The 72,089-nt window shown below is 39.5% G+C and overlaps 1 protein-coding gene across 1 annotated transcript; it reads left to right on the top strand.

Annotated features, from left to right (window-relative positions):
- Positions 1 to 27,891: 27,891 nt before the first annotated feature.
- TTK (TTK protein kinase) lies at positions 27,892 to 54,487 on the top strand (the record flags this gene model as incomplete). The annotated part of the gene is made up of 21 exons (XM_082277053.1): positions 27,892 to 28,036; positions 28,312 to 28,537; positions 32,765 to 32,871; positions 36,508 to 36,651; positions 39,777 to 39,885; positions 40,034 to 40,109; positions 40,191 to 40,288; positions 40,830 to 40,929; positions 41,612 to 41,735; positions 43,813 to 43,994; positions 44,107 to 44,243; positions 45,654 to 45,780; positions 46,841 to 46,933; positions 48,616 to 48,773; positions 48,860 to 49,011; positions 50,833 to 50,957; positions 51,274 to 51,354; positions 52,372 to 52,548; positions 52,880 to 52,970; positions 53,205 to 53,302; positions 54,398 to 54,487. 21 exons carry the CDS (start codon positions 27,892 to 27,894, stop codon positions 54,485 to 54,487), a joined length of 2,640 nt encoding a protein of 879 aa, XP_082133179.1.
- Positions 54,488 to 72,089: the final 17,602 nt, after the last annotated feature.

The raw sequence follows: 72,089 nt of genomic DNA, 5'->3' as shown, positions 1-72,089 counted from the left end.
TATGATGTGGTTGCACAAAAAATGTTTTGGCCATAGGTGGAAAGGCTAGGGAAAATGGCATCTGGTCTGTGTTATGGCTAGAGGCTGCCAAGATAATATTCCTGTATAGGTATAGTGACCTATAACAATGACTCACTAATCTTACTGATGTTTAAATGGGTAGCTGAGGTGATTCCACCTTCTTCACTTCTTCCTACTCCTCCTTTCCTTCTTCCAAATGTAAGCTCAGCTCTGATGTTACGTTTAAATGGATTCTTGCTGTGTATTCAATTTCTGGGGCTAGGGTTTGCCATGCACTCAGTGAAGAAACCTGAGCTCATGTCTGCAGGACTTGGAGTTTGCAGATTTCCAGGTGATTCTCCAATGTTGTGTCTGTACCCTTAGAAACACAGTGTAATAAGAGCCCACATGTACAATAATAAAGCTGGGTACACACTTGTATACTTTTTGTTATGTGGCTGTCCAATTGACTTTGAAGGATATTGTGGGTACAATATAGGTGATATTTTAGCCCTATCACTCTTATGAATAAGTAAGAAATAGCAGCAGTTAGTTGATCAAAATGGTAAGTTTGTGCTTAGTTTCACTTTCCTCTGTGTACCTGCATATCTTCTATGAGCTGCTTCTGGTTCCATAACCAGTGTGGAGAAATAGATACTTGCAGAGGAAGATATTTTCTATCACCCTAGATAAAGATGATGTATTCTACCGCCCTTAGATAAAAAAAGTCTTTGCCTGAGGTCTTCTATCCCTGTCAATAGTATAAAAAGCCTAGAACAGTGACTAGTAGGTGTTAGGTGACTAAAGAAAATTAATCCCACCCTTATGTATAGTTTAGGTAAACTTCACTCATTCTGAGACAGTGTATATATTCCCTGTGTACTTACAAGCAGAATGTGCTGTCATACTATGAATAATAAGAATACTTTTCATGTATCTATCTCATTCACCCCAGGATATAATCTGTTTATCAATGTTAATTAATGTGTTTTCATAACAATCTCATGAGGAAAGAATTGCCCCCAATTTAGAGATGAAGAAATGGAGCCATAGCATGCTTAAATAAGTTGTCCCCGGTTGCACAGAAAACCAGTGGCATAAATGTAAATACTAGAGGATGCCTCACAATCATAGCCCAAAGATAAGGTAATCATAAGGTGTGGTTCCCAAATCAATACAAACAGTGTAATATGGTCCTTGCTTCCGGCCTATTCAAAGTAAATAGGTTGAGGTGTGGTGTGCACAAGGTAACTCCTGATGAGTTCACATCAGTCATACACTAAACTTGGTGCAGATATAGCCAGACAGAGGAACAAGCAACAGGGCAAGGGTCAAATACCTGTTCCACATACTTGACATATTTGTGTGTCTGCATGATTCATTTATTTTGATTTGGCAGAATCCAATCTTTCAGCAAGGAAACAATTTGACAGCAGCCCTGATGAGAAGGACTAGGAGTACTGGTGGGTGAGAGGCTGGACATGAGCTGGAAATGTGCACTTGCAGCCCAAAAAATCAACCACATCCTTGGGTGTATGAAAAAAAGCATGACCAGATAGTCAAGGGAGGTGATTTTGTTCCTCTGCTCTGATGAGACCCCACCTGTGTCTAGCTCTGGGGTCCTTAGCACAGGAGCAGGTCCAGAGGAAGGCCATAAAAATGATCAAAGGGGTGGAACACCTCTCTTATGAAGACAAGCTGAGAGTGTTTGGGTCCTACTCCCTGAAAAAAATCTTCAGAACAGCTGGGAAGAAGCCCAGCTGGTTTAGGCTGAAAGCAAGACAGGGAGTATTTTAGGAGTTTGCTAGTGCAGCTGATTTAATTTCAGGATCATGAACATTCCCTGCTGCCAATTTATTTTTGGGGACATAGGTATCTATTGATGCCAGGTTTTGTTCACACCTTCAGTGGGCTTCATGTCCCTAGTTACGACCTTGTCTTCAACACAGATTTGCTGTATATTTTCCCCCACAGCACTCCTTTTCACCCCGGCTTCATTCCCCTATGGCCATTCTTGTCCAGCACTTCTTATTTGCATGTATAAACCTGTCATCAGTGTGAGAAATGGCACAATCCAAAGACTGTAACTGTACTGAGTTCAACTCATCAGTGTGAAGGAGAAATCCTGTGCAGTTAACTTCCTGCTTTGCCATATGGAAGCAGCAAACACATGTTGCTAAACTAGTTTCAAAGTATTATTCATACAATTCTCTTCATGTTTTTATTTTCCCTGCTTTTTCTCTTGTCACTCTTCCATGTACTGGACTACTTCCTAATGAGCTGACATTTGCACAATGTTTCACTTTCAACTTCCATATGTTCCTCTCCATTTGCTACACAGTTCATCACAGTCATGCCATCCAACATCAATGCCAAGTCACCTTTCCTGCTGCTACCTGGGTCATGGTATGGTTTGGGTTAGCTGCTGGTGTGAGCAACCAACAGCCAACTCCTTCAGCCACCATCATCTGCTGTGACATAACTTCGAACAGAGGCCCTGTGAACTGTTCCCTGTAGGACACAGGTGAAAGCAACTGAGAGGTTTCATGTTAATGGCAGAGAGGTAGGAGGAGAGCACGATGACCATGGACCTCAAAGTCAGCCTCTGGCAATGGGTGAACTAGAAGATGTTCTGCTGAATGCTACCAGCACCAGACTAAGTAAAAGCTGTGTCTTAGAGAATCTATGACACGAAAAAGGTCCACTGAACCACTGTTGTCATGAGTGAGTTAGAACAGAATAGGAAGAGACTCCTGAATTTTGCTGCAGTACCCAGCTTTATGCACTGAGCTTCTTACTGGTTTACAGCTATGGGTTGTATTTGTCTCTGTGTAAAGATGGGAAAAGAGCATCTCTTTTGCACCACTTCATTTTTTTTTCCTGTTCATGGTAAGCAATGGAGGAAGGAGGAAATTGATCTAAGCATACAACTAAGGCCTTTTTAAATTAGTCTTTGCAATTTTCAGAAATATAAAAGATACAGGTATAGTAAGGAAGAGTACCCATCTCTTCCGATATTTTTGTAGCTCTAACATAGCAGTAGACTAAGATGAATTAACTAACACTGAAAAATTATCTCAAATGGATGGACTGTGGAACACGCTACATTTAGAGTCTTTGGCTTGTGCCATTTCTCAGCAAGCTTTTTCTGACTGAGAGGCATGTGGAAAGGCTTGTGAGACATTTGCTTTTTTTGGAACTCCTCTCATAGTTCAGCTTCTTTTCATGCTTGCCTAAATTTTCCCTGTAGCTGGCAAGGGACACCTCAGACCACTTCATACCAGGGGAATTGCAGTGGTCAGTGAGATGCTAGTGAGTGCTTGTTTTCAATGGTAATTTCCATAACTAACATACGTTGCAGTCCATGACACACTGTTGAGTCACCAGGCAATGAAGAAATCTCCTTTGCATTAACAGATGGAATTATGCTTATCTTTCCATAGTTTCCCTGTTTTCAGTCTCCGTTACTAATGTGTTCCAGGACCTACCAAGTATGAAGCAATAGTGAAACCATTTCTGGTAACACAATCATTATGCCATACATGTTATATTATAATTTTCCCTAGCAAATCCTCCTTATGTCTTCCCAGTTATTAAGTTTTTACTAGTTAATAAAGAAAAAGAAATTCTTAACAGAGGCTTCTGTTTACTTTGTCCCAGACTGATTCAGAGCAGGCTTCCAAATGCACATTATTTCAAATGGGAATAGATGCATATCATGTTGACAACAATTCCTAACAAGACTTTATTTGCTTAGATAAGAGGAGAATATTTTCCATCTCTTCTATTAAAAAATATTTTCTGTTACTCTACACATACTTTTGCTTTTGTATGTACTGCCTGGATACCCTAAAAATGGTATTATGTACTTGGAAATTGAAGGGGAAACATGTTGCACCCAAAACATTTATAGTAGGTAGAGTCTATAAACCCAGAAGTCTCTGATGCACAACATAAATCAATCCATAACAGCAGAGTGGATATGCATACCACACCAGTGCACAACACATGACATGACACAGGGTTGCCTGGCATTCCTTCATTCCTAAGCCACGTCACTGTGCCATAAAGGATGTGGGAGCAGGAGGCATCCCTCATTTTCCCTGATTGCTTCCCCCTAGACTTACAGGGAGGGGATAGAATTTCTGTCTGTGTGTGCTGTATTTACAAGCTGAGTGTGTATGGGGATAATGTATGCAACCAGAGCCTGCCACTAATCTGCTCAGGTAATGAAAAGATAACATGTAGAGTGTGCAAGTGCTCGCTCTGTAAGCTCAGCATTCTGCAAAGACATGGCCAGGACTGCATCCAGGTGTTTCCCTACACACTGATGTTTTCACTGCAGCCTGCACATTCTTTCGTCATCCTGCAGTTGGCGCCATGATAGGAGCAGGTGAGTGGGATTCCTTGCAGCTACTGTGAAATCATGTGCTTTATAATGACCTTATCAGTAAGAGACTAAAATCTCTCCTGTCCCAAAAGGCAAACATCGTAACTCTTTAACAATGTCACCATACATACCTTTGCTAATACTTCCTATATCCCTGGAGGTGTTCAAGGCCAGGCTTTATGGGGCAGTGAGCAACCTGGTCTAGTGGAAGGTGTCCCTGCCCATGGCAGGGGGGGATGGAACTAGACAATCTTCCACGTCCCCTTCCAATTCAAACCATTCCATGATTCTATGATTCTGTGACTCTGTGATATATACACATACTCATACTGAGTATCACTTGAGAATGATGGAATGGCAGCAATTCAGTTTCTGTGTGTTTAATGGATAAATAACGTGTTTGAGTGCCACTGATGGTCTTACTGACACTTGGAAAGTCCCATTCCAGACAGCTGTTATTTCAGGGATATTTGCAGAACTTTCCTATAACCTAGTTATCATTTCAAGGCCTGATTTTGTATGTCGGGTGTCCCACTCCTAGGGAAAGGGAGCACTCAACAGTCATAGATGCTTGTGGTTGGAAAAGAACAACAGAATTTAGAGGGTCCTCAAAAACAAGTTTTATTAGTAAATTATACACTTGGTGTGGAAATCAATATGAGTTAGTCTCTTCTACTATAAACACACACTGGTGGAATTTGAATAAGGAGTAAGGTGAAAGAGAAGAGAGAGGGAAAGACTAAAGAGAGGGAGGGGGAGAAGGAGGGGGGAATGGGGGAAAGGGGGAAGGGGGGAAGGAAGGAAGGAAGGAAGGAAGGAAGGAAGGAAGGAAGGAAGGAAGGAAGGAAGGAAGGAAGGAAGGAAGGAAGGAAGGAAGGAAGGAAGGAAGGAAGGAAGGAAGGAAGGAAGGAAGGAAGGAAGGAAGGAAGGAAGGAAGGAAGGAAGGAATTCGGAAGGAAGGAATTCGGAAGGAAGGAAGGAATTCGGAAGGAAGGAATTCGGAAGGAAGGAATTTGGAAGGAATTCGGAAGGAAGGAATTCGGAAGGAAGGAAGGAATTCGGAAGGAAGGAAGGAAGGAAGGAAGGAAGGAAGGAAGGAAGGAAGGAAGGAAGGAAGGAAGGAAGGAAGGAAGGAAGGACGAGCCAACCAACCAGTCCTGGCTCCAGCATCAGTCCAGCTGTTACCGTGTCCAGGGACCTGGGGCTACCTCCTGGAACAGGAGTGAAACATGCAGCAGTAGAGCAGCATCTGGATACAAATAAGACAGATGCAGGTGAGGAAAGAGATGGACCTTTCTGCTTGGGACAAATAATATGAAGACAGAGAGAGTAAGAGTACACTTTTACAATGTAGAGTTGGGAAGGAATTCTCTCAAAGAAGATGGAATTGTTAGAGAAGACATGAATATACAACCAAAATCATTCCATCAGAGAGGTAGTGCATGTGTATATCTAACTGTAGCTTCTCTTATGAGTACAATACAGCCACCCTTCTTAGAAGTATATTAAAAAGGGATTGTAGCTGAATACTCAGTTTATTCTTTCGGAACTGTTCCCGAGTTCTTCAGTTCTCTAATGGAGCTTATTTTCTTCTTTCTTTTTGCTTCTTATGATACAAGATCTTGATAAATACATAATTTCACAAAAAGCTGCATAAGTCTTGCAATAATTATGCATTCCTTGTTCAACATAAAGGTCACATCTGAGAGAACCATCTCTCAGATATCTCATTTTAAAACTATCTTCTATAAATTCACCATTTCAACAGATGGAGTAGAGAAGAGATAAGACTATGAAGCATAATGGTGGAAACCCTGATGCAAAAAAGGGTTCCACAAAATATTCATGTCATATGAATTACATCTCCTATGCAGCTATGCAACCCAGTCACTCAGCATATGGTAAGTCTTTAGGAAGCAAAAAGTAACTAATAAATATAAAACAAACATGCCAATGCATTTGATAATTCTGGCATGTTTATCCAGAACAAAATCAACACCATAGTCAATGCTGCATTGCTAGGAATGCAGAGTAACGTACACACTGAAATGATTAGTCCATAATGACAAAAAAGGGACATAATTCCATGGAAATGTCATTAGTACAAAATCATATTGAAACACTGTTGAATAGGAGTTTCAAAATGTTCACTGTTTAGTGGGATCTCTTCTCCTGATGAAATGATCTCATGTTGTACTAGGCTTTTTCTATCTTCCATGCACTTTGTGTTTTTAATTCCCATCTAATTTTGGTGTTCATGCCTCAACACTGATCAGAGATACCTCAGCCTGATGGGTATTTTTTAGATGTACAGCATCAACCATACCCATCAGCACAGGCTGTACTTTTTGAAGTCTGACGTTGGTTTTGGCCTCAAACTCACTGTCAGGACCTCTGGAATGAATTATATAATAGTTTTAAGTCAGACAGAACTGTGAAATTAACATCTGTGTTGATATATCAGACTCACTGCATTTCACTGTATTACATTTGTATTGAGACAAAGAAACTTTTGACAAAAAACATTCTCTCAGAGTAAATTCAATTCAAAGATGATTATTTACAAATCCTCTTGAAAGCTTTTTTTCAGTGCTTATGCTCAGTGCTGTGTTTTGTCTCAAGTTCCATCTTCCAGACACTGGTTCCTTGGAACTTTTTCCCACTAAATTAGAGGCCACTGTAATACCTACTTTTTTCTCCCAGCAAAGATTAACAGCAATCAAGTTATGTCTCAAACACCTTTCTTCCTTTCCTCCTTAAATAACAAGGCATTTTGTTCAAGTCTGAGGTATTTTTTTCACTTTTTTGTGTATTCTAATGACTTGTTTTTTGAAATGAGTCATTTGCTGTTGACTAATTTGAGACTCCCCAGCACTACATGTAAAAATAAGATCGTGTCTGAGTCCTGCTCACTAACCACCTGATTTTTATACATGAGAACTGAATAATTTGTTTTTGTGATACCATCATAGTTTTAAGTTTTCTGTCCTTAAAATCCTCTGATATAAATCTCAGTTTCCCAAGATACATCAATGTTCTGGAGCAAGAAAGACCTTTTCTTGGTGAATGAGGATAATGTTAGGGACTATTTAATTAAACTGGACATACACATTGGATCTGATGGGACACACCCACAAGTACTGGCCAGTGTAATTGAAAAGGCACTCAATTATCTTTGGAAGGTCATGGCAACTGGGGCAGATAACTGAAAACTGTAAGAAAGCAAATTTCAGAGGAAATGGTTCTCTCTTCAAACATCCAAAGCAGTCTTAGAAAATGTCTTTTCTGGCCTTTAAAGGGTATTTTGTAACATATTTTCTCAGAAAAGGTGTATTTTATATAAAAAATCAACCTGAAAATCACTCCACAGATAGTATTAAAAAGTATTTAATTTAAAGTAATCAGGTCCTACTATCTTTAATATGTAGCAGCATTCACAAAATTACAGTTTAACATGCCATCTCTGTAAATAAACAAGGAAGTATTTTGCTTCATAGAGAAATCTTGAAATACACCTTCCTGTATCAAGCTAGATGCTGCAGGTTTCCTGAATGGAAATAATTATTCTTCTCAATTGCAGTTACTGTCCCTGACCCACAAGCAATCAAACTTAGGAGCAGTGAGGGGGCAAATGGCTAGCAGGAATCTAGGGATCTGAAGCCCTCACATATCAACTACTCATCAGTATCTCCCTATGTGGCTACTTTCACCTTGTGGCAAAAGTAAGCTCACTGAGAGGTGACCTATTTACCATATTCTTTGGAGGTTAAACCAGGCAGTAGTGCATGGTAACATGGGCAGTTAGGCTAAATTCAGACCCTACCTTAGCCCACAGTAACTGGCTGGTCTGTTCCTCTCTTCAGTGTACCTTCATGGTATTAATATGCGACCACATGGGATTTCCTATCGGAAGACATGTAAGATAAAGATGAAGGCAAAACCAGATCTGATGTTACTGGCTGCTCTGCCAGTCTTCTGGCCAGCTAGTATAAAGCACTGCGGTACTTTTAGACATGGGAATCCAGATTTCAATGAAAAAATCAACATGTAGTGTAATGGTTTCATGTGTCAGAAAATTTTTCTATGTCTGCTTAATGTTGAGTAAGAACTAGGCAGATTTTTTTTATTAAGATGCTGTGTGGGTCTATTTGGTGAAGAAATGCAATATATCAGGGACTCAGATGTCATGACTTCAGAGGGACAGCAAGCACTTTTTTGGACAAAAAAGGACTTGGCATTTTGTAGAGCGCTCACAGAATAGTATAGGCTGTAAGGAATTGCATTTGTTCAACCAGGAATGCTTGATTCTTTCAGTTTAACATGGAGAACAAAAACCTTCCTTCTTATCCATTTAGATTATGTTGAATTTCCACACTACAGTGAATAATTCACTACTCCTGCTCTAATAAGATGTTAAAATTTAACTTCTATTATCTTAAGTTTTAATTTATTTTTGGAAGTAGTAACTTTGGTGAACAAAACAACACTTATTTGCAATCTGTTTTTCTAAGGCTTCTTAAAAGTATTAGATTACATTTTTGTATGAAAGACTTGGTACAGAGGCACTGGATATGCCTGTATTGGTTAGTGGCTGAGCAAGCAGGAGTACCTGTAAACACTCAGGATCTAGAGTTTACAGAAATGATAGAGATCATCAGCTGAAACCACTTTCAAAGCTGTACAGTAGTTTTCCTTTACATCACTCATTGAGGGGTCATAATAATTACTAATTCAAACATATTCCAGTCATCTCCTTTGCACACTTTTCCTCTGTGCTAGCTCAGTCCTTGATCTTTGCTGCTACCTTGTTCAAAACTCAGGCCATCTTCAATGGGCTCAGTACTTTCTAAACATCCACTGGATTTAAGACATCAATAGCTTAAAGTTTCCAACATAATTCTTCAAATGGTGTTAAGCTTGAAGGGTTCCTGACAGGTTTCTCTCTTTGGAAGACAGCCTTTGGAAGACATTGCTTCTTGGCGCTATGTGATCTTCCTTTTTGACAATCAAGATATTTAATTTGGTCATAATTAAATTCCCTTCTTGCCACTGCAAACGGGCACAGGTTTTTCTAACTAGTTTCCACACTCATACACTGGAGCACCACACGGCTACAGCAGCATAAGGAACCTCCTCACTGAGAAGGAGGCTAAGTGCCAATCTCCTACCAAGTAATTACTGTAACAAATAATCAAGTTTTTCTAGTACATACAACAAAATGTCAGCAACCTTGCCTACCTGTGACTGTAACTCCAGTTTTGAAGGACTTAATATCAGCAATGCCAAGAACATTTGCTTGCTTAAGACAATGGTCTTAAGGTTCTCTAAAGTGTCATAATCTTGAATTTCAACTTTCCCGGGGCATAAGGTAATAAACTGGACAACTGATGGAGATTCTCTGCTAGACAGCATAAGAAATGTGCACTGCCATGGTGGTTCTCCTTCAATTACTCTTGTATTTTTTTCCCTGGGGACAAATCCTCTTGTGATGCACTCCAAGTATGGAAAAACGGTTTATTTATGACCTTGCCTTTAAAAAGAAGTTTTGTTTTGCCTTGTCTTACCTCTGGGTATCTATTCCATGAACAATGTAAACAAGTGTTGCTGCAAGACTACCGCATGTAGGTCAGCCCTTCCAATGAGCCTGGAGTTATCTTGGCAGGCAACCAAGGGTAACCTCTGGGTAGCATAAGCCACTGCCTCCACTGGCCTCTCCACATGCTCACCCACAAATGGGATGGACGGCAGCACCACTGGCAAGAACCACTATGTGGGCTGTGCTCTGGGGACCTCAAATAACCACAGTGCTGATAATCGTACCATCAGCAGTTGACAGGGCTATCCAGAATACTGAATACATTCCTTACTGGCCCACACTGTACTGCCACATCTTGACTGTTGTGTTACCTCTGCTTACTGGATTAACCTAGTTTGTGCATGTCTATTCATCCTGCTCACACACCCAGTGGAAACAGGGTGGACAAAGCCTTCTAATCTTTTTTTTTACTGGTATCGTGTGTCTGGACATTTGCTAATTGCTAATTTCAACTCTCATACCTTGGATTCAATCACTCTCCGTGGTTGGTTTCTTTGTGCCATTAATCTATGGGTTACTTTTTGAGTAACCTCCTTCCTTGAGAAGCCTTGGGAGGAGGTGTTGCTGCAGTGAGTTAACACAAGTACAGTTTGCTACTGAAACTATGGTTCATTTCCTGATTTTCTCTGCTTTCATACCCCATCAATTAGGGAAGTGTGCAGTCAGTCTGCAACATCTGATTCTCAGGGAAATCACCTGATTTTTCATTATCACCTTAGTTTCAAACCTGTCAGGACAGAATAGGGGACCTGGCTCCATACAAAATTATCATAATCTCTTAAATTAGTCATATTCTTATGGAGAAAGCAATGCTTTCTCTTAGGCAGCAGTCTCTCCTGTGCTATGCATTATAGGTATTCCCTAAAATGTGCTGTTTGGGTGCCAGAAGCAACAGTGACAGCATGGAGAACTGTGCAGGATAGTGCATGGCTTGTCAGCTCAACAGTTCCCAGCAGTGCATGGGAGCCCATGTTGCTCTCTGTTACTGCCCTTGGACTGCTTTCAATAACCAGGTTAGCTCATTTAAGATGAGCTAAAATTAAGAGCTCTAATGAGGATGTCCTGAGGTGGATCTTTTGGCACTCACACTGGTATTTACAGCTGTGATAACAATCAGTTACATATTTATTTCTAGTAATAAGATCTTAAAATGTACTTCATGTTTGTCAGGCTTAGATCCAATTTTTTTCTTTTAAATATCTCCTGAGGCTCCATTCTGGGCAATCTGCCTACTAAAAACTTTCATTCACTTTGCTTTGCTGTGTAATCTTCGATCATATTTTCAGCTAAAAAAAAGCCCATTCTTTTTGTGGGAACACATCACCCAGTATCACAATTTTAGCCTTTTCAGTAACTCAGTTTTGGGGACTAGACTGTCAGTACTGGTATGTCCTTTGAACAAGTGTTTTGGAAAGACAACTGGAGATTTGTATTCACCAGTACATCCTGAGAACTGGATGTGAGATCACGGTCACTTTTTTTCTGAAAGAGATAACATAAGCAATCAGTGACTGACTAATATGCTGTAGTAAAACTGCTCATAGCAGCAAGCTGCATTGCTGATAGCATAAATAGTTGCTTTTAATAACAGCAACTATAAGTAAGTCTAATCAGTTCATCACTTCAGAGAAGGGACAGATTGAAGAAAGGGACTGAAATGGGCATCTCCTGGAGCACCACAGAGAAGACCACCCCACAAGAGAGGAGGATACCCTCCAGTTCCTTCTCTTACTTAGCATTCAGTCTCTTCCAAGCAATTAAGAAGTGATAGGACAATAAGAAAAAGTATCAAGTTGTGCCTGGAGAGGTTTATATTGGATATTAGGGAAAATTTCTTCACCAAAAGGGTGGTCAGGCATTGGAACAGACTGCTGGGGAGGTGGTTGAGTCACCATCCCTGGAGGTATTTGAAAGATAGATGTCCCTAGTGCCCACATAGATGTGGCACTTAGGGACATGATTTAGGGGTGGACATGGCAATGCTGGGTTAATGGTTGGCTTCTGTGATCCTAAAAGTCTTTTCTTACCTAAACAATCTATGATTCTATGTCTTTTTCCTTCAGCTTAAATTTTTCGCTTTATGCTTTACAGAAACAGCATTTAAATCCATTTTGAGTCTATTCTAAAATTTCAGTTTATTTCTCTTTTGCTGAAGTTTAAAAACTATTTTTTAATTCCAGCAATGGAAACAATCCCTGATGTTTCAATTCTTACAATTTTTCACTGTTTCCATACTATGAAAACAAAAAAGGTCTTTGTTTAGTGGAATGTGTCCCAAAAATAGCCAAAGAATCATTCAGTTGTCTTGAATGCTTATCTTCAGTTAACCAAAGTTTTATTTTTTCATTAAATAGAAAATAAGCCTTAATTTAAAACCTACCACACTTAAAAACTTGCAGAGAAAATATTCTTCTCTTGAAACATTAAAAATCAAACCACAAAATTCAACTCAAGGGAACTACTGACTCTTTTGAAGGAAATAAACTGAGGAAAATAATATCCCAGCACAGCTAATGAAAGAAAACAGTTTCTACACTGCGCATTTTGTGGAGAGTGTTGATGAGATTATTTGGATGTATTGGTAATTAAAAAACTACCTATGTAACTTCAGCTTAAGCAGTATCCACAAGCTGGTATTTTTCTGAGACACTTTGCGTCTCAAGTTCTGTCTTCCTCCCTGGCAAAATCTGATTAATCCCTATTTCCTATATGATTGGAAGTAACAGGTTCCTCTTTCTCAACAATACTGAGGGATAGTAATTACCATGTACATCCAATGCTCAAGACATTTAACACCAACATGACGCAACACAAAGCTGATCTATCTGTATGGTACTAGAATCTGCTGTCATTGTAAATATCAGTCCAACAATATTATGACATGATACTTTCCTACTTCTTGTCTGGCTTCACAAATAAATTAATTAGATTTTGTCCCTATGTAATTTTTTTACCAAATGCCTGCATTTTAAAATGTTTTTCTAAACTCTTTCCAAATTGTAAATATCTTTGTAATAACAATAACTTGGTGATGAAGTGGTAATCAGGAGCCACCATGATGCTTTTGATGCAGTCTGTCCAGGGCTGCTAAAAAAAAGATCAGAAAATCTGAATCTGATCTCTCTCCTAATTCTGGCAGCAAAAGTTTTGTCAAGCTTCTTTGGTAGCAGATCATTAATTTGTTGTACAGTTGTGGTTTGTGCCACAACTGGTTTGTGTTAGATGGTTCATCTAACCCAGGAAAATCTCCTGTTGAAATGAGCAAATGAGTGCTTTGTGTCACTGGAGCGTTCCACTAAAGCTAAGTGTGAGACAAAAGTCAAATGCTGCATGTTGTTAACACTGGAGTTATTTTCTCACTATTATCAGCAAAAGTGGTGAGAACTTTCAAGGCAGAAAATAACTTATCTGTTTCCAGGGGTAGGAGATGATTTTGAGAGTAATTGGCCTTGAATGTTTTGATCATGCTGCTTAGAAAAGAGGTGAGCCAGTGTGAGATACTCCTTTCATCCCACGGTCTCAGGTTACTTTCCCTGTAGCAGAGTGCATCAAAAGGAATGTGTATTTGAGCTGCACTGCTTCAGTGGAGCATCCTGCTTTCACCGGGATTAAAGAAGTACTCTGCATTCTTTATCTGCATTATGAAAGTAGGGACCTCCAAGAGAAAAGGGAGAAATCAGGTAAAGGGTGAAAAGCAAGATTCATGAGAACTTTGTCAGAGTTCAATTGCTTAAAATGTCCATTGCTTTTGGGGGCAGTTATGACATACTTAAGTTCTTGTGTAACATCACCTTTACTTCCCTTGCAGCATTACTGATTGCCCCCTTAGTTGTTCTTTTTGAATGCTTACGGGGTTTTTTTTTATAATTTTGTTTTCTGATCCGGTTAATTTTGTATTCTTCTAAGGTTGTTATATGTTACTTCTATTCCAACTCCTCCCATTCACTTATCAATTTCACTAATATTTTATTTGCTTCCATCTTAAGGTCATTAATAAAGGTTTAATTATTAGATCAGAAGTGCAGTCGCTGTGGCTTAATGATACATTGCTTGGATGCACTGATAATTCAGAGGGTGGAGTATTAATGACTGAGTATTTAAATAAATTTTGAACCCTACTTCTAGTTGTGAGGGGACACTTCGTTCCAGTACAAATATATTTTTATATATGCAATAATAACATTAACTCAATTTACATACTTATAGGAGTATATTCCTCATGAAGAACTGAGATGATTACAAATCCATTATTATCATCATCATTTTTCATCGATAAGGAAGAAGAAAAAATGCCACACTCTAAGCCTTACCTATATGTTACTAAGACAGCAGAAGACTTGCAAAGAAAACACAGACCTTTTCCTTATTAGCTTTTTGTCAGCTCAGTTTTTATAAAATTCTTGAAAAGAGATGCTGGGAAAAGAAGTAGCTGGCAAGTAAGAGGTAGCATAGAAACAGGGTCATAATTATACCTGAGGGCAGGGCAAATGTTCCTATAGGTTGGATTTATTGTCTGAACACTCTGTCTAAGCTTGTTGGACCTTGATTGTGCCTTCTTGGATGTAGTTATCCTCAAACACATGCCATCTCTCTAATTCTACTCTTTTCCCAGCAGATTTCTGGAAAATTAACCCTTCTGATGTTATTGTTGTTATTGTTGTTTTTTTAAATTTTTTTTCTGTTATTAAATATCACAGGTTCACTGGCTAATAGAAGGTGCATATAAAACCAGTCTGATAAGAAATGGCTTTTTGGTTAAATACTTAGAAGTCTCTTCATGTCCTTCTGGCTAAGAGAATCATTTAGGTTACCCAAATCTAGATCTTAACATCACTTTTGCAGGACCAAATTCACAATTATATGCAGTATCTTTTCTTGCTTTCACTGTTTGTGGTAAAGGACACCTTTTAATAGTTGCAATGGTATCAGCAATTGTCTGCAGAGCACCATGGCCAACATGTGCTCTAACCTCCTAAAGTTCCCACATAGTCACATGGACTCGTGAATTAGCAGAAACAAATCTGTATTCTATTTTCTCTGCAGGATCCTATGATCTGGCAATAAACAATGTGGTTTGCTATTAATCTTTTTTTTTGAAGACACTGAAACAAGAAGTGTCTGATACCATACCTGTATGTCCCATTACAGCTAGAATGGTGATTGCTGTTAAGATGTCTCTTACACCTCTTTGGAAAGGTACATGCCAAAAAGACGATACACATTATTGCGTTATGGCCACCTCCTCTCTGAAATACTCTAATAATGCAGTGAACAATGGTCACATGTTGTAATAACTTTAAGCCCTGATCTGGTATTGCATCCAAATGCATCTTTCACCCATGCACATCCTTAAATTTACTACTTTGAGCTGCCCAAGTAAAACTACTTTTACTTGGTTCTTTCTGACAGTCTAAGTATTTTCTCCAAAACCTAGCAATAGCTAAGTCGCAAGTCAGGAATTTATGAGGAAAAATTTCAAGAATAGATGTTGAACAACAGGTCTCAGATTTCTTAAACTGGGTGCCATTCACTGATTATATCCCTCTGCCCACATCCCTTGTTTTCATAAAAAAGTAAGTAGGAGTCTCTCAGGGCTTTCTCACTCATTAGGGAGTGGCAAAAATAGATTCAAGTTTCTCTGGCCATGCTTAAGTAGTCACATAGGAACCACATGCAGTCTAAGGGCTATGCAGAGGAACTCTGCACAAATTAGCATATGCTGATTTCCAGGCAGGTGTCAGAGGGCTGTCCCAGTACAATTGTGTCTTTTCTGAACTGGACTTCTTTCATGTCCAGCTGGACCAGGATGTAGGCAGAAAAGATTATAACTGACTAATTGGCCTAAACTGACCACTTTTGCCAAAGCTTTAATCACTGAAGCAGTAGTCAGCATTATTTACAGTTTTATAGATCAAACCCCAGATTTAAAATTTCACCAGGGAATTGAATAGCATCCAGTGTAACAAGTTTAATAGGTATTATTATATGTATACTATCTGACATTTTTAGAAATATTCAAGAATGCACTAATATAAAGCGTGCTGAAGTAAACATGGGAACTGTACCATGCTTAGCTTCTAGAAAATGGACACTCAAAAGGAAATTTCTGACAGATGTTTTCTTCTGTTCTTTTTACATGGACATTCAACAGAACCTGTGGATCCAGCATGACCCAAAGCTGTGAACCTGCACAAGCAACATTTTACTATTTCTCAACTCTGTTCTTTTCTAGTTATTTCCAGCCCACACAGATCTGTAACTCAGTTTGGTCATAAATGAAATAAGCTGCTGAACAGCACCAGCTGGATCTGATGAAATCAGTGTGTACAGCTGGGTATTATCCTCCTACTGGAGGTACCACAGCTCTCATATCATCACGGATTTCCTGTGTGGCCTCACACATGCATTATACTGGCCAGATAACAGAACAAAACACATGAGAACTCCAGCTGAAAAGTCGTCCATGGCAGATTACTAATTACCTAGTATGCAGGTGAGCAATCATCTTTTTTGTTGTGCTCAGTGTCAGCCTGGTTTACAGAGTCCCTTGGGAAAAGTCCTGCAGGCAAAGGAGTCCAGGAAGGTTGGACATTCTTCAAGGAGGAACTCTTAGAGGTGTAGGAGCAGGCCATCCCCATGTGCCAAAAGGTTAGCCAGCAGGAAAATCTGGCCTGGCAGAACAGAGAGCTTTGGCTGGAACTCAGGGTAAAGAAGAGAGTAGATCACCTTTGAAAGAAGGAGCAGGCAGCTTGAAAGGACTTACAGGGATGTCATAGGGTTATGCAGGGAGAAAATTAGAAAGCCAAAGCCCAATTAGAACTTAATCTGGCTACTGACATAAAAGACAATAAAAAAAAGTTTCTATAAGTATATCAACCAAAGGAGGGCTGAGGAGAATCTCATAGAATCTCACAGAATGGGTAAAGTTGGAAGGAACCACACTGGATCATCTGGTCCAACCTCTCTGCTCAAGAAGGGTCATCCTAGAGCACTTTGCACAGGATTGCATCCAGATGGTTCCTGTGAAGGAGTCTCCACAACCCCTCTAGGCAATCTGTTCCAGTGGTGGTCACCCACACAGCAAAGAAGTTCTTTCTCCTGTTTTCCATCCTTTACTGGATGCGGGGGAACATAGTGACAAGGAATAAGGAAAAGCCTGAGATACTAAATTACTCCTTCGCCTCAGACTGCAATAGTAAAACCAGTTGTTCTCTTGGTACTCAGCCCCCTGAGCTGGAACACAGGGACCAGGAGCAGAAAAAAGCCCCATAATCCAAGGGGAAACAGCAACCTGCTACACCAAACAGACACAGGCAAGTCTATAGGGACAGATGGGATCCACACAAGGATACTGAGGGAGCTGGCAGAGGTGGTCATCAAGCCACTTGCAATAATTTCAGTTATTTATCATCCATGTATTACAGGTGTTCTGGAGTTCCAGTGCAGTCTGGATCACTCCATGACAGATGGTAGGGCTGTGTTTCCACTCTTAGGACAGTCGATTCCAGGAGTACTGGATGCCCTCCGAGCAGTGTCCTGCACTCTGCTGCCAAAGGACTGATAAAAACACATTAGCAATGTCAATTGTGATATGCTTCTCGGCTGCCTTTGACTCCAGCTTGTGCTGAAGTTCTAGCATGTCCAGTATGGTAACACTTAGTGGTGGCATGACTTCATTCAGGCCATGATACTTTATTGTTTGTCTCCTTTCTCTGGGAGACTTTCATACTGTCCATATGGGACTACTAAACAATGAGTCCTGCTGATCACTCATTGTCTCTCCAGTTGATGAATCAGCTCATGGATGGGAATCAGGGAGTCTCGGTGCAATAATGCTGCCAATACACTGCAGTGGTAGGAATCAGCACCTGCTGCTCTTCAGCCTTCAGCAATGCCACAACAGAAGGGTCCTCTGAGAGACCTGGCAAGATAGACAGCTGCTTAATTTCCTCCTTTTCCAAGGCAGCTATACTGAAAGCCCACCAATACTCTTTTAGGTCTTTGAAATACCCTCTCTTGAGACGTCTACACAGCAGATGAATGGAGCCTCTGGGCCAGTCAGAGAGGGGTGTTTTTGCCACTCATTCCCAGTTAGACTTAATTCAACCTTCAACACAGACAGGTCCTGGCATCTCCCATTACTCCAGAAATACAGGTGGACTCTGCCTTCTGATCTGACGGTATTACTGTACACTGTGCACTGGTATTTACTAGACCCTTACAGTCCTGTGGGTCTGATATACCAGGCCATTGGGATCCACATATCCCAGTAAACCTGGTTGGCCCCCTCCTTCACCTGTCTGCAGGCAGGGCCCCTCTGGTACTGGTCATAGACGTCTCCATTCACTTGTAAAATCAGAATTAATTTCCATAGGTTCAGAAGTAAGACCAACTCTTCCACTCTGGCTGGGGAACTGCCCACTGAAGACTGGAGAAGCAATTTTCCTGGAAGAATTCCCATTTGTGATTGCTTTTCTTTGCAATCCATGTACCCATGCCTCTAGAGTCAAGGTAGATTTTCCACCCCATTTCCTCATGTCCCCTTTGTGGTCCCACAGGTAAAACCACAGGGTATCTTGTGGTGTACACCCTCTATACCCTCCCTCTTGAGCAAAATAATACTCACTGTTAATAGCTGAGATACTGGTTTGTACAGGTGAGGAGTAGGACCTATCCTCTTTTTGTTGCTGGAACTCCTGGAACAGCTTTTCCCACTTTTGGACAGTTTTTCTACAGTCAAGATACAAGTTCCTAGGGAGGAAGAGAGATTTTCTTCATATTGCTGGAGTTGGTGAGCCACTTAATCCATCACTGGTGCCTCTTTGTCTTTCCAGGTAATTACTGCCAATGAGGTGGCATATGCAGATAGTGCATTCTGTACAAATTTCTGCCACATGGGTCATATACATTGGACTTCATCTTGATCCGTGGGTGACTGCATATTGTTTGGGTCAGAATAAATCATCTCTAGCATGGCTAATTCCTGAATGTACTGGATACTTGTCTTCATGGTGGTCCACCTGCCTGACACATAATGTCTTTCTTGAAGGGATTCCTTTCCTTCATGCCTGATAGGAATCACCTCCACCCTAGGCCGAGGACTTGTGTCCTCTTTCCATTTGCTTTATCGATATTCCCTTACCTAGAAAGTGATCCCAGCTGCTTGGCTTCCTTACCCTCTAACTCCAGGCTACTAGATCCATTATCCCAGCATTGGAGCAGCCAAATGACAATGTGCTCATCTGGATGATGCCTGAAATCTTTTCACACCTCCTGCAGATCATCAGGGACAGGGATCAAGGGGTTATCTCTTGTTCTGCTTCTTCCTCCTGTTCTTTTGGTAACCCTGCTTTGTCCTTTACTAGGCAAGCTGTCATGTCCATTTCTTCTTGTGTACAGGAGCAACTGAGACCAGCACGGGTTGGTTCTCAAGTTCAGCTGCAGTGCCTGTCAAGGAAGTTGGATTAGCTGTGGTGTCTGTCCACGGGGGTGGGGTAACCACAGTGCCTGCTGTTCTCTGATCCAGAGACTTTCTCTTCCCCTGCAGAGTACTGAATAGTGATGAACAATGCTTGGTAGGCAAAAAGTTATCATTATTAATAGTTTCCAATAGATGGCTCCCAAAGTACAGTGGTGACAGAGATGCTGAGTACAAATACAAGATTAGTTTCACAACCAGCAGTTCTATAACACCATAAGCCAGTGTTACAAAGTACAGCAATGTGATAACCTTAGCCCAGTTCCCATGGGTGAGATACTGCAAGTAAGGTATGACATAACTAAAAGAACAAGCATGCCAACTTTGAGAGCAAATAAATCAAGTGTGACCGGTGACTACTAAACTAATGGAACAAATGCTTGTAATAAAATTGTAATAGCACATTCTAGTCAGATTTGTCATTATCTCAAGACATCATGCCCCATGTTGGGAGCCAAAACGAACTGTTAAGGACTGTTATGGTTTAACCCCAGCACCTCACAGCTGCTGCTCATCACCACTCCCCACCCTACCACTGGTGGTATAAGGAGGAGAATTGGGGAAAAAAAGGTAAAACCCATGGGTTGAAACACGTACAGTTCAATAATTTAAGTAACATAAAATATGATAAAAATAACAATATAACTGTAATGCACAAAGGGAGACAAAAATAAAACAGAGAGAAATAAAACCTAAGCAAACAAAGTGATGCATAATACAATTGCTCACCACCTGCTGACCCTAAGCAGAGATCAAGCCCTTCCAGCCAACTCCTACCAGTTTACATACTGGGCATGACATTCTCAGATATGGGATATCCCTTTGGCCAGTTCAGCTCAGCTGTCCTGCTCATGCTCCCTCCCAGCTTTTTGTACCGCTCCTCACAGGCAGACTATGAGAAACTGAAAAGTCCTTTACATAGGGTATGCACTACTGAGCAACAAACAAAACATCAGGGTGCTATCAGCATGATTCTCCTACTAAATCCAAAACATGGCACTTTATCAGTTACAAGGAAAAGAATTAACTCTATCCCAGCCAAAACCAGGACAATGTGGCACACAGGAACATGACTGAGTATTGCACCTGCTTTTCTCTGTCTCAGTCTCGTCCATACAGAACCCGCCTCTAATTCCTTTTTCTCCATTGGTCCCAGTTTTGATAAATCTACATTTATATCTGGTATGGCTGGCAACATTACCCAAGTAATTTCATACTTCTGTGGTGGTGGTATTCTTGACGTGGATATGTAAGTGCTCTTTGTGGTGTGTGATCCTGCAACACAAAAGATGACCTTTTCAAAATATTCTGCTTCAAATACCTGTGAAGTGTGGCTGTCCCTCACAACTCCTCCATAACAACATGTGAGATCCAGACAACTTTCAGTTTGATCTGTAGCTTTCATCAGCTGCTTATAATGTTATGTTCAGCAATTTCTCATTACATTCTCTAGATTTCCATCTCTCCTCAGTCAGTCTAACCTCCATTCAGGCCCTAGCCAAGAGCCCAATCATTTGCCTACAGCCTTAACACCATCTTTGTATCAAGTTAATCAACAAACACTTTAAATCACCTATATAATACTCACACCACTGTTAGAGCCAATCCCTGAGGTCCTTCCTGACATGAACAGCTTGAACACTTCTTATTGACGCTTACTTTTTGAAATCTGTTGATTAGCCAGTTTCTACATCAGTATTTTGTGTGTGTGAAAAACTGTGCATTTTATAGACCTCCAGCAGAAACTGGAATCAGACAACACAAAGAAGCCTGAAAGAACAAGGATTTTCATTATTTTATTGATTGAATATGCCCATCAATATAGAAAAAAGTTTATTTTCCAAGTCCAGTCACAAAGCGTGCATCCAATCTGTAACTGAAGAAATGCCATAGGATAAGATCCACTGATACACAAAAACAACAACAAAAAATAACACATAAACCTCAAAGTAATCAGTAGTGACAGATAGTATGTCATGGAAACATAACATGTAGGAGGATTGGGAATACTAGACATCTGGTGATTATTTTTTGCTGCTCAAAATCTTAGTAGTTGTTACTTACTCACTGCTTTCAGAACACCTTCTTAGTCGTTGAGGTGACTCTGCCATCTAGAATGTTTGTTTGCTTCTTCTCATGGACATCCATAGATTGTAGCAATGTATTGGGAGTCAGGAATAGTCCAGGTACTCTCAGTTAATGGTGTCCATGAAATACTCAGCAAAGCTTTCTCCAAATGCACTTTCCACCAAATCAGCTACACTGAATGTCTATCAACAGTTGCAACCAAAGACTTACTTTTTTTTTTTCCTTTAGATGAGCCTTTCATAGGCTTCAGACATTAAACATCAAGTACCCAATTGAGAGGACAGATTAGTGGCTGACAAATTTTCAACCAGAGGAGGAAGACCTCTCTCTTATATCTATCATAGAAAACAGCATAGTGCAGTATAAAGATTTTACCAATGTTTGAAAAATCTTTTGTGACTCACCTGTACTTTTGCTACATTTGGATTTGCAATACCATTACCCAAACTGATATGAAATCCTACCATATGATGAGGTATTTAAAACAATGAAACAAGATTCCCCTGATAGTAACTCATTACAAGAGACTGACCTCTCTCTCCTTTTGTTTGTCATCCAACCTAGTATTTGATTTTGCAATTCACAATTCGCTTCTGTCATTCAAAGTGGAATTACCTTTAGGTGGAGACTTCAGTTCATATACTTCTTAAATTCCCTATATATCTATGACTTTGTATTAAATAAAATGAGAAGCATAAGCACTTATAAGCAAATAAAGAATGGTTCTACCAATAATCCAAAAACCACACATATTTTATATTTTGTTGAAGAATACTAAATGGAGGTTCCTTTATTTTTTTCTATGAGTATTACAGCCTTTCTTTCTCTGACTCTTTCTCTTGTTGCTTTTTTTTTTTTTCCAAGATCAATCCCATTTTCTTTCTCCTATTTATTTTGGTTTTGCCAGGAATCTGTATGGTATAAAGATTTCTTGTCCTACCTACAGAAATTAAATGATAGCTCCTTATGGCATTATTCACTTACTAGAACAATACAACTTTCATTGCCTTTGACCCCTTTAAAACTCCTGCTAATAAAATAATCTGTCTCTATGTCCCTCCCAAGTGAAGACAGATGCAGAGCAGATTCATGCACTTTGTGCTGTTTCTTTACATTTTCACTAGATTTGGATTCTGGTGGAACATAAGAACACCAACACAACAAAGCCAACAAAAATGTGTATATGCAAGGAGGAGTAAGGCAATGCTGGGAAAATATCCTCTCACTTAGCTTTAGCTGAGAGTCAGAATTACTCTTTACTTAACAGAGAAACACAGGGACCTCCATGGGATCATCCATTACATTCTAAAATAGGTGTTTGGATTAAATGCCCTTGTTGAAATCTTTTTGTTGAGTATAGAGTGAGCCTGTATCACTAGATTAGATTAGAGACTTAAGATGTAGATGAATAAAGAAGAATAAGATAAATTTCAATGAAAGGCCAGTGTAGGTATCTTAATATCAATACATCATGGGACGTTTATGGCAAGTGAATGATTAGCAACTTATCAAATTTAGCAAATTATCCAATTATCAAACAAATAAAATCTGATTTTTATCACGTGCTAGCAGTATTGAAAATATAATAAGCATAATATTGAATATATTATAAGCATCAGAAGAAGCCTACAGCTGAAAACAACACAAATTATTGCGTACAGCCAGAACGCAAACCGAGAGGCCGAACTGTTCCACTTAGTGCGTTTGCATTACTATAATCCACGAAGAACGGGCCAGCTCAGAGAAGGAGCTGCTTTTAGCAGCCTTAGGCACACTGCAGATATGGGATCGGCTTATGAAGGATCCCTCGGAGGAAGAGGGGAGACGTAACCTTAAGGAGCTGGTCAGGACACACAGACCCCGCTATTCCGTTACAGCTAAATGAAGCTTGAAATCATAACCGGCTACGGCCAAATGAGGAAAGCATTTCCAGACACGCAGTTCAAGTAAGCCGCGCTACCGCATTCCCGTGCCCCCACCCCTAACCAGGAGCGGCCCGCGGCCTCCCCAGCGCGCCTGCGCACGCGCACCGCCCCTCGGGGCCCACAAGGCGCTGGGACCCGCGGCCGGCGCAGCCACCAGCCAATGAGCGAGCGGGGCGCCTGCGTTTCCCTCCCGCGGCCAATCAGCGCTCGCTGCCTCCCGCCTCCCCACCAATGGGAAGGGCGCTCTTGGGGCGTGGGTCGCATTCAAACCGGGGGCAGCGCGCGAAGGCGCTCGGTGCGAGCCGCGTCCCGGCCCCGCGGCGGCGGCGGCGGCCTCGGTGAGGGCGGCTGGACTGGGCCGGGAAAGGCAGCGGGGGTGAGGGAACCGGGCCGGGGAGCAGCGGAGTGAGGGAGGGTAGGTGGGGGGGCCAGGGGGCAGCAGGGGCGCTGGTCGGCGGTGAGGCCGCAGGGGAGCTGTGGCTTCGCTGGGCTTCCGCCCCTGAGGGCGGGGGAACCTGGTTGCGTCTGCTCGTCTCCGTCGCCGCCTCACGGTCTTTGTTTATGCCACATTGTCTCACCTGCTCCGGTGCTGTTCAGTCTCTCTCTTACTTAGCTCTCTTTTGCATCTTCGAGTCTTATCCTTTCTGTGTCTTACGTTAGATTTTAATATTTTTCTATTTTTCTTCGCTAGTGTTGCTAATTTTTTTAAATCGACAGCGCTTTTTCTTAGTGTTGGGAGTTTTTGTTTTCCTTTTAAGAAAATCCTGATTAAGGACTTGTAAACAAAACCAAAGAAAGATTATGTACTTGTATAGATTGTATTTTTTAAAGCCTGGGTAGATGCTTCAGAAACCTGTGTCATTTTACCTCTCCTTCGTAGAGGACTTAAAAGTTCTTCATCGTATACTATCTTGGCATTAGTAGATGCTTTAATCAGGCAGAGGAACAGAGCTAAACAGCTATTCAAAACAACAATGTAGCTACAATGGTGTTGACATATAATGAAAATATAGATAACAGGGTAATGTTAATTTCGTTTACTAGACAGATCAATTCACTTGGTGGATAAAAGCCAGGTAAACTCTTGGGTGCTTGCTTAAAGTTCTTACTGCACTCTTCAGCTCTTTGGGTAGACAAAAAGCAAAATATCACTAGATTCCAGGGATAGGAACAGTGCATCTTTTATTCAATAGTTAAATAATATTTTCAAGCTTTCTTAAAATTTGCACTTGAGGAAAAACTTTATCTGTCTTCATTTGGAAACAGAACAAGTAATGTAATACAGCAAATACAGTATTTCAAGACTGGATGCTGGTACTTCTTTTTATTATTAGTGACTATTTTTTAGTGTGTTAGACGTGGAATCTTATCACCAACCTGTACTGCCACTTCATTTGTTTGCTGCTCTCAAGTCTCTGTCCTTTGGCTCCTTATTTTGTGGGCTGAAGTTACTTTAACTTCTACACTTTATTTAGAAGTAGTTCTATATCTTCCTGATCTTTGCGTTATGTGTTCTCCCTGTTCCCTGCTTTCCTGTCCCCAGCCTTCTCTCCTGTAGGCATTTCTAGATCTCGGGTATGCTGCAGTATAGCTGTTGCAGTTACAACCTCAGTTCCTATTCGGTGCCTATGTAACAGCATTGGGTATTTGCTGTTGTCAGATTTTGAAAATATATATATATATATATATATATATATATATATATACACACACCGGGGAAATTCATGGCAAATGATTTAAGAGTAATTATGCAGCAGATTAAGAAAATACGAACCTCTGAATACTTGCTTATGGTTGAACATTGGCATGAGCAGAAAGATTACTGGCAAATCATGACAATATGTAGATGAATATGCCCTTAGTGTACTTTTTAGTTTCTAAATGTCACAGCAAGCTAATACATTTGGAAGCGCTTGTCCTCATTCAAAAAGTTTTCTTTAAGTTTTTTTTTGTTCTGTTTTTATTACTAACTAGGAATAGTTTAATTGATTTTAATGAAAACTGTATTTCTGGGATATCACGAAGATTAGGTAAGCTTTCAAGGTTTAAGCCATCAATTTTTGACCCACAGGAACTTCTTCAGGATGGAGAGCTACATTTCTTGCCTTTGGGTTCTTGGGATCATCTGAGGTAGTCTGACCCTCATCCATCTTACCTTTTTGACAAGGCATATCCATTCTTCAGGAGAGTTTTTCTCCATAGCACATCAAACCTTGAGCAGTTAAGCAGACCACCATAAATGTAAGTTTGATATTTACTGTTGAGACTTAAAATCTAATTTATACAGAAATGTTTTTTTCTTTTTGTCTACTGCATTTGGGAAGCTATCACTGCAGGAAGAATTACGAACCTTTGACATTGGTGAGGAAAATGTAAAGACTATGTTTAAGAAATCCGAAATCCACCTGGGAGTTGTTAGCAATTACAGTTGTCATGAGATATTGTGTATTACTTAACATGAGGTAAATTTCTTTTGATTGTCTTGGTGCTTCAGCTTCTGGAGAAGCTGACTACTTCATGCATAATTTGAGGGAATGGGTACTGTTCAGAAACAGATCTCTGATGAATAGTCTCACCCATAAAGAGGAGATTTGAGTATCTGATTTCCTGTAGCCCCTTTGAAGGTATCTTTAAAAAGCAAAACTGCAATGTGTACCAAAACTTTCCTTATGAAGTAAATCAGTATCATCTGTATCACCTATGTAATTTTTAGCAGTACGGTCCCCAAAAGATGGGACAGTTTACAGACCTGCTCTCAGAACAGCCTAAATTGACTCTTAGGGCAAAATAGATATTAAAGCAAGTTCCAAACAAGCATTGAAATTAAAATTTATTCAGCATACATTTTTGAATATAAAAGAGAGGAGGGCTCCTTCTTCTGTCTCTGTTCTGTGAAACAAAAATTGTATTTCAGATACTACTGATTTAGCATACAGTCTTTAGCTTTCATAGGTTTTTGGGCTTTTTTCATTGTAGGTGTTGCTTGAGGCTCTTTGAGTGTCTCTCCAGACCCTTAAGGTGCTAAGGACTCGTTGTAGTGGTAATGTGGATGGTGCTTTTGGTGGATTAAGTCTTGGAATTTGCACAGTGAAACTGTATTTGAACCTACAAAAGAGCACCTATACAGACAAGAGCAGGCATGATATTCTTGGTGGGCCATACCTAGTTCAGGATGATCTTGAAATATGCCTACTTTTGCCGTATATACCTTTGCATGCTAGCTCTTGTAAGCATGATAATCCTTCTGATTTGTGGTCTCTATTTGGGGAAAGCTGGGAGTCTAGTGCTTTTAGACATGCCAGCTTCGGGTGCATAATGCTCTAAAAGTTATTTGTGAGACTTCCTGAGAGTGGTGCCCGATGTATTTTTTTAGGTAGTGGGGTTAAAGGTAGATAAACTTTATTCCATTCAATTCCTTCTCTATCAATAATTCACCTAAAAATAGATCTAAAGTTTCTGAGCCCTCCAGCAACTTTTTGTTGATTTGTTATACACAAGTACAAAAGGAACAAAGACGAACATTTCACTGTAGAAGTAAAGTTAGTCTTTCTTTGAACCTATTTAATCTGCCTGAAGTGTGTTACTTTCCCTATTTCTGGGCCCAACTTCACAGTAATTAGGAAGTCAAATCCCCTGAACATGCACTAAATTCACCACAGTTTTTAGTAAAATTCTCATGTTCATTAGATGCATGGAACATGGATGTGGGAAAAACTGTTTATTGTAGGCAAAAAAAGAAGAAATCACTAGGGTTTTTTAAGTTTATTTTAGCAGTCTTGCTCTGGTCTGATTGCCTAGATTCTTCTCTCTCAGCTGTATACATGTATTATCTCAGCTGATGGTAAACTGTTAGAACATTGAGGATTTGGCGTAAGTTTCTTATAAGAAGTCTTTGAATCTCTAAATCTCCTTTTAGAAGCTTAAAAATAGGTGTCAGTTGTCTTTCTCCTTTGAGCAGAGGAGAATGTGAATTCTTTTCTGCTTAGCCCACTGTGAAAACTGTAACCTGTGGCAAGGAGCTTGGATTAACATTGTGTGCTAAACTAAAGCCAGCCTAATTATGAGTTCAGAATGTGATTTAATGCAACAGACTGGAAGGTGTTTCAGACAATGCATCCTACACTATTCAAATGCTGAATATACCTTATTGGAAAGGGCTACTGTGAAGCATGGATTAGGATTTGGGTGGATCAGTTAAGTACTGATTCTTTTTATTTGTCCAAGTTGTCTTCTGTGAAGAAGCTTACTTGTATAACTACGTTGACAAGGGCTTAAATAGAGTATTGGTTACATCATGTGGTTGAGTCTCAAGCTGCAAATGATAGTTGAGAGGCTTTCACAGGGTAATTCCAATCAAAATGAGCTACGACAGGGTTGTTCAGTAACTTCACTGTTTTTAACCTTGTGCCTGCAGATGGAGGAGACAGACCTGAGTGAAAGAGGATTGCCGCAGATAACATCAATCATGAATAGAGTTAGAAACTTGAAAAACAAATACAGAAATGAAGAGAATATCACAGATGAGTTTAACTATGCTAAAATCTCAGCTGATACAACAGGTATTTGGTTTTGTTATTCTACTGTCACTTATGCAAAAGATCTTAACTTAGACTGAGTGGAAGAACCATTAACTGAAAGGGTTTCAAGTTTAGTGTTTCTTCAGTATTAATGACCACAAAGTAAATTTCATCTCTCCTTATTTCTTAGCTGTGTTGTTTTAATCTTGTTTAAAAAATAGTCTGTAACTTTCTTGCATGAAAGCTTACAAAAAGTGTTCCCTTCTGTACATGTTTGCTGCTATTTTAATCAATCTCCTTTTTTCTTTTCCTGTCAGATAACTCTGGAACTGTTAATCAAATAATGATGACAAGAAATAATCCAGAAGATTGGCTATGTTTTTTGCTTAAACTAGAGAAAAAGGGTGTTCCTCAGATGGATGTTAGCCTACTCAATAGACTCATTGGTCGTTACAGTCAAGCGGTGACTGCATTACCTGCAGAAAAGTACAGTCAAGATGAGAGCTATGCTCGCATCCTTGTGAGATTTGCTGAGTTGAAAGCGTAGGTATAAGTTTTCAATATAAGAACTCATCATTCTGTGTTTGAATTAAGATAAGAATACCTTGTTTTGTTAGTGTTTTCTGCAACACATTATTATTTTGAGCGTGGATGTTTTTATTCTGGGTCCTTGAAGGTAAGTTGCTTTGTGTAGTCAGCTTATCTGTTGTCTCCACGGTACTTGCATTTTTTGTATGTGCTAATAAACATGATTGTTTAGAGCTATTTGATTTAGAGACGTTAACACACTTCTCGTTTTTTCTTGGTTCGCTATGTAAGGTACAAGTTGAGGTACATGAATTCCTCTTTTGAGCTTTGTTTCAGTATGCTTTCTCTCTTACTAGAAAAGACTTATCACAGTTTTATTCAATTAGCTACCTTAGGATAGGCAGAATGTCTCAGAACATCATTCTCTAGTTCCATACTTTGAAAATTAGTTTTGGTTGTGATCATTTATTGCTTTATTCAGCCCAAATTTGAACAGTGTGGTTATTCAGATGTGCTCAGACATAGTTTGGGACAGGGTTATAATTAGAATTTTTTTTCATAAGGGCTTCTTTTGTCACTTGAAATACCATTACAGCAAATATTTTGATGAAGAGCTGTATTTAAACAATGCAGCTATCTAAAAATTAGAGCTGGGCAGGTGATCTCCCAGTGCACATAGCTAATCTTTTTCTTGTATATTCTTTCCCTATTTGACTTTTTGGCATATGGTTTCACTTGCAGGATGACAAGTGTCTAGTTCTCTGTACTGTCATTTGCATGGATCTTGCTGCATCACTGTTACTGAAAGCATACAGTGAAAGTAATCTGTTGAATCTCCTGTTGAGAAACAGGAGTGAATAATGACCTTGTGAATCTTTAGTATCTTGAAGAGGGAAAGTGTTTTCGTGTAAGTAAAGAATCTCTTCCAGGAAGGTTTAAAGAAACACTGCAAGATGGCATTCTCATTCAAAGGCTAATTGCTTTTCTTCAGAGCAGAAACTGTAACATAGGCTTCTGGACCGTAGTCTGTGGAAATTCTTTTCCAGAATAGTGATCGAGTCACATCTGTTATCTCACTGTAGGAGAGTTTTAAGTTCAGAAAGATTGTTTCTTACCTCCCTAATCACTTGAACCTATTTTCACTTGATCTTTAGAGCATGGTTTGAAAGGTGGATACTTTCAAGATGTGTACTAGAGCTATGTTCATCATATGTGTGATGTATTGCAGAAAGCAAAACCAAAGGTGCTGTCAGTAGCTTGTTAATTCCTTAATAGTATGAACAGTTCAGTTTTAGTGGTGTCTCACTGAAATGTCTTTAGTTGTTTCACTGCTACAGCCTCTAGGGACTTTCTTGGAAGAGTAGTCTGTCTTGTTTCAGTATTGAAATGCACTCTTCAGTAGTACTAAAATAATTTCTACTTTAGTAGCCAGCATTATTGTAGAATCTCCCTATCTCACTAGGTAGCTCAGATCTGCTCTTTTTGTTTTCTGCTGCGTATTTTTTAATTGGCAAATATCATCAGTCATATGTTTGACTTGCCTAGTGAAATATTTTTAAAAAGATGAACAACCCACTCCAAACACCTTTTAAAAAATGTGTCCACCAAAATCTTATATAGCATCAATTCCAATGGAACTTCACTATAAGCATCTCCCTAAATGATGATTCCTCATTTGGAAATTACTTTCAGATACTAGCTCATTCTTAATCATTTATTATAAGCTAATACTTCCTTGTCCACAGTGGCATATATTATCAAGTATTTATATGAAACTACATTTATGAGCTACATCTGTAATCACACCAGCAATGAAATTGCTTTTGACTGATTGGACCTAAAAACCAACGATGTTGATTCTGTAGTTTTTGGAGATTAATCTTAAGTTAATCAGTGACTACTTATTTGGATCTTTTGTGTTTGGCATATTTACTTACTGCTCATAACTTTTTCTCATTGCTCATAATTTTTTTTCAAAATTTCCATGGTGTTCTACACTTACCTTCTCTGTTCCTGGCTGTCAGTTTGTGTAGTACTATATATTTGTCTGTGTTTGGTTTTAGCTACTGTTAAAGAAAATCCTCTTATCTCATGACTTTGTAGAGTGCTTGTGGTTTATTTTTTTAGCTATTGTAAGTAAAGCAATACTGATACTGCAGGTTAAGTGACACTGATAGGTGCTCTGATGATACTGCCTTTGGTGGGAGAAGAAATGTGCTTTTCAGTAGAATTGTTTGCTGTTCTCCCAAATGTTCCACCTAAACAAGGTGGAAAAGCAAGTCAGCATCACAGACTTCAGAAGCAGTGGCAATGGCTTGAGATTTAAGTGTCTACTGCCAGCACTGTTTTGTTCTGATTGTAGGATTGTAGAATGTTAAGCGATTGGAATGGATCTTAAAGATGATCTAGTCCCAGCGCCTCCTGCCATAGGCAGGGATACCTCCCCCTAGACCAGGTTGCTCAAGGCCTTTTCCAGCCTGGCCTTGAATGTTTCCAGAGTTGGGGCATCCACAACCTCCTTGGGCAGTCTGTTCTAGGGTCTCACCACCCTCACAGTAAAGAATTTCTGCCTCATACCTACTAAACTTCCCCTTTCATTTTGTACCCATTTTTCCTAGTTCTATCACTAGGGTTCCTGACGATAAGTCCTTTTCTGGCTTCCCTGCAGGCCCCCTTCAGATACTGGGAGTTTGCTATGAGGTCTCCATGCAACCTTCTCCAGGTGAATGGCCCCAACTTTCCCAGCCCATCCTCATAGGAGAGGTGCTCCAGCTGCCTAATGATCTTTGTGGCCTTTGTCTGGATTTGTGTCAACAGGTCCCTGTTCTTTTTATGTTGGGGGTCCCAGAGCTGAATTCAGTGTCTCAGGTGTGATCTCCCAAGAGCAGGGTGAAAGAGTCACCTCCTCTGACCTGCTGACCACTCTCCTTTTGGTGCAGCCCAGGATTCTGTTTGGCTTTTGGGGCTGTGAGCGCACACTGCTGGCTCATGTTGACTTTTTCATCAGCCATCACCCCTAAGTCTTTTTCCCCAAGCCTGCTCTCAATCACTTGTCTGTGCAACCTGTAGGTGAGAAACTGGATTATTCCATTCTTGGCACTGGACCTTTTTTGTCCTGGTATCTTCCTTAGCTGTAGTCTGGCTGTGCCAATACCTTTTAACCTATTATGATACCAAGGTTGTCTGAAGAACCCTTGAGTGTGCTCTGAAACAGTTGAAGACAAACAATGCTTCTCTGTCTGATTTTCTGTACTGTACATTAGCAATGCCAGGCCTGCTCTCATGGAATGCTTCTGGCTGTAGCACAGTGCCACCAAGTGTGTGGCACTTGGTGCCTATTGCTAGTGTTAGGTCTTGTTCAGTGTATTGCTATCCAAGCTGTTGCTGCTTGCTACAGGAACTTAAATTTTAACAAACTCTTTGAAAGCAAATGTACTACATCACAGCTTAATTTCTCTTGCTCAGACTTTGCCTGCAGGTGGGTTATTCTGTGCCTGTCCTATTGCTTTGGATGGGCAGAGCTGAGTTCAGTAAACCTACATGACTCTAGTAACATGCCTAAACTATGAGAAACTTCTCTCATTCAAAATTCCTCAGAATTCTACTGAAAATTTGTTCTTTACCTTTCCATGTTGTATTTTTCTGTACTTTTATTTTGAGCCATGGTCATAATCTTTCGCTCTCCTCACTTCTGAGTGGTACCTTTGCTTATCTGTTGAGTCAAGGGGGAACTTTGGAGAGAATTCCTTTATGTCTTGATTATGGATGTTGCTGGTAAAAGTGTTAGGCTCTTTTTCTTTACATCTGTTGAAATGTAACATTAATGTGTTTCATAATGATGTAGACTTAGGCCTTTTGTATCTTGACTGGTATTTACTTAGGCTGTAGTTCCTCTTGAATGTGTAAACATTGGTGTGCTGTGTGCAAGCATTAACCTACTTAGCAATCTGTGGCTGAATGTAACACTAGGATTAAAATTGCCAATAGTAAATGAAGTGTGAAATATCTTAAGGATTTAGTCCTGTAAGTTTTGGGAAGGTTCAGCTTGATATCTTTCAATTATTAGAATTTTAAGATTCTTTGCTTATTTGTAGTTCACTGATTGCTTTGAGAAGGAGGAAAATCTTTAGCCTGTAGGTGGATTGCTTTTTCGAAGTTGTCTAAAGGCTTCATCCAGCACACTGAACTTCATCCTTCTCAGGCTCTTTACCTTGTGTAACTATGAATATGCTGTCTTTACAGTCTTCAAGATCCAGAGGAGGCACGGGACCAATTTCATCTGGCCAGACTGAACTGCAAGAAATTTGCTTTTGTGCACGTGGCTTTTGCACAGTTTGAGCTATCACAAGGTGTGTTTAAAAAAACAAACAAACAAAAAAAAACCCCACAAAAAAACCACCAAACCCAACAACTTGCTTGGTGTTGCTGTTCTGTGTTGTTCTCAGTTTGGTTGTTTTAAACTTCTGCTCCCTTACATAATTTGTAAGGAAACAATAAGTATTAAATCAGAAAGAAAAAAACCTGGATTTTTTCTTTGATTGAAATTTACTGAGAACATGTGTTCACTCTGAAAATGTAAATATACACACAATTCATTGGTTTTTTTTGTTTTTAGAAATAACTTTCAAACCAGGTGAAAATTGTTAATAGCTTCTACTTTTCTAATTTAGATCTTGCAGTGGAAGGCTTTTGAGTAAGGCTCTTGCTTTGAAAAGTGATGCTCAAATACTTTGCTTGCTTGTGGAGGAAATTCTGTCTTCTTCCAAACAGCATGTATAGACTGAGTATGTTTTTTATTAAACCAAAATACACTGTCAATATGCTATTTGGTTGCCCCTGGTACTCGATGGCAATGCTGTGTTGGCTGCCCATAAGCTTGTATTTTTGGATGTCTCTTCTTTTGTTTCCATGGGTGATTTGACCAACAATCTATGTCACCCTGTTTATTTCTTCCTTTGACAGTTTGCTCTGTACAGAAAGGCAAGCTCATTCCATGAAAGCTGTTTTTTCTTATTTAAATGGAAAAGACTTGATGGATATATTTTGAGTTTTGTGATTTGTTTTCCTTCATGGTTTTTTTCAGAATTGTGCAAGTTTTTGTATACTGCCTAGTAGGAGAAATTCTCCCCAAACTTAGCTACATTAAATCTGTCTGTTCTACACTCTAGATTCCAAATACATTTTATTAGTTATTCCTTTCTTAACTTCTGTTTATTTTCCACTGGTAGTGGTTTTGTCTATACATTTTTGCTCCAGTACTACTACTAAACTGTAATTTAGGATACAGTTTAGATGTTCAAAGTGTGGGGCATGAGGCAGAGCCGTTTTGTTAGTCAATAAGTAGATACTCATTTGTCTCCTCAGATTGTCCAGTTTTTCTTAACTGATAAGCTAATTGGTAATGGAGCAGGAAAGGCTGTGAACCACCCCCCACTCAGAAGTATGTGCTATGTAAAATAATTGACAGTGGAAGTTTTATGAATGATTCCTGTACAGGGTGGGGAAAAGAAGACAAAAATCTGTGTTTGTGTCTTGAAATCACACAGTTTCTGTGTTATGCATAAGTCAAGTTATCTGACCAGTCTTGTACTAATACAGACTTGTGGCATTGAATTTCTAAACAGTAGTAAAAATAAGCTAATAATTTATTTACTGAGCACTGGATGTTTATTTAAACAGATAATTAAACACTAATACTGCAATAACAAAGATATTGTTAAATAAGTGTAACAATACCTATTGTGTAATTTAATAAAGTGTAGAAATGCTGCTACAGGTTACCAATGACTAAATTCATCCTGTAGCTATGGGATGTGTTCATGCAATAGTTTCTTACTTTGACAGCAAGTAATCAACCTAAAACGAAGTCCTAATCCCAAAGCAAATAAGCCAGTTATGATCGGCTTTGTTCTATCTGCAGTGTGCTCTCTGATTTATATCTGTTACCCTTGAGCTGATCTAGGTGTCCTTTGGTAATGTGTATGGAGCTACAGTGTCCCTGCTGGGTGCTTCAAAGAGGATTAGTGGAACATGTGAGTTGTATATTGTTACTTAAGAGTGCTGTTCCTTTTTCACTGTGTCCACTTAGGCCAGAGGCAAAGGAGGAGGGTAGTGCTTTGTTACTTTTTCATCCCAGTGATTTCAGCAGTGCTTGGCACACCTGTCAGTATTTCCTTTTGCATTAAGAAGAAAAAGTTAAATTGTATGTTCTCTTCCTTAGCTCACAGTTTCGCTCAAGATAAAAGCTCAAGTTGAAATTGTGAAATTAGACTTGGCAAATTGATGTTGATTTCTTAATAATTGAATATCAGTGACCTGGAAATGGAGTGACACAATAAAGGTGCCATTCTGTTTTTGTGGCTTTTTTTTTTTTTAACTTAAATACTGACTACAATTTCATTTAAATACCTCAGATGAGGAGCTCTCTTTATTTGGGTACCTTGGGCAGTGTACTTGAAGATAATTTGCTGTGAATTGGTCAGAACTCATGACTGTTGATAAAACTCTGCTCTTGGTGGTTTCAAATCTTATGCCAAGGTGGTTGGTTCAGGCGTTTAGTATGTGATGGACTGATTGAAACTCAGAAATACTTCCGGCTTTACTTTTTATCTTGGATCCTCATCTGTTAAAGAGGATGAAGCAGTTAATTTTTCACATACATGTTCTGGTGTCATGCTCTTTCTTACTCAACGAGGCACATAATACTAGGAAGAATTACTTTCGAGTAGCAGGTCTTATTGAAGCAATGTGTGGTTACTAAATATAGCCAAAGGTAGAATCACAGAATGCTGTTTAAGGATTCTTAAAACCTATCCACTTGCTAATGATTAGGAGAAAAATCAGTATTTGACTATATGGTTAAAAACCAAATTCTAACAAATTAGCACGAAATTGATTTAATTGAAATTATAGGTCATCTAATTTTGGTGTTTCCTTGCTCCAGTGTCTGACATCATCCATTTAATATTCTTATAATAGGTTACTTAAAGCATAAGTTCCTGATACCTACACTACACTTCCACCAGCCTGAACTACTGGCAACACTGATGTCTAACTTAATTTACAAAAGGAGTTTTGAGTGCTGCAGACATGTTGCTCTTAATATACTTTTATATGTTATAAGGAATATACTTATATATATGTGGCATGTATGTAAGAACAAAGTGGCTTATGTTTTGCTGCTTTGGAATGGAAGAAGAGCATTTGGGATTTCAGGGGCATTGACAGCTGTAGCAAAGCATTGCATCATTTTGCCCAGATGCTCTTTAAGCCGAGGAAAGTATCATGGTTACAGTACACTTTTTTCTTTATTTGACTTTACTTTTTCTAATAGATGCCTGTGTACCTGTTGATGTATGTAAATTGACTGCTTCAATATTTTGTTAAAGCACTCCCTTTTCTATCCCAGCTCTCTTCAAAGTTACCTGTTTATGGCATTTAGTAATGTCTAAACCTACAATGAAAAAATATCCTTGCTTTTTTCTCCTCTTTTCTTAACTGTAATGCTGTCCAGAGTAGTGATGTTTTACTTAACAACATCTGGGTTTAAATTTGGTTTTTATTAAGTGCATTACAGATGTTTTATAATACATGCATAATAAAATTTTTATCTGGTCAGATCTGAATGGAAGTTCATAAAGGTCATATTTCCTTGCTGATACTACAGAAAAAATGTATTTTGGAATGTGTTGTATTTTCTTACAGTTCCTGTAACATTAAAAAAATACTGAGAATGCATATTTTATGACTTGGTATTCGACTTAATGTGAAAAATTGACTTGTGTGATTCATTTCTAACTATTTCCGGGCAGTTTCCTTAAATGGCAGTGTAAGGGGAGAAGTCCCTAATGAACAATGGCTTCATAGAAGGATGCAAAGTGAATATAAGACAACATGAATGTAACCATCTCCTTAAAAAAATATTGTCCTAGTGTAATAGGTTTTTTTTACTTCTGTGATTTCTAACTCTGTGTCTTACTACTTAGCAAATGAGAAGAAGTGTAAGCAGATCCTTCAGAAAGCTGTGGAGTGCTCTGCTGTTCCCCTGGAACTGTTGGAAACTGCTCTGCAAAACTTTCATTTGAAAAAAAAGCAGTTACTTTCAGATGAGGAGAAGGAGAACTTTGCAGGTAATTGCAGTTTCTTAAAATATTGGTTGAGTTTATGCATAAATGTGATTCTGGATTGGAAAAAAAGTCATTGGTGTTTGTCCCTTCCAGATACAAACTCAGAATGTCTATTGTCCAATAAACAGATATATTTATCTATATTATGAATCTTATTCCTTCAGTGCAGTGACTGTAGTTTGCAGGAGTTGTGGGATGGTAGATTCTGTAATTCTGCAGAGGGTGTTCCTCTGACTGTCATCAGGCATTTGTAGTTTGTAATAGAGACTTACAGCTGGAAGTGCAAAGTAAGAGCTACTGTTGGTTGAGAAGAATTAGAACTGAAACATACAGACTAACTACACTATACATATATAGGTTGCTTCAAGGTATATCTTGGGACAGACTGGGGAAGCCTTGACAGTCATTTCAGTGAAGTCAAATCTAGGAAAAATAATCCATTTCAACTTTATTTTACAGATAGACAAAACCTGTCTATCAGTACAAAACTGAAGCGCTTGGCTGTATCGTAAATCCTAAGTGATCCTTATTGCTGGGTATATAACTTCAAAAAGGGAACAGTTATTTCTTGAAGTTTTCAATAGATAAATTCATTTGGAGTGGAATTGAACAAAAAATATGGTTGACTTCAGCATTGAAGTGTGTGCAGCTAACCTTTTCAAGAGTGATGTCTAGGACTTCCATATTTTTTCATTTTATAAGGACAGAATTAATGTAAAATAGGTCTGATTTAATTTCCTTATCTTCAGGAATGGTGTTTGAGATTTGCCTAGCACCTATTGAATCAACCTTTGAGTGAAACACTAGCTGGGGGTGAACACTTTTAATAGTATTCAGCTATGGCATTAATTTTTAATGAACTTTATTTTCTGTCTTATTCTGTTTACCATTTATCATGGTTATAGGCATCATAAGTGCCACTGCTGATGTACTGGGCCACAGGAGAATGTCTTGTAGAATATCAATGTCCTTCATGGATTGTACAGTTTCTTGCTGACATTATTGACTTGCTGCTGCAGAGCAAAGGCAATACCTGTGAGAATGCATGGCAAAACCCTGCCTGCCAGTTAGGAAGCAGTGAACTTTTGGGGCAAGAGTAGGCTCATTTATTTTTTCATATATATGAGTTTGTAATTAGGTATTTAAAAAATGCTGACTATTAATTCAGTTATTTAAAGATTAAAGTTTAAAAGGTAAATAACACTAGACTTGAAATATCTCAAACTCTGGGACATGCATGGCCTAAATCACTGAATTTGGCTTTAAATGAATTTGTATGGCCCTCTGGAACAGCAGAGGCTGTTTTAGTGTATTGGCATTTAGCTCTTTTCTGTTTTGTATTTCCATTTGAAGAGCTGCTTTTGAAAGTTTTTATTTGGAAATATGAATGCTGTATACGTAAATGCATTTGTTCACAGCTTCAAAAGATTGCTTTTGACAGTTGCGTGCAGTTAGTGTTGTGATGCAAATATAAACCATGCATCAAGTCTAGAAAGCTTTGTTTTAATTCCTTCTTCTCTTTCATTCATGCACAGCAATCTAAAGTATTTGACATACCAGCTGCAATCAAACACATTTAGTTGGGAAAAAGTAATTTAGTATTTAAGAAAGGTAGATCAGAGAATCATGTTAGAATCATTCTGGTTGGAAAAGACCCTTAGGTCATGGGGTCCAGCTGTGGTCAGGAGTATCATGAGAAGCAGATAGGCTCTCAGACTGTGAAGGAATGAAAGTATTGTAGCTCACCAGCTGGATGTGAGAGTCCAGTGGCAGACTTGGTGGTAAAAAAAAAAAAAAATTTCTTTAGAAAAAAAAGTGTGGGAAGCATTCGTGAGATGATGATGGTCCTGGGTCGCTAATAAAACTACATTGTGCATTGAGGCCCTTTTTTATTTAAATGAGTAGTTAAGTCTATTGGCATAAGTAGTTTATAAAACACTAAGTATTAAAAATAAGCAATACCTTACTGTTCATCTGCCAGAAGTCTGACTTCTGGCTGAAAGTAGAAGGGGAATATGGGAGAATTCAAAAGAAAAGTAAAATTTGTTTTAATGAACTGATACAAATTTAAAAATGCTGAGATAAATACTATATTAAAAAGTCCTTAAATTGTGATTTCTTGGAATGCTGTGGATGGCCATGAATTTTGTTGGTGAAGCAGATAATTTCCTATACTGGTGGAACACAAGGCCTATGTGGTGTAGAAGATATTATATAATATCTTAGAATTGTTGTGTGGTTTGGGTTGGAAGAGACATTGAAAATCATCTAGTTCTGAGCCCCTGCTATGGGGCAGGAATACCTTCCACTAGATCAGGTTGCTCAAAGCACCATTCAACCTGGCTTTTGAACACTTCCTGTTGTCTTTGGTGTTCTTTTTTTTTTTTTAATATGTTCTTTGGTGTCTGTCTTTTAAAAAAAATCTTGTCGCATGGAAGAGATCTTAATCAAAATAACCAGATATTAATTTGAATTCTTTAAAAAGGGTTTGTCAGGAAAATAGTTGAGTTCAAGAGATTATTGTTTATCTGAAGGTGCTTAAAATAGCTTGTATTCCTCATTGTTCCCTAAATGAAGAATTAAACTGTGTTGTAACACGTGAATATGTGTTCATTAAGGTGCTGATATATTTTCATTAGTGTATTCTGAGTTCTTGTGGTTTCCTAATTTCTGAGAAATGTCCTTCCCTTCACCTGTAGGGAAAAATAATGTGGAAGACAGTGTTGTTCTGAACTGTTTATTTGTGGATTTGAGGTTCTAGAATGACTTTTCAAATAATTTGATTTCTGGTTCTGCTTACCATAAAGTATATCTGAAATATATGCCTTAACAAAGTTTATTAAGTTGACTTGACACTTCATTTTAAGATTAATGTACAACTTCAGAAAATTTTTGCCAAATCTTCAATAATCAAGCAAGATTCTATACTGGATTAAGATGGGGCTGCTGAATGAGTTGTTTGCTATTGCCTGCCTTGATATTCCCTGACCTTTCACAGCTTGTATGAGCATTCTCAAATTTGCTCTCAATGAAGTCAGCTGGTTTAATTTAGCCCAGTTAATTGCTTAGAATGATGCAGTTGAATTTGTCTGATATGATCTGAATGATTCTAACTATTTTTGCTACAGTATCAAGTACACAGGAGTCTGGACTTCAGAATATAGGTGGAAATCACAGAAGCATAAAAAGGAACGATTCTAGTGAAAATTCTTCTACTGTTACCAGATTTTTATTTAGGTAATGTCTTAATTTCTTATTTAATGTCTTATAGCATCATTTAAACCAAAACCAAACGCATACACTACAGTGTTATGTGTTTTGTTTTGTGGTTGTTTTTTTTTTGTTTTGTTTTGTTTTTTTTGTTTGAGTTTGTTTTTTCCTTTAGGGAAGAGAAGTCACAGGAACTGGGTGCCCTGGTTAATTACCACAATCAATTGAGACCACTAAACAAATCTAACCAGGTAAAACAAGTAACATTTTCTTAAAAATCCTAAACTCTTTATTCTGCTTTACACACCTGATAACTTCGACTTTGCTCTTAGATTTGCCAATTTGGGAGGGTTCCTGTTGCCCTACTATCTGATGATGGTGATGACATGGAGGATTCAGATGTCCCACTCACGGCTAGTGTTACTAAGAGGTATGGTTATTGGGTTTACCTACAGCACAACAGATCTTAATACTCCTTTTCAATGGTGCTTTTATTGGATAGTGGGAATGTCAGATGTTAATGTTAAATTTGACCTGAAGGTTTGAGACAAATAATCGTTATAGGCGCAACAGGTACTGCAGTAACCTACTTCTGATGCTACTACTCAGATTCTTTGTATGAAAGCATGTAAACATAAATTTCTTGTTCTGGCTATTCAGTAAGCTCAAAAGAAATGGAAATTAAGGCCAAAATAAATTTTGTTCAAAATATCTTTACTTTTATGTAGTCCAGTTTTTAAAATTAGAGATAAGGTAGTCTCATAACTTCCAAAATATTTTAAAATCCTCATGTTATAGGACTTCTTTGTATTGTTTCTCACTCTGCTGTCTGAGTGGACCTGCTTTTCTCTACATTTGAAGCTTGTAGTCAAAAGTCTTCTCACAACTACTTTTCTCATCTCATTTACAATAAAAGCCATCACCACACTGTGTGTTCGCATATGATGTAATTAACAATATTACTTCAATAGGCAAATGTCCAGCTCCAAACAAACAGCCTTCGTTGCACCTTTTCCACCATCAGAACCAAAATCTAGTGGGCATGATTCATACAGCCTGGGAGATTTGCAGGTAACTTAAATATTTTTTAAATACATAAAAGGAACTTGATCTATCCTATGGTATTAGTAAGAAAGATAAAAACCTTTTCAATTCAAGAAAGAAATAATGTAGGGTTTCCCTTTAATTATTTGTGGATAGAAACATGCATTGTGGCTTTTAAACTTGAAAATTGTTATGCATAATTGGGCATTAAAAAAGAACTTTTTCTGAACAGTACATCTGAGCAATGGGAGTGGTGTTAGAAATACAGTGAATGAAGAGGGGATAAACAGATTTCGATTTGACTACAGGACCTCTTTCAGCTGTAGTCATGAATTTTAACATGGGAAGTACTCTATTTAATGAAGTCTATTCAACTAAGTTAAAATGCTCTGTGGAGCCATGAATTACAGCTTTTGATAGAGATTGGTTTTCAGCTGTGTCTTACATTTTCATGTCCCCATCCCCTGAAAGAAAATTCCAGAATAGAAAGCATTTAGGTGTCTTTATTATAGAAACTGGATTATGAGATTCAGAGTGTTTATGTATTTGAAAATCGCATCAGTAATACTTGTCTGTGTAACCTGCACTCTTCCCTGAAGCATGTTTGTTTTGTGGTGCATCTGCCATTTAATTACTGTAAGGAAGTGTCTTTTGGATACTACTCTTGAGTTTTGCTTTGATTCTTTAAGATGCTTTTTATGTTCTTTAGTCCTTACAAGAAAAAATGGCTTTACAGTTGCAGATGTTGGATAAGGGCAGCTCAGAAACAGTCACCAATTCAACTGTAACTCTCAAAACCAAAGTGGATACAAGTCTTGTGACGAAAAAAGAAGGTAACTATTAATGTCATGTCTGAGTAGTTTGAAACAGAAAAAACATTGAAAGTGTGCTTTTTAAATGTGTTTATTTTTAAAAAATGTGTTGCTAAATAAAATGTTTTCCAAAAAGCAGAAGTTGGTCTGATTGGATTTGGGGAGTGGTTAAATAAAATTTGGCTTTTGTGTGGTATCTTTGATTGTTGTGGAAAAAAAGAAGCCCCAAAACCCCCAAAAATCTCAACTGTGACAATGTCCAAAACTGTGAAGTGCTGGGATGGAAGTAAAATATCAAGTGTAGTGCTAATTCATTATGTTCTTACCTCTTGAAATACGTGCAACAAATAGGCTTTGAAATAGCAACGGTGGGAGATTTGCCAGACTGAGAGTAGAAAAATATTGCCAGTTTATCAAGTAACAGTATTAGTTTATACCAAAGGACAAAAGGTAGCTGTCGATGGAGAGAAATTCAAATGAAAGACTATAAATTTCTTGAAGCCTCCATTTTAGGGGTCTTTTTTTGAGACCAATTATAATGGTTTGCTTCTCCTATGCTCCTTTTTTTCCTGTCATGCAAAAAGTCCTGGATAATTTCTACCTTTGTTTTCCTATATTCATTGCAATATAATTTAATTTGTATTGCTGGAATCCTTTTGTGTGAATGACACTTGTACTAAATAAATGTATACTTTTAGAGTATTAAACTTCAGTGTCAATCAAATACACTGTTACACTTTGTATTACTTTAAGTGCTTTGGATTAAACATGGGTTTTAGCCTTAAGTATATTGTCATTTTTAGAATTATCCTTTAAAGAAATTCAAGGTTTTGCTATCATTTGAATGGCTGGAATTTTTACTGTATTATTAACATACTTTTGGAGATTGATTTCTAAAGTTCTTTTAAAAACTGTCAGTTTTGGTGTATTTCAGAAATAAATACTTCAGTAGATGTTGAGTTATCAATACATGGACTTTGACTGTTGTGTGAAGTCACCTAGAAACAGGAATGGCATGAGATTATGTTGTGTCTTCCTGGAAAATGTTATAACCATCTTGGATTTATAGCAAGGATTTCAGGGCCAGTAAAATCTAGAAGGTTGCTACTAATCATTTACCAACATCATGGAATATGGAGTATGTGTACTAACCTCTTGTGGTTACTTGCTATTTCAGTGTTTCATCAGAAAACTAGTTCCCCAAGTAATTCTCTCATCCTGCTGAAGAAATTAGGTGAAAATGTCTAATATTGCAAGAGTTGAATTTGAGATTATATAAGTACATACGTATTATAGGAAAGAAAACATTTCAGTTGAAAAATGGTGATTTTTTGACTTCAGTGTCCCCTCAGCCCCTCAGTGAAACCTTTCCCACTGACTTGCATTGGGAACAGTTTGGGTTTCAGGTCATACTTTCCCTGTTCATGCTGCATTCCAGTTTTTAGGTGAGATGCTGGTTGACATAGTTCAATCCTTCAGCAGCTGAATTGCATTAAGCTGCTCAGCATGGGATGCTGCTTTCTAGTAATTTTAAAGGAGAACTTCAAGCGTGTGAAGGAGCACTCTTAAGCTGTGCTTTTTGCAGCCTGCACTGCCACATCCCACCAATTCACTCTTGTACTACCTGTGCAAATGTAACTAGGGGACAGAGTGCCAAGTCCCTTTATGCCTCTGGTTTCAGTCATTACGCTGGGTTATAGGTTGCCTACTGTCACGGACAACAGATTTTTAGTTTGGAGTATTGTAATAAGCTTATCTTCAATGCTTTATAAACCTGCTCAACATCCCAAGATGATGTAGTATAATTTATAAACATACTCTTATTCTGTGTTGAAGGAAACAGTTGCATCTCTGTTATTGTTACAGTCATATCTTAAGATTTTGAAGAAAGTTGCTATGTTATTACACTGAATTGAATATGGAGCCTGAAGATTACATTGTCTTTTAAGGCCTAATTCCAATAAATCAACTGTTTGTTTAGTCTAATGTAGAAAATGAGGTAAAATTATTCTAGAAACTTTTCAAGTATTGAATATTGTATCCTTTTACTAATCTGTGGTTTTGGTTTTTTTTTTTTTTTGTTTTTTGTTTTTTTCAGAAAATAAAGTTCAGCATCAGGAGCTGAAGATGCCAGAGCCCAGGAGTCTGGAAAGTCAACAGCAACAATCTAGTTTTGGTGAAAGCTATAGAAAGCAGTTGGAACAGATTAAACTAAACTGTGTTAGTGCCAGAAAAAAATGGCCAACTCAAGAAGTGTCACAGAAAAGCTGCTATGGAGAGGTAAAGTAACGCGAACGTGTACTGCATGTGTGCTAGCAGCAGCCTTCTCATGTTGAAGAAAATATTTGTGCTCTTACTTGTGTGATAGAATATCTTGCCTTACCCTTTGTAGGGAAAACAAATGAACCTTGAACAGTCTGGTCATCCTGTTTCAAGACAATTATCACCACCAGATGCTGTTGCTAAGAAAAGTGACCCATCACATGTTTATGGAACACCAAGCACCACATCTAATGATTATATGGCCTGGTAAGCCTACTATAAGATGGTAGTTGATCTCTGGAAAGACTTAAGCAGATTTTTACAGGGTTTCTTACATTTTTCTGTTCAGATAGGAAACATTCCATGTGCTTCTGTAAAGTGCCTGACTTTGAGATTCAGATTGCATTTAGGGACCTTTGCCTTTTCTGTCAACTTTTCAGCATTTGAATGTTTACTATCAAATAAATAAGTCCTTAGTACAGCATTTACCTTTTTTGCTGACCCCTGCTACATGACACTTTCTTTTAGATAACTTTTTTTGTGACTGACAGGCTTTTTAGATCGATAAGTGTATATCAGCTTAGTTCCTATGATGCAAGTGTCTGAGGTTTTTTAAAAGTACTTCAAGAAATCCAGAGGCTTGCAGAATTAAGCACTTAAGTTAGGAAATGATAGCATTTGTTCTTCCATGTGACCTTAAATTAGGCATAAACCCCTATGCCTGTGTTGGCAAATCTTTCTAATTATGTGATTATTTATTGTTTTCATAAGTTTCTAGGATGAATCATATAGGTCAAGGTTGTATGCTGAGTAAGCACTGTTCCATAGGTAGGACCTATGTCTCTATAGCTGTAGAATTCAGAATATATGTAAGGAATGAATTGCATCATTTCACGAAGGAGTTTGATAATAGTCCTTGATTAAATTCTCATTACTTAGTTTGTATGTACATGGTAAATATGCAGAATTGCTGAGTGCTTCTGTATTCTGTGAGAACCATGCTTTTGACTGGTTTTGTCCTTTATTTTTTTTTTTAACTTCTGTGATTTTACTCTACCAAATAAATCCTAGGTGTATACATTCTCTTCCAGTTCTGATCTTGGCATTAGTTTCTGTAAACAGTGGGAAAAAATAAAGTATCTTCAGCAATATAGCTAAATAGATGGTAGACACCTCAACAGAACAAATTTAAAAAAAATTGATTTTTTGCAATCTTTAGTTTTCTTAAGTCCATGATCTTTCCACTCATACACAGTATAGCCAAAGCTCTTAATGGCAATAGTGAAGGTTTTTGAAGTTGTCTGTCTCAGTATGCTTACTTGAAAAAATAGGTAATCTAAGAAGTTTTTGAATAAATAAGCTGGGGAAAAGTAACTGTCTTAAACTCTTGTAGTCAGCTCTTCTAGCTTTATAGTTCTTTCACTTTCTAGTTGCTGGGAAGTGCCAGGTAGTGTCTGAAGATAGGGAGTTAGTGTTTTAAAAAGTATTTTCTAAGTATGTTGTAGTTTCAGTGTATTTCTAAAAGGACTTCTAAATCAAGAAGTTGGGGTCTTTATAATGCTAATTATTGAATGAAGTGGAGGCTAGCTTTCAAGAAATGTTGAAGATTTCAACTTTGTTGTTAAAGTAATCCTAAAAACATACAACTAATGCAAATATTGTTCATATTTTTGTTAGTTTCAACACACCAGTTGTAAAGGACAAGCTTCTACCAGGACATCAAATTTCTACTCCCTTCAGCCAGTTCCCATATTATTTACCGCATACTCCAGCAACTCCATTTCAAAATCAAATTGGCTTGCAGGTAACAATTTTGTCATTTTTTCAGTACATATGTTCACTGGGAACTACTTTAGGTAAAATAAATGTGTGTATATATTTTTCTAATCTGAAGTTACTGTTCATATTCCTGGATCAGTAATGGAAAGTAGTCTATTATTCCCAAAATAACTTTCTTCATGTGTATGTCTGAATTTAGATTAAATTACTCAGGTGTTGAAAAATAAGTTCAGTTTTGTCAAAGTGCTGGAGCCTTTGTCTGCAACCTAAGCCTTTTCAGATCCTACTTAATGACAGAGGAAAGAACTAGAGTCTGTTTTTGTTCTGCAGTGCTTTTACAGTGGTACTACCCACTATAGTGCATTACCAATAAAGAGAAGCAGTGTGTGTTGAAAACCATGAGTTTGAGGGAGGTAAAAGATTGCATTTCTACTCCATTTTTGTTAGATTTCACAAATTTTGATACATTTGTTGTGGCCTGACATAATGTAAAAATGTTACCTTAGATGTGTTGCACATTCAGATAGGAACCTTCCCAACTGTGCATAAAACTGGGGGATAGGTTTAAGCTTCCTACCAGAGGATAAGAATTAATAAATCAAATTTGAGGCCTTTCTATGGCTTGGTGTAGCAGGCAAGGGCAATGCAGTCTGTTTTAACTTTGCAGTACTGAAGTCTTCTAGCTAGTAATTAGGTTCAAATAAAATGGTAGGTGACTTCAGTACAGCTCTTAAGTTGCATGCTGGGACTGAAAGTCTGTTAGATAATATAGTTTCTGACTAAAAAGAGGGAGGTGTCCCTAATGATCTGGGGAGCCTTGTTAAAGAACACCCTTCTGTTGATTTCCAGTATGAAGAGCATTGGCACCTTTTACAAGAGTTCAGTGATGTTACATACCAAATGGTGATCAGTGTCTGGGAATCTAGCTTTCATTTGAAGTTTCTTTACTGTTTGTAAACAACTTTTATTGTCTTCAGAAAGAGCAAGGCAACTTAAAGCATTTTAACTCTACAAGAAGTAGAGCTCTCTTAAGTTCTGTTGCACGTACCAATTTTTATTTCTTGACCTTTTCTGTGTGTACACAGGTTCCAGCTTCTATACCTTCACATGAATGCCTTGCCATCAATGGCAGGGTTTATACGGTATTAAAGCAAATAGGTAGTGGAGGCTCGAGTAAGGTAAGGTGCTCCTTTATCCTTTTAGGCAGTCACTAATTTATACAGTAGTAGTTCTATGTAAATACATGTTGAAATCGTCTAATGAGTGCCTAGTGTTAGCATGTACACAATGTTTGACCCAGGAAATCTAGAACTGGTTTAGTGCTATGCTTAGACCTTTTGCTCTTGAAGATAATTTCTATGGTAGAGTAAGCATTAAAATTCCTGGTAGAATCAGCTCTTCAGTTGTGAGAGATGCAATGCCTTGTGTACATGCTAATGTGAGAGGCTGTCATTTAGAGCAGTGTGATTACATTGTTGGGAAATGGGTGACTTGTAAAGTTGGTTGAGAGTTCGTGAAGGAGACAGACCATCTCTTAAGACTTCTGTAACTTGTGTGAGAAGCAGAGTTGTAGCTATGTTTGAAGGGGTGAGTGAGCTGGTTTTTGTATGGAAATTTGGGGTCATGGGAAGTTGGGAAACAATTTTGGCAAAATCTCTTGGTTTTGTTATAGTTCCTTATCTTCTTGACAGCATAAGCAGTTTGGCTGGATGTTGTGGGGGATTATGTTAAAGGCCTTACAGAAGTCCAGATAGATGACACCTGTATCTCTTCCACTGATGTAGTCCCTCCAACACAGAAGGCCACTGGGATGGTCAGACAGACTTGCACTTGGTGAAGCAGTGCTGGCTCTCAAATCACCTGCCTGTTCTCCATGTGTCTTAGCATAGCTTCTAGGAGGATGTGTTCTTAGGATAGCTAATTTAACTACTTAAAGAGGTCTTTCCCATTGTGAATCTGTGCCTAATCATGGCATTTCAGTAGTACCCAGTAGGATATTCTCTGTAATTTTTCCAGCAACTGAGGTTAGGCTAACAGGTTTGTAGTTTCCTGGGTCTTCCCTCCAACCCTTCCTGTCAATTGGAATAACGTTAGCCACCTGCCAGTCAGCAGGGACCTCCAGAAAGAAGAGCTCCCTGTGTTGCCAGTATACAGTTGTAGAATGAGGTAGGATGGCAGGGACCTCTGTGTGTCACTTTCTCACAGTCAGCTTAAAACAAGGCCAAAATAGTCTGTTACCGATGGGTTTGTGTTTGAGTATTGTCAAGGATGGAGATTTCATAGCTTATCTGGACAAGTGGTTTTCCTGTTGGACTATGTGACAACACGGAAAATATCCAATTGTAATTTTCCTTGTTGTTAGCTATGTCTGTTACATCTCATACTTTGATGATTCAAGCGGAGTCTGTCATACCTTCCCTTTAAATAGGTGAAGACAGCAATAGGATTTCCTGCAGCCCTCTCATTTTAAGACTGAATGGACTTTGTGCTCTTAACCTCCTCTCATATGCCATGTGATCTAGCCTCCAAATTTTGGTTTGACATAATGAATGTGTGAGGGCAGATCAAACCTGTGTCTCTGGGAGTGTTATTTTGTAATCTTTATCTTAGGGGCACTCCAGACTCATGATGTACTACACCCAGTGAAATACAATGTGGCACCAAGATAGCTTCTGATAAGGGTTGATTCTGTTATAACTGGTGTCTTCCTTCTTGATTTTTGTTTTTCTTCATGCTGACTTTGTTTGAATTGTTTCTTCCTTTTGAAAAGGTAGACTTTAAAATATTCTGGCTGAGATGAAGGACCATAGTAAGTCAGAGCTAGGGATGAGTGAAGTTATTAACTGATACTGTTTTGCAGGTGTTTCAAGTACTGAATGACAAGAAGCAGCTGTATGCTGTCAAATATGTGAATCTAGAGGAAGCTGATCAACAGACTGTTCAGAGCTATAAGAATGAAATTGCTCATCTGAGTAAACTGCAGCAACATAGTGATAAGATCATCCGCCTTTATGGCTAGTGAGTAAATACTAATTTTATTTAACCAGTATTTCTCTATAAAAAGACATTTCCTTCACTTTTAACATACGTATATTTATTTTTAGTGAAATCACTGATCAACATATCTACATGGTAATGGAGTGTGGAAATATTGATCTCAATAGCTGGCTTAAGAAGAAAAAAAAGATGGATCCATTGGAACGAAAGAGCTATTGGAAAAATATGCTGGAAGCTGTTCACACAATCCATGAATATGGTATTCTTAAATAATTCTAGGTATTTGTATAGGGTATATGGCAGAGAATATGGATCTGTTTTGGAGGTGTGCTGGTTTGGACAAATTTGGAAATATATCCTCTGAGAGAAGGCAGGCCACAACCACCCCTCCCCCACCAGGTTCAGGAAAAAATAAATTTTCCTCAAAGGAAAGTGAAAGAAATAAAAACTATTTATTTAACAAACACACAGGAAGAAAAGGACAACGATGCTAAACAATAAAACCTCGTGCTCTGCTGAGAGAGACCTGGGAAAATTTTAGAGTCTTTCCGTAGCTCTGTCTCTCCCCCCCTCCCTGGAGCTGGGTCGTGGTGGGCCCACCTCCGGGGCCTCGGTGGAGGACTCTCCCAATGTGTTCTGATGTTGAAATGGTCCAGGAAAAGAAGGGAAAAAATCGAAGTCCCAGGAAAAAAGCTCTCCGTCTGTCTCCGGAGAGAAAAAAGCCGAAAGCTGGCTGGAAAGCAAGCAGTGTGCTTCCTCCGTTCTCTACTGCAGAAAGCAGAACACAGAGGAGTCTGTCTATCTGTGTCCTTGAAAACAAACTGTAAACTGCTTTGAAAGTTTTGCTGGTTTTTTTTTCTCTCCCCTATCAGGCTCAGTTTAAAGGCACAGAAAAGGCAAAAAATTAATTTCTGGGCATATAGCAGAGATAGGGGAAACACATCATGAAGTCACCCCAAGACATGAGGTGATACTGTTTTTAGTGTTGGTGTAATCTTAGTGGTCTTCAAAGATGGGTGTTTACTGTATTTTTTAAAAAAACAGTGAAACAAAAAACCAAGGTAAATCTTGATGCAGAGGTGTAGATTTAGATAGCTCAAGAGGGATCTACAAATATCACTATTTATGTATGTAATGCTGTTTTCTTACAACAGCCAGAAATTTTTTCTGGTTTAGGCTGTTGTATATTCCCAATTCCACTTGTTCTCTATTAGACTCAAATTTTAGCCTCTCATTCTCTCCAAAAATAACTTTGACATTAATGACAGCTCTGTCATCTTTACTTTGACAGTGTTTCAGCTTTTTCTTAGAGTTCTTCAGGCCTTCCTCCCATCTTCATCTATGTCATTAAAGTGTATGCATGTGTATTCAGTTTGTCTGTATAGCACAAAGGGGAGGGCAGACTTGGATGTTTTCCTATATAATAATGAAGTGAAGACTAGTACATATAGCAGAAAGCATCACCTATTTTCAGAACTAGAGCATTCAATAATATAGCAAACAGCAAAGCCTTCTGAAATTCAGGGTACATACACACCTGTGATATTTTGAAAGAGGACACTGATTTTTGTAAAATGTCAAGATGGATTGGTTATGTAGATAATAACCAAAATTCATATTAAATTGTCCAGGTAGTTTGTGAGAAGTCAGTTGTGTATACTTGTCAGTAAATGGTACCTTTGATCACACTAAGCAGTAGAATTCTTTTGTTTTAAATACCTGCTTAGCTAATTGAAGAGAGCTACAGGCATGGACAGGCCACTGAATTGCTCCAGAGCAGCAGTTCAGTGTGGCTGTGTGCACACAGAGCTGGAGGGTCTGTCTCAAACTGAGACAAGCTGTGCTACTCAAATGGCTTGGAGCTGTTCTGGAGTACCTGCAGATTTGAATAAGTAGTAATTCTAACTGTAAACTCATGCAAGTGTTAACTGTTTAGAAAGAAATGGAAGCACTTTTATGAAATATGCAGAGATTCAGGTAAAGCCAGTCTGCACCTTCTCTCTGTGCAAGGGTTATGGGAATTGAGTAATGCTAAACCTTATGGTAGTAATTTGGATTTACTTTAAACTCTTTTTTACAGGCATTATTCACAGTGATCTGAAACCAGCAAACTTTCTGATAGTTGATGGAATGTTAAAACTAATTGACTTTGGCATTGCAAACCAAATGCAGCCAGATGTGACAAGTATCATTAAAGATTCTCAGGTGAAATACTTCTGGAAAATTCATGTCCATTTTTCTGTGAAGTGCCATAGTATCTGCTGATAATTTTGATTATTGTAATAACCTCAATTAATGAAATTCTGTGCTGCAGGGTTTTGTATGTGTATATATGAATATTCATGTCTATTGATTTTTACATGATTTTAATGAACAGAATAATAATGGCCTTCAGCCTTAATACAAACAAACTTTCAAGATGTTTTCCAGTGTTTTGGGACAGAAATTTAAGTTTTTATTAAGTGAATTAAATTTAATGCATGCTTTACTTAAAAGAATGTTTTTACATTTTTATGGCTAGGCTGGCACAATGAATTACATGCCACCTGAAGCAATAGAAGATAGGTCTTCCTATGGAGAAAATGGCAAGCCTCGTTCTAAGGTAGTATGATCTTTTTCCTCCTATTTCCTTCATGTTAAGAAGGAAGTGTAATTCATGTATCTTCAGATTTGGTTTTTTCTAAATCTTCCACTGAAACTTGAACATAAGAACTTCTTGTGCCATGATGATGGTGTGCAGAGTGGAAGGTTAAGCCTAATCTCCCTAACTACCTAAAAGCATTTGGCAGATGCTGTTGAGAAAAATGTAAGTGCTCAATTACTGAGTAAAATTGAAAGTAAAACAGATGCACAGGCTTGGGCATTGGAGGAGCTAAAAATACAGTGAAAATATCTAAACTAATAATAACCATAAATATTTTAAAATCAATTTTTATGGAGAAATACAAGAGTTCACTATGTTATCAGTGTGAATAGCATTGAACAGTATAGAGTACAGTGCAATACATGAGCCTTTTGCATATCAGAGGCTGTACTGCTGATTTGTGTTACAAATGCCTTTTGAGCATCTTACGGGCCCTCCATGCTGTGCACCTCTGAAATCACCCCAGGCTAGAGTTTTCATATGTGCTTCTCTTAAAGTGCTTCAGCTTCCACAGGGGAAGCGCAAAGACATCCTGCAAGGAACAGCCTAGGTGTTGTGGTTGAAATACGGATCTGAATTCTATAAACCATGGGGAATTGAATTGTGGCTTTCCACTTTGGAGACATAGCTGTGATCTCTCACTGTTTCCTGGATTTAATTAATTTAATGTGCTTTTACTTGTATTTATTTTTAAATCTGAAATTAGAATCCTGCAGTTCGACTTGTTAAGGACTAACTTTACTTTTGGGTTAGTTCTTCAAGTAAGTTCATTTTCAAAAATAGTTAATAAGAATTGTTTTCTTACGGAATATCAGTGAAGGAAGCCACATCACTGTCTTAGTAGATAATGGCATGTTGCCTTAGTGATTTTGTGTAATAAAGATCTCTTATACAACAAAAACTGTACAATTACATGATAAATTGATTGAAGGGACAGTTTCTTAAGTAATATTCAATTTTTTTTTTTAATGTTAGATAAGTCCCAAAAGCGATGTATGGTCACTAGGATGCATTTTGTACTGTATGACATATGGAAGGACTCCATTTCAGCATATAACAAGTCACATCAATAAAATGCATGCTATTGTTGATCCAAGTTATGAAATAGGGTTCCCAGATATTGCTGAGAAGGATCTTCACGATGTGCTGAAGGTAACCGTCCCTTAAATTTTGAATTAAATAATGGGAATTTCTTTATTTAAAGCATATTTTCTAAAACTGAAAGAGTTGTGCTTGAGACTTTTTCCACAAATAAATGCTTGCTGCTACTTGTAGTAACAGGCCTTATTCCAAAAGAAGAATGAAGCTAGAGCTACTTCAAGTAGTTTCCATGTTGAAGTCTCTTTTTAGCTCGATACCAACTAAGTAATTATTGAAAGCAGTTTGACTTAACTCCCTTGGTTAAACATCCAAAGTAAATACTGTTAATTCCTAGGATGATTTGTAATTTATAGGCAAAGCATTTTTCTTTTTTCATTTGCAGCGCTGTTTAATAAGAAATCCTAAGGAAAGAATTTCTGTTTCGGAGTTGCTAGTACATCCCTATGTTCAAATTCAAAGTCATTGTCAAACAGGTACATTTATTTTAAAACACATTTTTATTAAATAGTATTTGTAACTCTGCTTTAAAAAATGCTTTACTGTTAGGTGTACTATGAGCTTGTTGGCATGACTCAATTTTGTTTGGTGCCTACATGTGCTTCAGAAAAGACTTCAATATTTTAATTCTTAAACTTCTTACAAACTGTATTGGCAATTTTCACACTGATAATGTATACAGTTTCAGCATAACTATAAATTAACTACAGGTGTCCCAAATGCAAAAGGAACAACAGAGGAAATGAAACGTATCCTTGGCCAGCTTGTTGGCTTGAATTCTCCCAATTCTATTTCTAGAGCTGCGAGGGTAAGTAAATTCTTTTCTGTTTTGTGCAGTAGTACTTGCTCATGCAAAGGTTAGAATGTTTGGTAGTGAAAGCTGAAACAATACATATATGAAATCTTTAGCCATAGCTGGAAAAACATTGTGCATCTTACTGCTTTTATTTGCAAGTATGCAGAATCTCTACATTCTTCTGAATTGGAGGGATTGAAAATGATGCCAGCAATCTTTACTTTTAGCTGTTTCTTTCCTTTCCACCTCTCAGTACATCTGCTTTGCTTTTAAGCTGCCCCTAAGCTGAGGGTCTTCTAATTTAAGAACCCTCACTAAGAAGAAATTATCTCAATTGATCTGTTAAGTGTGCCCACTTTTGGACTGCAACTGTTCCTGCTTTCCTGGAAGTTGCTGAACTGTTAATGCAGTGCTACGTGTAAATTAGTTCCTCTGTGTTGAAGTATTGCGGCCTCTGTTTATTGCCTGAAAGAGAAGCTTGATAAACCTTCAACTCTGTCATTCCTACCTGTGTCTCAGAAGAAGTGATGGTGGTAAAGTATACATAAGATGTTGAGAATGCAGAGCTGCTTTCATGGTGAGGAAAGCAAATTCAGTGTGTATTAAATATAAAGGAATTTATGCTTACACTGCTAGTTGTACTTGATCTGTTTTAAATATGAGTAGTTATCCTTTTAACAATGTAATTATCCTTTTAACAATACGGCAGTGTGGCTGTTTGTGGGCATTTGAGTATCTGATGTAAAGCTTGCATGCCCCAAGTACACAAATAACTCCCTCCTTCCAGGCTGGTGTTTCCATATTGGAGACAATAAACTTGATTTTAGATCTCTGCAACTCGTTTGTTCTCTACTGACTTGTGAAGCTCTGTAACTTTGCCCACACTGCTAAGTCAGCACATGTGTTTTCTTTAAGGCACTGCATTGCATTGCAGCTGGTACAACTAAGCTGTCTTAAGTGTGTTTTTATTTTTTGATTTGAGAAAGGAATTTTGGTATGGAATATTTCAGTATGTGATGATTTATTTCAAGTGGTAATGTTATAGAAGTTTGAATCCATGTGCAATACAACTGTGTTCACCTGAATACCCTGTGTGTTAACTTTCAGACTTTATATGAACAGTGCAACAGTGGTAAAACTCTTGATGTATCAGCATTTGCAAAACCTGGGAGTCAAAAAACGTGGACAACAAAATGATGTACTGCTGCTCAGGAGGCAACAAATGTCTGGTCTGTTCAAAAAGTATTTTGTGCTGCTAGCTTTTAAAAGGACACTCAGCAAATAGTTTGCATTTTGTTATGTTCTTTGGGTTCTTCTGATAATGCTTTCCAGTCATTAAAAAGAATTTAACTGAATGCTTCTCACCGTGGGCTTTCACTCCTTGCATGCTGCTTGGGTCAAGCAACGACAATGGCTACTTGGTGATTTTGATCTGTGTTACTTACAAAGCACTACAGTGTCTGGAGTACAAAAACTTGTATGAGAATCTTTTAGTTCTCTTGTCCCCCTGAAGCTAATATAAAAAAGTTCCCACAAATGCCAATTGATGTACAAGAAAAACATGAAATATGGTTTAAAACATCTCTTAAGGCATGAACAGAGTGTTACGCTGTTCTGTCTTTTGCAACAAATACCTCTTGTCCAGTTTTGACCATAACCAAGGAAATGAACACAGTATAAGCCACCAGTTACAATATTGGCAGGTGCATGTAAATGTCACCCAGTTTTTGAGCTGTTCCTGTGGTTAAGTGTTATGATGGAATCATCAGTACTGTTATGAACTTACATGAATAAATGGCTCTTGTATTAAAAATGCTATTATAAGTGTAGTCTGCTGTTCAAATTTCTAAATAATAGAAATCCTTCAAGATTCATGATGGTAATAAATTACTAGTTTTTATTTTTAAAAACATTAATACTAAGCATTCTATAAAATGCACTGAATGTAAGAGAAGTGGATTTTACATGGTTGTTACTGGATTGGTCGGGTTTTAACTGAATTGCATTTCTGGTGCAAGTGTATGTTCACACCTGCCCTCCCTTGTTTTGAATTAGCAGTGATTCTCCACATTACACAGGGAGAGTGATCAGGAGTGGGAACTATTCCTGATAAAGAGGAGGGCTGAAGCAGGGACAGAGAATGTGTGCTCACTCCAGTGTTGGAGCACACACAAGAACAGCATATCTGCTGTGTAAGTTTGTCTCTCCAGGTTTGCTCTTAAGGTGTTGATCTAATTGTCATTGTATGAAACAGGGTGTGGAATCTCAATTAGTCATCTGTCAGGATGGAAGTAGTTATCCCATATTTCTAGTGAAAAAGGGTTGTTCCCCATAATGGTCTTGTTCTTGCTAATTTTTTCTTTTAAGACTTAGTGCTGCTGCTGCACAAGTTCAGTGGTATTTCAGGCATAAGAAGTACATATGCTAATTGCACTCCGCCTTTAGTTTATAGTTCATTATATAGGTGTTAAAACTTTCAAAGTTGAAGCCAATGAAGAAATTTTATTGTTCTGGACATTTCATAGTCTAAACAGTATGAGAAACTGCTTATTGTATGGGAACTGGAACACTTTGGCTTTCTCTGGAGAGCAGGGGGAAGAAGTATCAGCCTCTTCAGAGAACAACCTGTGAAGAAAATCTTTACTCTGCAGAAATGTCTTTGAAAAGTTTCCCAAGTACGTGTCTAGGTTACAGATCTTGAAAAAAAAAAATCTTTGTAATTATTCGAATGTTATAATTGTTAACTTTGGCTGTTTTGCTTCTCTAGTTTGTGTTGAATATTGAGAAGCAGTGCTACATTAGTGCACAGCAATGCTACAATAGCTACAGCTATTTTTCTTTTGTAGTGTATGGTTTATCAAACCTTTCTCTTATTCCATGACTGCTGAAGAACTCACAGGAAGTATAAGTGGCATGAGAGGGGAGCTTATGGAAGAGCCTTGGGGCTGATGAGAGGCAGTGGGCTGTTATCAGTCATCCCTTTTAAATAACTTTGTTCCACTGCAGATGGGCAGTTGATTTATGCTCCTTCCCCACCTCACTAACATGCTGCAGGATGTCTGTCTACCTTGGCAGCTGCCACTTACCAGTCTTCAATCTATTCCAATTTTTTTTTTTTGCCTTACAGACAGCTTTCTATCTTCTCAGGTTCTGCTGGAGTCTTAAAAGTGTAAGTGAATTACAGAATCGCTGTGTGTGAACAGCTTTAAAGGACAGAAAATAGTAATTTTAAATGCTGGGTAACAGGTAACTGCCAGAAGCTTTCTCAAGGTTACAAAATGTCCATCCTGCATTACTGTCACCCTCAAGGCTGCATTTCAGGACATTGTGTATAATGGGGAGAGAAGATGGCTGGTAAAGCAGATTGTCTCTGTATAAGTTGTTACTGGATACATGTACAGTATAATACTGTATCAGCTAATAGTGAGATACCACCACTATATGACGTGTACAAAGGTAAATGAGAACTCTTCAGTAAGTTCTCTGTTGTAATTCTTGATGGAAAAATGGGTTTGGGAACTTACAGCCTTTAAAACTGTGGTCCAAAAGCTCTGCTGAGCAGCTGACACTATAAAAGAAACCTAACTGCAGAAGGGTGACTTCACTTTCCATGTATGAATGGGTATAGTATGACTCAGTCTCCAGCTCCCTCATGAGGGGAAGCAGATGGGCAGGTACTGATCTCCCCTCTCTGGTGATGGGAGCTGAGGGAATGGACTGAAGCTGTGTCAGGGAGGTTTAAGTTGGTTATCAGGTAAAGGCTCTTCACCGAGAGGGTGGCTGGGCACTGGAACAGGCTCCCCAGGGAAGTGGTCACAGCCCCAAGCCTGGTTTAAGAAGTGTTTGGACAACATTCTCAGGCATGTAGTGTGACTCTTGGGGTGTCCTTTGCAGGGCCAGGGGTTGGACTCAATGATCCTTGTGGGTCCCTTCCACCTCAGGACACTTTTTGATTCCATGATTCTATGACTCTGCCTGAACAGCTGTATGGTTAGCTGGAACTCAAACACTAAAGAGTTTTAAGTTTTGAAGGCTCTGTTCTTGTAGTGAGTCTTCTTGTGACAACACCTATAATTGAGTCCTTGACAAGTACAAGAAAAGGAAGCTGTTTATACATAACTGCTCTAAGGACACTTGACCAAGGAGCAAGAAACATCTATCCACAGATCCATCACTGTGATGCTGGAGGAGTCAAACTCTGTTTTCTCATGTAGTCTTGTGGAAGGCACTCTTAAGCTGCTACTGCTGTACATGTGTAGCTGTGCAGGAGGGAAATGTTTAAATCCCAAACAGTTGAGAGTGCCGAGCAGGGTGTCAGTTAGTCTGAAGGTAAGTTGTCAAATCAACTGTTTTGGTCACTCCTGCGGGTTTCTGTTCTTTAAGCACCTGATAATGGTCTCATGTTAAACTAATTCTGGGAGTGGTGATAAATATCAAATTAAAAGTTCAACAGTTGAATAAAACTTGTGTTCTAGCCCAGGTCTGAAGTCAAGCTTGCTCCTGAGCTGCTTGGCAAGGATCACTGGCTAATCCCTTGCAACTGCCAGTTATGGCAACTACTTGCTTTTCTTTTCCAGTTGTCTATATTTATTGTCTTGCTGCTCACACAAAACAGAGTTCTCAGCAGCAATGATAAAACAAATGCTAGTTTTAATCATATTTCTCTCTTTAACACTCTTACTGCTAAGGCATGTCTTGTTGCAGCTAAGGATAAACTGCTAATATGGGAGTATTCACTTCCTGATTGATGTATATATCTCCTTCCAACTTGGTTGACTTTTCCTACCTGCTTGGGAGCACAAGGCTTGTCAGTTTGTCAGGGACCTGGTACAGTGTGCCCTTGTTTGCTTACTGCTTCACATAAAGTAATTAAGAGATAAATCTTGCAAGATAAAGGCCATAAAGAGTGGAGCAGGCAATGCAGTGTGATTTACTGGTAGGATATAGAGGTGTACACCTGTATGGACACAGGAGTCTTTATACAGCCTGCCCATACACTTTCATGGGAGTTGCTGAATTGAAACCTGAGATAAAAATCTGACTCCTCACCTCAATTCCTTCTCTTGGCAGGTACAATAGTCACAGTTAAACAATGATGCAATTTCAAGATTCTGGCTGTTATCAGATGAGTTGCTAAGATCCAGGCAGATTTTGCAATAAAAGATGACTAATTTAATATGGAATTGTGGTACCACTGTTCTGAACCCTGAATAAACAGAAGGAATAGGTCAGTTTTAGACAGCATCTGTCCATTGGTCTTGACCCTTATATGTAAGGATCTCTGCCTTGCCTCTGTACCCACTTAATGTGTATGTTATGTGGTAAGTGCAGGTAAGCTTTGAATTCCTCTTTGTTACATGCTCGCTCTGGCTTTTACCCTATTTTATGTCACTGTTAATTGTATTTTTAATTGGCTTTTAAGTAATTATATTTAGGTAAATATGAATTAGATTTGTACCTGCTTCCTGTGTAGTCTTGAATAGGCTAAATCTTAGAGGTCCTAGATGATTCTGTTAGCCTAGCACTGCCAAGTCACTGATAAAATATTTCTTAGTCTTACCTCTTTACATTCCTTGTCTCGTTTGCTTAGTGTTTGGCAGAAAGCTGTTCAGTACCATGGATCTGCTGCTTGTGTTCAGTGACTCATTGGGGCATAATGCTTTTCTATTGCAGGGTGGCATTGTACTTTGAAATACTCTTATTGGCATGAAACTTGTCACCCACATGGTGTTTGGATGTTCATGCAATGGGACACAGTTTGGTGCAGCAGAAGGCAGTGAAGTCCCCTCCACAGTGGTGGGGAAGTGCTGGGAATTGCAGCAGCTGCTGTGTGGTGGAGGGACTGCTGAGCCATCCAGCAGGAAGCACCAACATTTCAGGAAGGTTCCTCAGTAATGAGAAGTTTTGAGTCTTCAGCAGGTCTTGGGTACCTGACTGAAGGATGAGTGTCTGCCTAAATCTCTTTCAGTCTGATCTTTGGACTTAGCAGATGTCCAGCACTGTGAAGGTAAAGACACTTCGGAACTGCAGTGATGTGTGCTGAGCAATGCAAATACGAACAGAGCGTTGGTTTTAGGGACAGCAGATGAAGCTCCAAAGAAACCCTGGCTCTTGGCTTGCTGTTTGCCATGTGTTAGAATGCTCCTGTTGCTGCTCTAGCTTCTCGTCTGGAAAGAAAAGACTGACAGAAAAGCCAATTCACATGCATCAATGTTCAGTGCTGAGGAAGCTGGAAACTATCATGTCAGAGCCATGCTTTATAAGATATTAGTCCAAGGAACCATTTGAAATGGATATGCCAGCAGCTTTTTAGGGCAGTTAATAAAGCTCTCCAGACCCAGGCAGCTTTGACTGCTGGAGTCTAAAGGAGTGTGTAAGAGCTGTGTTAGATGTTGTCCTTTATCATTTTTAAATTAGCCTTAGGAACACAGAAAGGGAAGGTAGTAAATATGATAGTGTTTTTCATGCATGTTGGAGCTTGTAAATTAGAGTACCAAATATGCCTTCCATAGTAAATAAAGCCTATGTTGACAGAACACAGGAATTCACATGGGAAAAAAGTATCCTAACATACATACAACACAAGGGGCTTTGGAGTGGTATTTTTGGGATGGTTCTTTTGCATTATACATAGTTCTCTGAAAATGTCTGCCCAAACCTTGATCCAAAGGAACCAATTAGAATATTAATTATTGGGAAAGGAAGAGAACTCAAGAAAATATTGTTGTGCTGCTATGTAAACATATTTGGTTTGAATGCTGTCTGCAGTCCTTGAAAAGGTTTAGTAAAGCTAGAGAATATGGAGAGAACTAATGCAGGTGTCCAAGGAGATGGAAATTGCTTCCTTACAAGACTAAAGCTGTATGATTTCCTTAGGAAACAGTTTTGCTCTGGCTGGGTGCTAGATAGGAGGAATCAGCATTGCATAGAGCTAGGAACTGATGAAATGATCAGTCAGACTGTTAGAAATGGATGAAAGGAAGATCCTAGGGTTTAGTGTGCAACATGTAAGTACATCTGAAGTATTGTGGAAGCCAAAGATACCAGTGTATTCAAAAAGAGGTTGGATATATTCAAGGAGGTCAGGATGATCCTTGGCACTGTATGTAAGTGGTGAGATGTAATCTCTGGCTTTGGAATTCCCCCTATATATATATATCTGATCCCAAGTGCCTGGGATGCTTTGCCAGAAATGGAATCACTTACCTTGCTGAAAGGGTTTATGATAAAAAAGTTGAGCAGGCCACATCGCCTTGTGCTCTGCCCCACTCTGACAATAGATTCCTTAATTGGCTGGGTTTCTTTGGGTCCTAGATACTTGATTTCCATCTCTGTGCCTGCTAGCATGGCACTTTCAGCAAACAGCGTTCGAATGTATTTGCTCCATCAGTGTCAATGGAAAGTGCTCATGTTTTAGCAGGCACTGTGTATTGGCAGCGGCTTAGCCAGAGCTGTGCTGTGTTACCTTGCTTCCCACCTGCCACCTGAGCCACTGCCTCAAGGAGTCAGGCAGGTTTTGTAGCTTTGCTGTAGCTTCCCTACTGAGATCATGTGTGGTACCTCAGGAGGGCACCTGGAAGCTGGGATCATGGCAGCCTGGGTTTCAGCTTTGGAGCAAGGCTACAGGAAAGCAAGTAGCAAGCGTAGTCATCTACAGCACTTTGTAGTAGAAGCAGGGTTCAGATCCGTTTGTCAGAGGTTTGGTCCCACAGATTCACTTTTAGGTTCTGTGTACACGCTGTGGCTTTCTTGACTGTTTGTAACCACATCCTGACCTAGTTGGCACTAGGTCCCACTTCACACGCTGCCTGCTGATAACACTAGCAGCAATTCCTGCTGGCAGCTTAGGTCGGTGCAGGTCGTGATGTTTCAATAACCACTTTGGCACACTGGTGGGTTTTTGTACATGGGTGGGTCCTGCAAAACTTGTTTAGCTAGCCCTTCCTTTTCAGAGTTCCCTGTGTGCTCAGTCTTCCCACAGCACCTTGCCTCACACTTTGCATGTCCTTACACCCTGTTTCAGGGCAATTGCTGGAACCTTGCCAGTGATGGTTTCTTGGGGAAGTGCTAGTTCAAGGAGTTCACAGTGTTCCTTTCAAATTCTTCTGGGTTTCACTTTAGACAGGGACCTGGTATCATTTGGGTAGACTCCTGCCATAATTCCAAACATAAGGCCTCCATGTCCTGAAGTTTAGGTCCTTCCAGGATCTGGAATAAGTGCTGAAAAATAAGGAGCCCAAAGCATTTGCTGTTCACTTTGTGGTCTGTCACCATATTGGAGTATTAAATCTTGTCCATTCAAATTCTGGTCAAGGATCTTTCTGAGTTCAGGGAGATTCTGGTTTGTGGAAGACAAGTGAAAAATAAACTTTCCTACATACTTGACATCATGTTTTTTGATCATGTCTGAAAACCTGTATGTTCTCAGAAGGTATATGCATAAAGACTGGTTATGTAATGAGTCAATCCATAAACATTGCTAATGCATGAGTTGTGCATCCAAAGCTACATCAAGCATTTTTTCCATAAAAGCTTATTCATCTTGTCTGATTACAAGGAGTCACTACAAGTGGAGGCTTGCTCATTCTGTTTACTGAAATATCGTATTTTTCTCTCAATTTTGCAATTATTATTTTAACTTGAAGTCTGTATTGAGGTATGGTATCACAGAGGTTAATTGATTTTCATCTTAAGCATTGCTTAGAACACCATAGCGTAATAATGAAGAATTTCCCTAAGACAGGCCGAGCATAAAGGAAAGATGAAGGTATGAATGCAGGACTAGATGAAGCATCCAATTCTATCTAAAGGAAACCATACTGTAGTTCCTGGTGTGAATGGATCCAGTTGAAAAAACCAAAACACACAACAAAGCAAAAAAGCGCAACCAGAAAGAGGGAGGTGCTACATCCTCACTGTTCTGCCTTGTGAGTTATGAGCCTCTCTGGATGGTGACTGCTCTCCTGCTTTCTCTCAGACTTCCTTCTTCTTGTCTGAATGAGTCAGGCTTTTCTGTGGAGCTTTTTCCTGACCCACCTACTAACCTGTCTTTGCCCTTTTGCACATCCTCGTTGGCCACATTCAAAGAAGATGCATTGAAAATGAAAAGATTTCAGAAGTCTCACCAGGTGCCTTTTTAGAGGGAAATACTTGTTTTTTCAGGGAATACTTTAATAAGTACAGCAGTGATGCTTCATAACTAATAAAAAATGAATAATGCAGAACTCTTTTTCTGCTCCCCCTTTTTCACTTCCAAGCTTGCAGCACACAGTGAAAGGCTTTGGCTCTAGGTACTTGACCTGCAGTAACCTCAATCATACAAAGAGCAGCTTTTTTCCTTACCACCTAGATCTGAATGGCTGATCCTGAACTGAGGGTGATAAAGGTAGAGGTAATGATAAATTATATTAGAATACTGGTAGTGTTATTAATTATCTGTGATCCTTAAACTTTGAAGGAGCTCCAAGAGCCTCTTTTCAGCCTACTGGAACAGCTCATGCTTTGCACTGAGCAACTCAGGCTTCTGATTTCTTTCTGACCAGTAGGATAACACCTGAAGTCACATGATGAACATGAATGTTAGTACTGTGTTGTCATCTGTCTTCATGGTTCACTTTCCCCCCACTTCAACCAGTAAAAAGTTATGCCAGAAGATGCATGTGAAGATAAATGTCAAGCATCCTGATCTCCTGACTGTCATAAGGAAATAAATTCTTTAGTAGTGTCTCATTTATCATTAATACCTAAGCTGTATTTTGTGTCACTTTCTACATTATTATTTCATGCTTTTAAATCTAGACATACTTTTGAGATCAGGCTCATTAGTCTTGCATGGATCGGCGCATTTTTTGCCTTTTACTAGTCTTGGTGATCTTCAACCATGTTACATTCACTTCAAAATGAGTCTATTTAAGCTGCAGTTTCATATGCCAATCCTTTCAACAGTACTGAAAAGCAGCTTGGTGGGGTTAGAATTAAGGCCTATGCTGCCTTAGAGCTTGTCTCTGGCCAGTACTGGATGCAAAGGGAAGAGTGGCCTGGGGCAGGTAGGCAGTGATGCTTCTGAGATGGTGATCAGCACCTTCCCTTGGGTGCAAATACAGCTGCTCTTCCAGTTTCAGGACAACAGAGTTGTGCAACACCATGCTTAGTTTCAAGGGCTACCCTGCCTTTGCTCCAAGGAGACATCATGATCCTCACTGGAAGCTGAGGCAGAGAACTGGTTTCTTTTGAGTTTATATGTACATTTAGTTATGTGTATATTGTTCCCATTTTTCCCTGTTGCTTTTTATGTATGAGAACATCTTGTTCATTTTGATAACCTGTGCAAGGTCAGTCTGTGCTTACCTTTTAGATGAAAAAAAAAAAGTTTTTGAGACGTTCTGACCCTCCCCCCTTTTTTAAAATAAAAACTTCTGAAATGTTGCATCTGGTATTCATGATTTTTGAGTTTTTAAAAATCAAAAGCTGTATTCCTTGATCTGCACTTGTTTGTCCTGGCACCTTGACTCTGTGATCACTCATTATTTCTGAAACAGTATCTTGCAATCCTTCTATCATCTTTGCTTAACAAAATGAAACTGCCGGCTTTTGGAGACTTACAGATTTAGGAGCTATTTGGTAAGGAGAAAGGTCTCTCTCTAGTTTGTATCTTAAACTTTTTGACGTTGCCAGTCTCCAAAATGGTACGGCACGTGGTGATATTTAGTCTCTATTCTAGCCCCTATACCTCCGGACAGCAGTTCTTTCCTGTAGGCAGTGCTGCTGCCCACAGTGACAGAGGAGGATGTCACCTGCTGGCCAGAATGGTCAGAAAGGAATCAGAAGCCTGAGGAGCTTGGTCTGAGGCAAGCCCATAAATCAGTACTTTCCTCATGCTGCTGGTTTGGTGTGGCCACAGACCTGCCCTGGGAAGTGCATTTCAGGTTGGGCCGGGACTGGTGCTTGGTGAGCACTAAAGGCTAGAAGAGATTTCCTCAGCAGAAGGATATTCTGCTGCCTCTTCTACACACTGAGCTCAACTACTTGCCTTGATCAAAGCATTGCCTTTTAATTGCTTAATGTTTCATTTCTGCAAGTAACTTAATGTTGCATTTCTGTTGCAACTGCTTGCTTACTAGTTGCCCTTGTATTAACGACTGCAAGCTTTTAATGTGAGCTGTGACTGTATCCAAACCAGGTGCGTAGCAGTGGCAGCCAGAGTGAAGGTTTGCTTCCTTCAGCTATCCCACTGTCATGGTCAGAATAAAGTGCCAGGTGTGAGCAGGGTTTCTTTTCATGCTGTCCTGGGGTTTGTTACCAGTGATTATGCTACAGAGCAGTATGTCATTGTCCAGTCAATGTCAAATTGATAGTGGCATTGGTGTAAGAGCTGCTCTGGCAATGTCAGCAGTCCCTTCTGTTCTCTGCATGGGCCTGTATTTTTGGCATAGAACTGGCAGGTGCTGACAGTGTCCTCAGTCCACCTTCAAGCTAATATAAAAGGTCTTTTAGCTTTCTTAGATCTCTCTCTATAAAAAATAATTTTATTAGTCAGAGTCTAGGTGCCTTTAAACACGTTTGTACCTGTACTGACAGCTTCCTCATCTGCCACTAAGAGATTATGAACAATCTTTTGTGTTCATAGTTCTACCTTTTTTTGGTAGGGTTTTGTTTTGATTTACAGCCCTTGTAATGGTCATCTGAGCTGTACAATACTGACATGCCACTGGCTCTGCACTGTATTTTAGCTCACTTCTGATGGATCCTCAGGGAAAAATTTCTGCACTCACCAAATATCTCCTGGATTGGCATTTGTTTTGTGAGTTACCTATGTTGACTTCAAGCACACAGAGCTTTTTGATCATGTCTGAAAGGCATGTTTCTTGAGGATAGAGATGACAAATGTTTTTCGTCCAGAGTCAAACACTGGTCTTCCAGTAGTGGGTCTAAAATTTGCTGTGACTGTAGGCTGTGACCAAACCTGCTGTTTCTGCTCAAACATACTGCTTGCTGGGGTTGTTTGTGCCTGGCCCACATGCTACCAGCTCTGTGTCCTGCTGGTGTTTTAAGAGTGCATTGCCATGCACTCCTTCAGTGATTCACAGGTATTATAATCAGGTTCTTTAATTAACTATGAAAGCTAAATCTTTACCAGGTTTTTAGCAGTGTCTTGCATACTTTTGCATAGGAATACTCTAAAGCAACTGATTCAGAGAACTAAATTAGGGAAGCCATTTCTGAAATTAGTTCACTGATTTAAGGAGTTTTGTATTCATTCCTGCTCTGCTGGGCAGTTTCTTCTGTTTGATTCTGGTTGGCTGTGATTTCTCTCTGCACCTAGGAATGCTCTTTCTAATCAACATGGTTTGATGTAGCTTTAGTCTTGTATTGCCAGTTCTTTCCACAGCTGCTCACAAGATTAAGTCCTGCTTGACTAATCTGATGGCCTCCTATGGTGAAATGACTGGATCTGGAAATGAAGGGTGAGCAAGAGATGATGTTTCCCTTGACTTTAGCAAGACTTTTGGCACTGCCTTCCATAAAATTCTTGTAATCAAGGCAGGATACTAGGGACTGGGTGGATGGACAGCTAGAAGATGGGTGAAATGCTGGTTGGATGACTGTGATCAGAGGGCAGTGGTTAATGAGTTGTGCTTTACAGACCCCTGCAGTTCTCTACTTGTTGCTTGGGTATGTCCTATTCAACATCATCAGTGGCCTGGAGGAGGCCAGTACCCTCATACAATGTACCCTCATCAAATTTGCAGATGATTAATGCTTGAGGTCAGGGATGCTTTTCCCGGGCAGTCTGGAGGAATGGATAAACAGGAACCCCATAAAATTCAGCAGGGGCAAATGCCAAGCCCTGCCCTAGGCACCAGGACAGTCTGGGCCTGGTGGGAAATAGCTCTGTAGAAAGGGCCATGACAGGCAGTGAGCTGGGCATGTGCATGACACGGATCAGTACCTGCATAGCTCTTCCAACAGAACTTCTGCCTGTGGAGTGTTTAGCTGAGGTAAATTAGCTAAACACTGCTGTTAAGTTTTGCGTCATTCCCCATGATTCAAGTTCCCTCTAGCAGTAGCATGACTTGCCCTGTGACCTCTGAGCAGTAAGCTCAGCCATGCTCATTGTATAGTCTTAAAAGTTAGGGATTTTTTAAAATTACGTGATGTCATACATGAAATCCCTATTTGTGCTTGGTCTTTGCATATTAAGTGCTTTAAGTAATTAATTTTGAGTTAATTATTTTTAAATTGAATGTTACAATTAACCCATCAGCCCAGGTACAAAAATCCAGTTCCATTATCAGTGTTTCCATTTGTTTAAAGTTTATTAATAGAGTTGCACCCTTCCCAGTTAAAATTTTTCCCAGTAAAAAAATCACAAACTTGTCCCTTTTCAAGCTACAAACCACTGGTACACCATAAGAGTTACCTTTCCTGTGTTTACTGTATACTTTTACAAGTGTTTTGAGGTGTGTTGGATGTATTTTAATACTTTTTTTAGGTGTTTCACTTGCATTTTGATTCCAAGGCCAAACCCCCCACCCAGTCTTAATAGCCAGCAGCTATTTTTAGCTACAGAGCCATTACTCTGCAGGCAAGTTCCATGGCAACCTGAATACCTGAATTTTAATGAAGGCATTGTATTCCCTTATCTCTAACTGATACCACCCCCCTTGACAACGATGAGCCATTGGTGGACGGAGATGATCCATCAAAGGGAAAGCACCAATCGCCTTGGACCGAAGGGGCGGGCTGGGGGCGGACTGGGGGCGGAGCAAAAACTATAAAAAGGACGAAGCCGAGAGGCGGGCTCTCTTCTCTCTTCCCCTCTTGCTCTCTCCAGACTAGCTGTGGGAGATGTCGGTGCTGGGCATTAAAAACCTTACCCCTTTTAAGGGGCTTTTAGTAATTTTTTTAAAGTCAACCCAGCACTGCAAGTTCTTTTTCTCTACCTGAGGTCTAGTGCTGTCTCAGCCAGAAGATCTCAAATCCCTGCACTCCTGGGGCATACCATCTACCAAGCCATAGGATCCCAAATTTTTATTTTTTTTTAATTTCTGTAATTTTTCAATTTTTCTGTTTTCAATAAATTAATCTTTTTAAGAGTTGTCTCATTTCTCACATGTGATCTGGGTGTCAGGATGTTTTTATTTCCTTTCCAGCCTCTCAAGATCTTCCCTGTCTTCTTCAAGGGTGTCTGTCAGAGCCTGTGCTGCCCCTACATCTTTGTGATGTGACAAGGACACAGTATATGGGAAGAACAATCATGAGGAGGAGGAAGCCATACGTGGGTAGCTTGCCACCAGTGAAGCAGCAGGTGGCAAGTGGGGTATTTCACGTCTGCTGGCACTGTGAAGTGGTTGGATGGCACATTGGTAGAGGCTGGTGTCAGGCAATTTGGCATCGTAGGGCCAATTTCCAGAGGAAGGCCACCAATACTGCATCTGGTGAAGGGAATCAAGCTCAAGGGCATTTGGTCTGTGGTTGGACCCAGAAACATCTCTATTTTCTGCTTACTCCTTGGAAATAGGAGGATAGTGCTGTGACCAATCCCCCTTTTTAATTTTTTTTTTTTTCATAAATCAAATAATTTCTTGAAAAATAAGTTTCTCTTGAGTGAGAAACTTCTGGTCTGGCAATCTTAATTTTGAAGTACATTTATTCCTCTGGCATTGCAAAGAGCTCTTGGGGTGGGCAGGTGCTTTGTTTGCAGCCTGGGTTTGCGAGGCAGGGAGCGGGGACTGCAATGTAGCACATTTCTCAGTGTTCTGCGTCCACTTGAGGGCACCACAGTATTGCTGGTAGCAGACATTTTGTTAACTGCGTGGGGGACGGTACCCTGCACTTTAAAGGAGTGCTTTAGAAAAAAAGCGTAACCGCATAATTTCTTTAAAACCATCACCCCATTGTAAGAATGTGTATTTCTGCTCTGTTTGATCGTTCCCCGGATTGTGGGCACTTTGCCCCAGCACACGAGACCTTCGTGTGGTGAACACGTTACACCAGCCCTTTCCTTGCCAAGAGGAACAAACACAAATGGAGAAAAAATAAGGCGTAATTTAGTTCTTAGCCCTGGTGAGATACCAGTTTTTCCAGGAGAGCCAGGGCAGTGACAACTCCTTTATTTGAGAAGGGCCTGTGAGCCAAAGGCAGATACTGTACTTAGCATGGGGAGTGGGCTGGACATGCAGCCCTCTGCAGCCTCCCTCCAGCAGGCAAAGCCTCCTCCACTGAGATGCTGAACCTCTTCTTCCTTCCTTTTTATATTCCATGTCTGCTTCCCATGCTTTCTCTCCCTTCAAGCACTGCTTTATGGAAAGGCTCTGACCTTTCCATACACAACCAGCCTACAGCAGTCATGTTTGTTACTGCCCTCTGCAGCATCCCCTGCAGGCAGGGCACAGTCCAGGTTTGGGTGCAGCTGTATTCCCTCAGCCAAGTGAGTTCTTTTAACAGTAAGGTCACCTTCGTGTGGCTGAGCACGTCCCGCCAGTATAGCACAGCTCCCGAGAGAAGCAGAGGCAGAACAAGCCCCAGAACAAAAATGGCCTCGGTTCACCCTGCATCCCTTCAGAGGTGGGGCCCCTTGGCTTGCTTGGTTGAAGGAAGGCAATGCTAGCAGTGGCTGAGGGATGGTTACTTGCTGGTTTTAGAGGGGTGTTTCTGAATTTTTATAGAATTATTAAAGTTGGAAAAGACCTCTAAAACCATCAAATCTAACTGGTAACCCAGCACTGTGAAGTCCACCACTAAACCATGTCCCTAAATGCCACCTCTGCAGGCCTGTTGAACACTTCCAGGGATGATGATTCCAGCACTTCCCTAGACAGCTTATTCTAATGTCTGACCACCCTTTCAGTGAAGCAATTTTCCTCTAATCTAGCTCCCCAGCACAATTTAAATCCATTTCCTTTCATACTGTCACTTGTTACCTGGGACAAAAGACTGATCCCCACCTGGCTACAACTTCCAGAAAGTTGTAGACTAATAAGGTGTCCTCTGAGCCTCCTTGTCTCCAGGCTAAATGCCCCTAGCCCCCTCAGATGCTCCTTATAGGACTTGTGCTCCAGACCCTTCACCAGCTCCATTGCCCTTCTCTGGACTTGCTCCAGCTTCTCAATGTCCTTCTTGTAGTGAGGGGCCCAGAACAGAACGCAGCACTCGAAGTGTGGCCTCACCAGTGCTGAGTACAGGGGAACAATCACTGCCCTGGTTCTGCTGGCCACACTATTGCTGATGCAGGCCAGGCTGCCATTGGCCTTCTTGGCCACCTGGGCACCCAATGGCTCATGTTCCACCAGGCACCTTTCCAGGCACTCTTCCTCCAGCCTGTAGTGCTGCAGGGAGTTGTCATCCAAGCGCAGGACCTGGCACTTGGCCTTGTTGAACCTTACAGTTGGCCTTGATACATTGATCCAGCCTGTCCATATCCCTCTGTAGAGCCCTTTTGGCAGAGAGGGTTGACTGAGGACCTGACTAAACTAGAAAGAACAAATGGGTGGTCTGTTCCTGCTAGGGCCAATTGCTAACAGGTCAGGAGTCCTTCAACGAACTGTGAAGAGGTGCCTGGTGAAACCTCCTGAGGGGTACTTTGAATTTAAGCTTATTACTTCAGAGGAATAAAAAGGAGGAGGTGTATGCTGCTCTGGCAAGTGTTGCAGGCCTTGGAGTTGTGCCCCAAAAGTGTTTCTGTTTATATGTCAGAGGCTGGGCCACTTCAGGCTTGTCAGCACATGAATGGGCTCCCAAATGAATAAAGCTTCAGTAGGAGAGATCTGTCCTACAACACAAGAAAGAATAATAGATTTAATTTGGGGCTCAGCCCAGGCCTCCAAAGGGCCCTGATTGGCAGAGTGCCGGGCAAATAAACAGGAAAAATGGGTTTGAGTCTCAAATCTACCATCAGGTTGTGTGAAAAACTGTGTCCCCTCTCTGAGCTTCAGCTTCAATAGCTGCACACTGCACTTCATTATGTTCACATTCAATGGCCTAAAATGTAAGGGTGACATTGCTGTCTAGATTTGTTATTTATGGCCTCACTGAGAACCTTCTCTTTCCCAGTGACTCATCGCTTTCTGGGCTCCTCTGCAACAGATGAAATTTCACCCAATAAAAAGACTTTGGGCAGGCTGGTGTTGGTCTAAAGGGTGGGAAAGACTAATGCCTCCCATCATTGGGTCAGCTGCTTCCTTGCCAACTATTATCTCTCTTTTACCTTTGTTGAATGAGGTTGGTGATCAGGCTGTGAGATTTGGGACCGCCAGTCATTCTGGTGAGCTTGTGCCAGCTGGGAGTGAGGTGCAGCCTGCACTTCCCACAGAGGCTGCAAATCAAACAACTGATTTTAATGAGCTGTTTGAACAAAAACCATTGATAGAAATAAATCCCTGGGTTTCCAAAGTGAGAACCCAGAAGTTTCCCCATTGCAGTGCTGTTGCACTGAATGAGCTGTATGAGAGCCTCCCATTGTCCCAGCCAGCCCATAGCGCTGGGACTGTCTGTCGCTTCTTGAATCAAAGTGTGGTCTGAAAGCCTCAGGATCAATTCCACAAGCTGTTTTATCTCTTTCCTCTGTCAGACCACCTAACTAACCAACTTTCTGGAGAGAAAACAGAACTATGTGCTGTGAACATTGACTCCAACAATGTTTCCATCACCCTTTTTAAGCAGTTTGGTGTAGGTGTCAGAAGAGAATGGTTTGTGTTCACTGGCATCTAAGAGATCACTATTTAACAGGCTTCTGCACAGTTCAAAAGGGTGCTGAGAATTAGGCTGGACTGTAAACTTTTGCGGTGTATTTCTGCCACCTTTGGAGGCCATGGGCTCTTCTCCAGTTGTCTGTGAATTCTACTCTCCCTTCCAGGTGCTGGGTAGTTCAGTTCTACTTCTCAGTCTTCAGTTCCTTTCTCTTCCTGCCCAATTGCTCCATCCATGCCAGAAGGAGTGTCTGCATGCAAATCCCTCTGGCTCCTGGTTTTCTTTCATATAAATCCATTAGCTTGGCAGCTTCTAGTACCTGCCATGGTTCAACCCCAGCCAGCAGCCAAGCCCCATGCAGCCAATTGCTCGCTCCTCCACCTGCAGGATCTGGGAGAGAATTGGAAGGGTAAAAGGTGGAAAACTCATGGGTTGACGTAAAGACAGTTCCATAGGGAAAGCAAAAGCCAGGCACACAAGCAAAGCAAGGAATGAATTCAGTGCTTCCCCTGGGCGAGTGGGTGTTCAGCCATCTCCAGGAGAGCAGAGCCCCATCACACCTAATGGTGACTTGGGAAGACAAACGCCATCACTGCAAATGTCCCCCCCCTTCCTCCTCCCCATCTTATATGCTGAACGTGATGTCATATGGTTCTGAGCATCCCTTTGATCTCTTGGGGCCACCTCTCCCAGCTCCTCCCAGTCTCCCAAGTACCCCCAGCTTCCTCGCCAATATGGCAGTACAAAAATCAGAAAAGGCCTGGGCTCTGTGTAAGCCCTGCTCAGTGATAACAAAACATCTCTATATTATTAACCCTGTATTCAGCAAAAGTCCAAAACACAGCCCCCTATAAGCCACTTGAAGAAAATTAACTCTACCCCAGCCAAAACCAGTAAAACACCTCATCTTCTCCAGTGAACGTTTTTCATTCAGGTTCTTACTTTACCACAGATGGTCCCCTTGGCCACCACCTCTGCTGCAGTGAGATACAGATTTCATCTGTCTCCACAGAGTGGTCATTGTAAACCTGCTTTGTATTTCTAGTTCTGTCTTGTACAGCAGCACTTCCTCAAATAACCTTTGCATCCCCTGTTTTCATTTCACATAGAA

The sequence above is a fragment of the Coloeus monedula genome (assembly GCF_965178545.1).
Source record: "Coloeus monedula genome assembly, chromosome: 2".
Taxonomy (NCBI): Eukaryota; Metazoa; Chordata; class Aves; order Passeriformes; family Corvidae; genus Coloeus; species Coloeus monedula.
This window is presented reverse-complemented; position numbering and strand designations above follow the sequence as displayed.